The sequence below is a fragment of the Leiobunum rupestre genome, chromosome 5 (genome assembly GCF_980474605.1).
Source record: "Leiobunum rupestre chromosome 5, qqLeiRupe1.1.hap1, whole genome shotgun sequence".
Classification (NCBI taxonomy): domain Eukaryota; kingdom Metazoa; phylum Arthropoda; class Arachnida; order Opiliones; family Sclerosomatidae; genus Leiobunum; species Leiobunum rupestre.
The window spans coordinates 62,625,447-62,686,394 of record NC_143388.1 but is presented as its reverse complement, the minus strand read 5'-3'; the positions used below and the strand labels follow the sequence as shown (position 1 = coordinate 62,686,394).

The window sequence follows — 60,948 nt, the reverse complement described above, 5'->3', positions numbered from 1 at the left end:
TTAGTGTTGATATTCTTAAACTGCTGAATGTAAGCTTAATTAAGTCCCTATTTGACTACGGTAGCCTCTTTTATAATCAAGCGACCAAAACTAACTTGCAAAAACTAAACTGTGTCCTAAATGCCGCCATAAAATTAATTGCAAATAAAACAAAATATTCATCTTTAACTGGGGGTAGTGAAATAGCCCAGATAAATAGCCTGAAGTTTAATTATTTCTATAGTCTTTATCAATTTATGTGTAAAGTGAAACAAGGAAATGTTCCACCATGTGTTGCCAAATGGTACCAAACTGAAATTAAGGGACCAATTACAACGGGTTGTTTAACGAATTTTTATGTAGAAACATGCTTTACCCTTAGGAGCAAGAGTGTAATAGCCACGACTATAAAATATTGGAATCAACTCCCCACTGATTTAAAATCAGCTCAATCCTTTAGTATCTTTAAAAGTCAAATATATCTATATATGCAGTGCTTAGAATTGTAAACTTATAATTTATTATTTATGTAATGTAACTTTATTTAACTAACTGGACCTGGACCCTTTTGTAAACAAGTTAAACTTAAAGGGGTTTCCAATAAAAAAAGCATTTTATTATTATTATTATTTTTATAACCTAGATGACGTACATAACACCCTGAGCACTCCAAAAACCTGCCCAACGTTTACGTAAAGTACACTAGATGTTTAGCTTTAGAAAATTAATTAAAACATGAGTAGTCTTGAAAATAATAGTTTAGAAATAAATATGAAAATTAAGGAATTATAAATTTTTAATGAAGTTTATATTGTTAGTTCAATATTGTTTGAATTTGGCATTGGGATGTCAAAAACTAAAGCCAAAAGATTGCATGTTAAGAAGAGATGCCCTCTTCAGCTCATGCCCTTGGACATATACTAACCGCATATTACTAACCCCTCCTAAAATAGGGCTTGCCTATTCTTCATCAATTAAGCTCTGTGATAACCACTAGCATTGTCATTAACTTATTGTCACCATATGAAACATACCAATTGTATTTTTAATTGTAAGAAACATAAGATTCATAGACATACGAATAGTACATAATAATACTAATATACATTTCTATTGAAATTTATCTTTAATATTAACATGTGCGGCTATTGCAAGAACTTGTTATAGTGTGCTCTAACAAGCGCTCACAATATAACAATTGTTATATTGTGAGCTCTTGTTAGAGCACACTATAACAATTTCAGTTAATTGTGAATTTTTAACCCCTGTCCCTAAAATGTTTTTCTGAGGATGGCCTACAAAGATGAGTATCAAAAGCAAATATAGCAACCCACATTTGAAAGCATCGCAAAAGAGCTCCATAGTGTTAAACTCTATACCATTAAATTTAACTACTTTGATCTGGGTTAAAACATAGAATTTATAAGAAAAAGATTCTCATCCTTCTGATTTAAATGTCTGCTGGAAAACCCAGAAGGATGTATGTTAGATGTTGTGGAAACTGAACATGAACTGGTAATTTTTTTGTCTTTTTTAATATTAATAAAGTAAATTACTGTTTTAATGCCTCAAACTATTTGTGGTTAAATTAAAATCATAATCCGGTACTCTGCTAAAAAAATTTAATTTAAGAAAGTGTTAATTAACAAGTAGGTAAATTAGCAGTTAATGGAAACTAGACTTGTGAATCATCTCACCTCCTTTTGGCAAAGTGATGTTTTTCAAGGAACACTAGAATGTTTCACCAATTCTTTCATTTTTTTAATTTTGCTTAAATTGATTTAGTAGTAGTATTTATAATAATAATACTAATTTTACGCTAAGGCACCACCTTAGGCGTAAGTCATCGAGCGACTTTTAAAGCCGTTAATTCAGGTGGCCGGGTTCCAATGCGTAGGAGGGTGGTGGCAAGCCCTGAAAGCCACGCGAGCCAACAGCTCCCTACACTTAACTATTACCGATAACCTCAACAAGTTTTTATGGAAGGGGAAACCGAAGAGCTCGGGGAAAACCTCTTAAACCAGTGGGGAGAGAACTTGCAAACTCAACGCAGAAGGAGTTGTTCCGAGTTTTCACCCTGTTGCATTAAGTTGGCAAGAAAATACTTTTAAGTTTGTAATTAGTTGGTTTTTAGTAGTCTAGTTAGTGTAAAGTTGTTTTTAGGTATGGTTTTAGTTAATATTAGTTTGTTTGTCTCAAATACAACATTTTTTTGTACATGAATGATTTATTAAAAGAAGTTTTTTAGTACTTTTAATTCTGGGTGATAACATTAATCAAAATCACAAAGTGTTGCAAGATTTATGGGTGCTTAATATTATCAGAATATTTTTTATATCATATCAAACTGGAAGCCAATCCGCATATGTCCACCTGAGTAAAAGGTTCCGAGTCTGTCTCGATCTGCAATAGATACAATCTGAATTTGGTCATTATCTATGGAAATGTAAGCGTATTTTTTCACTGTGTTGCTTTTTTGTGTTCGGCATTTCTTGTGTTTTATGATGCATCCATCATAGATGCTCAGTCCCAATTTACCTTAAGCATTAATGTGCATAACTTATTTGTACCTAGAACGTATATATGTATAAGAACGTTGAACAAAAGGCATTGCTTGGGCCATGATTTAATCTCTCTCAGAATAACTCCGCCGTAAAATCCGTGTGCAGCCCGCGCTTGAACTAGAAACGGTTTTAACCTGTTGAGTGTGCTGCACCTGGTTTTTTGGGCGGAGTTATTAAATCATGGCACCAGGCGCCAATTTGATCGTTCAACGTTCTTATACATGTATACGTTCTTGGTTGTACTTAAAAATAGACAAAATTTCAATTATTCTTGACAATTGTACTCATTAATTCTGCTATAGCTATAATTTATTTTTCTCACAGCTTTTCTAACTTATGTAACTTTTCTCAGTGTAATTTTAATTTAATAACATCATTTGCAAATTATAATATCAAGAAATTATTATAATTTCCAAAAATGAATTAGCATTTTTATTTCTTTATCTCACAATAAAAATAAATAAAAAATTTTCTTCGAAAAATAATGATACATTTTTATCACTTTAGGCTTACTCATTATATCCTTGCAGAGAGCCATAGATTGTCAAAAGAATCCAACTCACAAGTTCTCAAGCTAATATCCCCAGAGAAGAACAATGTAGTTCCTTAACAGATGATTTATCTCCTGGATCACAAATTGTACAAGGTATTACTTCAATATTTCAAAACTGGGAACCTCGTATGGTGATATCTAGAATTATGGAATTAGTGTTACCAGTATTTGAGTGATAATTGCACACTTTTATTGGATAAATTAAAACATAAGTTACCTTAGTTTTCTTCGTATTACAAGGAAATTATTGTCATTAAGTAAACGTGTGACTAGGTATACTTTCCAGTTTAAATGAAAATAACAAATTAGAATTACCTACAGTTGTAAGCGGTGACGTTTTTAGTTTCAATTAACAAAAGAATCCTATTATCATAATTTGTGACTTAAAGTTGTATTCATTTTTAAAACGTCATCAACACAACTTAATTTTAAGTACTTAATTTCCTGTTAAGTAAAGTGGTATTTTACATGTTTAAACAAGCTAGATCATGTTTCACCTGCAGTGAATTTCCCCAATACTTCTGAACGTGTTTTAAATGGTGAAAGTTCTTACAAAGTTGCACACCACTCACTTGCAAATTCAACTTCTATAGATCAGATTAATTCTTTTCACAGATGAGTTTTGAATGGAAAATAGACCTTTTCATAAATTCGCTATGATTGCCCAACTTGTTCTTGAAATTGTGCAGTCAAACCTATTAACGAATTCACTCGCTCTCTTTAGTGGGAGAGTAGGGGAAGCATTGTAGAAGTGAGGAAAAAACAGTAAACAAGAAGGCCACGTTAATTTATGGAAAGGACTATTGTGTGAAATTTACCACAATGCATTTTACAGTTGGATATATTTTAATATATATATATGTGTGAGAGTTACAAAGCTACAAAACAGTTTTAGATTTTTCAACATTTGGATGAAGTTCTTTCCACCAGGGGCACTACAGTCTTTGAGCTTTTTATTGTTTTGAAAAAACATGTTTAGATTTATAAACATGGGTATTGAGTGGCTGAGTGGTTAGCACTTTCGCCTCTCAGCAAGGGGGGCCGGGTTCGATCCCAACTTGTGGCACTGGATGAAAACTCGAAACTACTCCTTCTGTGTTGAGTTTGCAAGTTCTCTCCTAACTGGTTTAAGGGGTTTTCCCCGAGTTCTTCGGTTTCCCATTCACATAAAAATTTGTCGAGGTTAACGGTAATAGTTAGTGTAAGGAGCTGTTGGCTCGCTTGGCATGAAGGGCTTGCCACCACCCTCCTACCCATTGTAACCTGGCCACCTGTTTAAAAGGCAATATAAGTCGCTAAATGACTTGGTGATTATTATTATATTATTCAGTAGCGGCCCTAACAAGTTTTGCGGGTGTTTGAGATCTTTTTGTATACAATCGCTTATTCGTGACAGCACGAGGTTAGGTGCGTTTTGGTCTTGTGTTCACAATTTACTGGTCCCTATCTATTGTTGAATTTCTGGTGCCCCCCTCCCCCCCTTGTTTGTAAAATCTACAAACAAGAATCATTCGCTCCATGATAAAGATCGCAATTATTTAAAACTTCAACCTACAGCTGCAGTAAGTTTTCTAATATTTTTATGGACTTAAATTGGCAAGTTTGAAATTTTTAGTGTGTAATTTCTCTTTAATGACCTACATAATATGGTATACTAAGTATACCTTGATGGGAATTAGTCTTGTGCAATTTATGTAACATTTTGGCCACAAAAATATTTAATTCTGAAGTGCTAGACACTTATTGTGTATTTAGAAAGAGAAATTGTCAAAGGTTTTCTCTTTCAGCTGGATTTTATAAGAATTTTACTCCACTCCATTTATTGCATAAATTAGGTTTATTAATGTAATTTTTTTTATCATGCTTACAGGTGTGCACAGATCCTAAAGAGTCTGACAAAGTATTTGTTTCAAATTTAATTTTTTGACTTCAATTGCAGGGGAAAATAAATTTTATTTTTAAAAAAGGTTTTTTTGTTAATATGCTATTGCTAAGCTTAAATTTTTGAAAGTCTTGGCTTCTGTTAAACCTTTAAGAAAATTATATATGTGTACACTTGGAATGTCTACACAAGGCCAGTGTAGGCCAGGTGCCTCTCATAGGAGGCATTATAATGAATTCCAGACTAATTTAAGATTAAGCATTGTCTTGAATAGAAGCAGTGCACTTACAAACTAATTTAGTCTTTTTTCATCCATAAAAAATCTTCAATTTTTGTAAATAGTCCAGCTATGTAAAGAGCATTACAAATGTTTCTAAAACTTTAGTGTGACTTCGAATTAGGGTATCTTAATTGCATTCCCTGGTAAGTTAATTTTGTTGAAAGTGTCTTACATTTTTTAACGCGACAGCAGCCAGTCAATGATTTCAGCCCCTGCCTGTTGGTCAAAATCCATTTCAACTGTATACATATATTTTTTAGTTTGACCATTTCATGTTTAATATGTAATAAAAAGGTGTATTTAACCACTGAACAGTTTAGCCTTGGTTAAGGCTTAGCGGATATGTAGTATAATCAGTGGGTACCATGATTAAGAACCTTAACATTTGTGAATAGGAATTAGTGTTATATTTATATTTATTATGTTACTCATATTGCACCCTGATACTTACCAACAACAAATGAAATGTTAGTTGAAAAATACTTAGGCATCTGAATAGGGATCGACGCTAGTACTTATCTGTGGCAGGGCTAGTCACAACCCTCTCACGTGGTTTAAAATTCCCGGTATCACTATTTAAAGGGCCTCAGGACTGTTGCAATGAAGGTTATAAAAATAGCTTAATTATTTTTATTCGTTTGCGTTATATTTTTGCTTTAAAGATTTGTCCATAGTTTCCCTTACCAAAAAATAAGTTGGCTAAAAACCACTTAGGACAACTTGTATTTCAACTTGGTTTTCAGTTTGTATTTGGGACAAATGCCTACTTAAAAATAACTTAAATCCTCTTTATTAATCAACTTATTTCCAACTAAACCAGAATCAACATTTACATTTAACTACTTAAAACCAACTTAAATCCTACTAGGGAAACATCTAAAAACCAACTTAAAAATATTATGTAATTTCCTGACTACTAAAACCCAACTAATTATAAACTTAGCAAAAGCAGCATTTTCCTACCAACTGAATAACAACTTATTACCCCTTTAATAGAAACTTGAAATATGCTGACAACTTGAGCCTCCTTAATACCAACTCAATATCAACTAATAATGTGTATACAAACTAAATACAAACTGAAATCCAACTTATTTTTTGGTAAGGGTTATCATGTTATGAAAAAAGCTTTTATTTATAAATTTAAATTGATGTTCTTTTAAGTGATTATATGTTGCATATGCCAATACTAGAATTTGGATTAATGTATATTTTTTAATAAACAGGTTAAATCTGGTATGAAAAAAACCTACGGTGCTTTTTCTGAAGAAATATAACTTGTAGTGCTCACCTTATATTTATGTTATATAATTACACTGAAAGAAGCTCTTTCCTTAAAGAATTCATTACTTACACACACTGTCTAACATTCTCGCTTAGTCAAAATTGTTAATGGTTTTTGAGTTATGGTAGTTAATGCTGTAGAGTATGAATCCAATTTTTGATTAATTTGTAAAAATACATTGTTTAAAGTGTCGGCACTATAACAACCTAGGAAACCTGCAGTTTCTAGTTGAAACTAAAATCACAACTATTTTCCCAAGTACTTATGTCATGTTTTGTAACTTGTTTCATCTATGCTATGAAGTATTTTTCCTTGAAGATTTGTGTCAAAAAGAAATGTTATGAAAATACTTGTAGCAGCTAGTAGTATAAGTTTTTGAACTTGGTTTTTGGTTCTTTATGTAATGAAAAATATATCTTTTGAATTTAGCGTCTCTGATAATTTTCTTGTATTTTTAAATTTGTAATAAAGCCTAAAGGCATGCACTGCTTGTGTTTTTCTTCAATAAATATGATAGTTCCAATAAATTTTAAACATAGTACAGTGGAAAATCCGGTAAAGATGTTACTTTGACATTGTATCGACACATTCCACCATCTGTAAAAACATTGAAGGTGAAACACTGAATATTAAGTGAAAGTAAGTAATAAGACTAATAACTTTTCTTTAGCTCTTTGCTGTATCGACTGGTATCACAAACATTTTATAATTTGTGTATAATAAAAGAGCTATTGACTGTGTAGCCACCAAACAATTTCAATGATTAATAATTTTTATGAATAAATGTCAAGTCTGACCTGTGGATCTATCCAAAGTTGCTACTCTCAAACTCCGTGAACGGAAAATGGCCGGTTGCTTACACAGAGGCGTGAACGTAGAACGATGCTATAGCGACATTCCACCCAATCGTTACCTGCTATAACTACCATCGTATTTCGTTGCTTTTAGTGTCAGGTGGTAACAAATTTAGTTCACATATGAACATCGAGTACTCGTTTTTTTTTACTCAAACTCCACCTCGAATAAGTAATTGGAGAATACTCGTTGATTACCGCGTACCTAAATATTGCATATTCGGGTACCCAATTACTCAAATAAACTGCTCTCTAAACACGTCGAGTATTTATTTTTCCCATCGTCGTTGCTTCAAAGTTCAAAGAGGGGTTTTTACAACTTTCTGGGGGGCAATAAACAAAGTTATGGAAACTTTGGTTCATTTAAATTAAAGGAATATTTTTCAACATTGAAAGTTACTTCATACTCCTTTTAAATTTAATTTCATAATTACTTGAATAAAACCAGCTTCTAATCAAGTACTCGATAACCTGACTCATTAAAATTATTACTCAAGGTTTTTTTAAGTTACTCAACTCGAATAAGATAAATTTTCCCCTTTATCAAGTACTCGATTACTGGACTCGAATACTCGAAAAAAAATTAACACTTGATAACCGACTCAATTGCCTGAAACCACTAATCCAACAACCCTACAAATTGCTATGTCCACACCCTGTGAAACTCCTAAATTCGGTTTTTAATGCGTTAATTTCGATATTTAATTGGCAATTAAAGGGGAATTTTTGGCATCACAAAATTCCAGCAGCTTATGAATTACTACATACGATTTTTGGATATCCATTGGATATCATAAATAAAAATGGATTTGGATGTGTTTTTTAGATATGCATGGGATATTCTATGAATGAATAATTAGTGCTTGCTGGGTAATTATAGTTTTTATTTTTACATTTATTTTATTATTTAATTTTATATATTTAATACATTTCATAACTGTTAGTATAAACTGACTCATTGGTTGCATGCAAAACTCTTACGAAATAAATATTATTTTCCGATGGTATGCTTTTCCTGATGAAATAATTTAAATTAAGCTTAATTATAGGATCACTAAAATTTGTAATTGATCCTAATTTATAATATTACTGTTTATTTTTGTTTATAATATGCTTCCGTATTTTTCAGAATATCTTAGCTATTTATCTAAATTTAACTCAAACTGAGATTAATATCGATAAAAACCCAAAATATTTAAGAAAAAAAGTAGTCTAGCCCGAACTTTTATTTTCAACTTTTAACAACAACCATACCTCTCATTGAGGTTTTACAAATAAAACTGTTCGATCCTCCAATATTTTCTTTCTTCGCGTTTTAGAGTTTTTACAAGATTTCGCTTATAGTTTCATCTCAAACCCGTAGACTAGACGTGATTTATTTAGTTTTACATTCAATATTATTAATTTTAAATCAGTTTAACCATTGGAATTCAAAATTCCCGCCAAGATTTTCATTTCGAGGGTAGCTTAAATCTGCATTTAATAGTCTTAGGATCTCTAATTACCTTTGTAAATTGGGTTAGTTGGAAATATTTTCTATCGTTTCCGTAAATCGCGAAATTTCGCCCTTTCCGATGGTAATAAATTTCTGTGGAAAATTTACAGCACTAAATAATATAAACTAAATAGTTTTTAGGCTAAAGAAGTAGAAATAAAAAATTAATCTGCTAGAAAATAGCATTTAAAAATTGGACCAACGCCTGTAATTTCGTTCTTCACGCATTGCATAGACGTGTCGAGTGAAGCTCGCTACCAGTGTTTAGCTTAGTATTGCCTTCGCTATAGGACCCCTGTAAAGGTGTTACTTTTGCCGCATTTCGCTGCTCGAGGAGAAGTTGACATACACGTACTTTCAGCGAAATTTCGCGTTTTAGGAAAACGATAGAAAGGCTTCAAACTAGCCCAATTAATTTACAATTGAACAAGTAACTGTTTATAGTTGGTATTATATTGGTAGATATAAATAATTGAAAACTAATTAACTTATAATTTAATATATAAATAACGCGTCAAGTATAATGACTACATGCGATTTATAGGTAATTGAATACCAATAAACGAAAAAGTAATTGTTACTGATTGCAAAATAGATGCTGATTGAATGTGCTTGTTATGGATTTGAAACTGCGTGTACGTAATTGATGAATTAAATATTTCGTTATTATTGTAATCATTATACTAATGATATGAAACGTAATAATTTTCCAAGATTAATTTTACACAATTCTTAATTAATAATTGTTACTGATTGCAAAATAGATGCTGATTGAATGTGCTTGTTATGCATTTGAAACTGCGTGTACGTAATTGATGAATTAAATATTTCGTTATTATTGTAATCATTATACTAATGATATGAAACGTAATCATTTTCCAAGATTAATTTTACACAATTCTTAATTAAATTAATAACCATTTTGGTTATAATTCCTTGATATTTTATAATTTTAATTAAAAAAATTGAACTATTTCTTTTGCAATACATATTAACAATTTATAGATGAGCTGAAATAGCCGCAGTCGTATCTATCGTTTTTCTAAAACGCGAAATTTCGCTGAAAGTACGTGTATGTCAACTTCTTCTCGAGCAGCGAAATGCGGCAAAAGTGACAACTTTACAGGGGTCCTATAGCGAAGGCAACACTAAGCTTAACACTGGTAGCGAGCTTCACTCGACACGTCTATGCAATGCGTGAAGAACGAAATTACAGGCGTTTATCCAATTTTTAATTGCAATTTTCTAGCAGTTTAATTTTTTATTTATATTTCTTTAACCTATAAACTATTTAGTTTATATTATTTAGTGCTGTAAACTAAAGGAATTGTAAATTTTCCACAGAAATTGTTACCATCGAAAAGGGCGAAATTTCGCGATTTACGGAAACGATAAAAAATGTTTCCAACTAACCCAATTTACTAAAGTAATTAGAGATCCTAAGACTTTATTAAATGCAGATTTAAGCTATCCGCGAATTTAAAATCTTGGCGGGAATTTTGAATTCCAATGGTTAAACTGCTTTAAAAAGAATAATATTGAATGTAAACTAAATAAATAACGTAATCTACTGGTTTGAGATGAAAGTATAACTGAAATTTTAAAAAAATCTAGTAAAAACTACTTTTTTTTATAAATATTTTGGGTTTTTATCGATATTAATCTCAGTGTGAGTTTGATTTAGATAAATAGCTAAAAATGAAGCCAATTTAACTCGTTAATACATTTTCCCGAATTCAAATTTCCCGCTGAAATTTCAAATTTTAGGATCGCGCTTAAACTTAATTTGACGATTAAATGCTTTTCTTTGTATATAAATTTAACTACTTCATTGACGTGCCCTACAATTTCGTTTATGAATGCTAAGTTAATTTAATTTTGGCTTTAATTCCCATTTAGGGAAATCTACAATTTTTGATGATTACAGGCGGGAATTTGAAATAACTTGTTTATAAACTAACAGTATTTTTTTATATTTAGTTTTGTTTATTCGCCTTTGGGTAGTTAAAGTTAAGATATTCTGAAGAATACGGAAGCATTATAAACAAAAATAAACTCATATTATAAATGATTAGTGATCCTTAATTAAGCTTAAATTTAAATTATTTCATCAGTGTTTTTTCAAACTTCATATATTTACCTGAGCAATATGCAGTCCTTTCGGTTTTTGGTTTTTGAGTACAGGTGTATATTGGGGGAGACAGTAAATTTTCTAAGACAAAAAGAAAGATTAGAAATATGACTGTCTCCCCCAATAATCACCCAGGGACCCTATGCAAAAACCGAAAGGACTACATATTGCCCAGGTAAATGTACGAAGTTTGAAGAAACACTTTGGTGATGTGATTAACATAGTCCGATCTAATAACTACGATACATTACTTATTTTGAAACCTGGCTAAGTAACGAAAATAGTGACTCTTTGGTGGAAATTGATGGGTATAAAATAATCCGTAAAGACAGAGAAAGAAACACCTTCCAATACAACTTCACAATTGGTGTCACGTTAACAACCCAAAGGCTCCATATTGGTGTATGCTAGTAACCTTAAGTGTAAATAATGTACATATAACTGAACCTTTTGATGTTGCTGAAGCTTTTAACCATTGCAGTTTATCAATCTCTGATAACAATGAAATTATCCCTTCAATATTTCCTCAATTTAGCTTTGAAAAAGTAAACGAGAAGACTTATCATGTGTTATATCAAGAAACTAAAAAATAGTACCGCAAGAGTTACTGACGGTATCTCTGCTAAAACAATAGCGACCCATTATCTCAAGTCCTGGCCACAATTATAAATCTATCTTTTGAAACAAATCGTTTCCCAAACCTATGGAAAGAAGCCAAAATAGTCCCTATCTTTAAGTCAATCTGGGAACGACGAAGATCCCAACTCTCTCTATCTCTATTACAATAGATATTATTTTTCCAGACTATATTTTAACTATCTTTAATGACTCTTGTTCGCATTACCACATGACAAGAACCGACAGGTACGGTTTCACTGTGAAAAGTAAAATGTAAAAAAATGTGCAATATTTAGAAAAACAAATATGGAATAAATTACCAACCAAACTAAAAATTATTACTAGTCTGAACTCTTTTAAAACTGAAATAGCTAATTATGTAAGAAGTATTTGATTGCCTATTTCAGGTAATTTATATTGTAATTTAATACACACGGAACCTCATTGTAAAACAGTTCTTCTTTCTGCCAAGGCAAATAAAGACATTATTATTATTATTTTGTAAGAGCTAGCCAATGATTCATAGTTTATACAAACAGTTATTAAATGTATTAAATATATAAAATTAAATTATAAAATAAATGTAAACACTAATCCCCTTCAGATGTTCTAATGATATACAAACACATCCAAATCGATTTTTAATTATGATATCCAATGGACATCCAAATATCGTGAGAAGTGATTCATAAGCTGATGGAATTTCATCTGCTAAGTAGGCGATAAATTAAATTAAATACAAAAATAATTTTGACTCCAAACCGGATGAAGGTTACCAGCAGTCTGCAGAGAATGGTGTAAAGAAAACCATATCAGAAAAAATGTATGATTTAAGGCCTTTAAAAAAGTTTTAAGAGGAAAAAATAAATACATTATTTTATAAATTTTAAATACAATTCATTTACAGGAAATAAGCCAAATGCACATTCAAACATGAATTTCTGGTATTAATGAATTGGTATTGAAATAGTTAGAGGAACATAATATACATTGTAAGGATAGGGGAAAGTAAGATAAAAACCTTTAAGAGTGGTTACCAGTGAATATACCATTAGGGGTTGGCAGATATAGTCATTGTCCAAAACAAAAAAACCACGTGGGAAAAAACTACTGTTATTTTTATAAGGGGGATCCCATATAATTTAGCGATAGGCTGGGAATAGTGTAAATACCTTAAAGAATAAGTGACTCAGGAATGTCATCAAGAGGTATAATGTCTTCAGATGAAATGGCATTCCACAACTGACGATTATATCTTGACGTGTAGTTTGAAGTAAAGCATATAGGGTTCATAATAAAAGATACGATTTAATTAAGAGAGATTAAGTTTTATTCATTGGTATAAAGTATTTACAACTGCGCGAAAACAATTTTGTCAAAGTTTTTTATTATACCATACGCTTATTTATTTTTTAAGTTTTCTATTTTATTAAATTTTTACAGTAATCATACTAAAGTAAAAATTAAAGCGTTTGTTGACAACCAAGTAAATAAAATGTTAAAACGGTGGACAATGTTATAGATATTTGGGACCTCTGGATGATGATTATTATTTCCTTGATAAATGAACTAATGTAATCTTCAAAGATCTTGATTTTAGGCATTCAGATTTGCACAGGCCATATTATTAGCTACAGCAATGGGCTTCAAATGCACCCATCTTGAAATTGAGTGTGACAAATTTTTAAACGTCCATGATACTCTATTTACCTGAAAAATAAAAAAAACTATTAGAAATCAGTAATTTCTACTTTTCTTATTTTTACCAACACACAATTTAAAAGTTTTGAATAGTTTAACAAATGAACAACTCCACCAAGATCATAATCCAGTTATATTTGCAACCCACAAAATTCTTTATCAAGTTAACATAGTTAATTCACTACCAGATGGATATGTTATGAATATCAATAGACATAATAAGGAGGTAAAAAATATTTCTTTGATTTGGTTTCTTCCTTCTGTTATGGGAATATAAGTACAGTTGGCCATGAATCATAAAATTTTTTTCATTCATGAATCTCAAAATATGCTTTATTTTTTCAGTGAAGAATTAATCTGTTTATTGATTTGTGTGTTTAATGTTCGATATTGAATATACTTGTCTAGACAAAAACCAATAGAGCGCCCTAAAACAATAAATTGTTGTAATATGAAATAATAAGATTTTTTTAAATTACAGAGAAATACCAGAATGATTCTTCCAATGTAACCTATCTATTAAAAACTTTGTATTTTTAAAAAAGGAAGGGTCTCTGTTTAGACAATATTCTTGTAGCCCACAAGCAAAATCATAAACAAGAACACGTGGACCTACAAATGAAGTCAAATATACAACATTAAAAAGCGAAAATTCAACTAGTAACAGGTAGTAGAATATTAATTATTTTGAATGCTAGAAAATGATTTCTTATAAGAAAGATTGTCTTAAACATAAGTTTGTATTTTCTGATAATTTATAGGATATAATTAGGGCATGTTGTAGTCCATGGAATTTTTTGGGGTGCACATGATATGTGAGGGTGCTGTATATGCTGAGATTTATCGTAATCCAAGCTCGTACACAGTGGGAAAAAACTTAGAAAAAGACTAAGAGTATGCTTATATTAATGGAGCACATGCTATGCATGTTAAAAGTCTAGGAAAAACAATTATTCATACAATGATAAAATCTTGTCCTCAGTATAGAAAACTGTATGTTCACCAATTCAGATTTATGCGAAGCTTGAAAACCATAACAAACGCCTGAAAGAAAAAATATGTATATAAACATTGAAGAATCTCACCTAACATTCAGCTTACACTAGTTATATCAACCTATTAAAATATATTTACTAAACATTTCATGCAATTTGGTTAGTTAAAAATGGTGCTGGCATGTATTTCAATAATAATAATTTTTTTTTCTGGGATCATAAATACAATGATGTCACCATAGGTTAAGAAATTATTGCCAAATTGTATACACATTTGTTTTTTTTTTTAAACTACCATATCTGAATTTCAAACAAAAATATGAATGCAGTTTTGGATATACGGCGCTATAAGCATTACCCTAAATTATTGTATTTCCCTAAGTTCACTGTTAAAAATGTTTCAAATTTTACTATAGTATTGCAATTTAAAATTCCCTGTTAATGAGGTCAATGATTAACCCAACTTCTATAACTTGGCTATTTAGCTATTTTCTTCATGCTGTCAACATGAAAAACTTAACTCAGTTATTTTGGGAGCATGCAGCTTATAAAACTAAAATTACGATACACTATTTACTTAACACAATTACTGAAATAGCTTCAAAAATTTAAATCTTCAAAATAATGAGTATAACAAAGGAAAACATCTTTAACATGCTTGGAATAGATCGTAAATATCCCTGGCGCAAGTGTGGAATGCTTTCCGTAAAAATAGATCGTAAATATCCCTGGCGCAAGTGTGGAATGCTTTGCGGAAAAATCTTTCGAATAAGATTTGTCATTTGCTGACTTATCCACTACAAAAACTCCCCCTTTGCATTTCTTTGAGATTCCTCGAATGCATGCTAATTTATCACTGCTTTCAGCTAAATTATCTTGAGGATTTGCCAAATCTACTTCCTTTGACACATCCTGCGGGAAACAAGCTTTGGATTTGTTAGAAATAAGCGTTTTAGATTCAAAGGCATATGACTCAAAATTTTCATTCCAAATCAAGTCATGCAACACTGGACATTCCATTGCTAAAGTTTCAATTGATCAGGATGTTGCCTTATTTGCAATCCATTGTTCAATTTCTCTAACAAGTCCTAGAGTTGACTACATGGAAAAATTGCTTATACTGCCAAATCTTTAGATAGAAATTCTAAAAAGGACTTTTAGTTCTTTGGACAACACAGGTTTTCAGAATTTTCTACCATTGAAACCAGTAGGCACGCCAAAGTATTTGCAGCACCATCGGTGCTCTCAGCTTTTAACAAATGAATCCACAAGTACTATAAAATCCATCTTTGCTCTTAGAATTTACAAAGTTGTTGAATAATTTTCTGGTTCGAGGAAACTTTCGGAAGCACTGTCAGAGAACCTCTAAATGTTAAATCCTTAATAAAGTTAAATTATACTTCCAATGATTCTGTGGCACTACTAATGTTATTTAATAGGCCACACGGGCATTTGAAATTAACCATTTTCTAGAGTATGATCAGTCATATCTTCCAATTTTTTTTCAAATACTGGTGTGATCCTTAAATATCATACGAAAATAATATAATCTTGTTAGACACAACAATAGAACCAATATAAACAACAATTTATAAATAATATAAATGCAGTCTAGAGATAAATTTGTCATGATCTTTGTAATTTAACTATTCAGTTTGTTAATACCTTTTTCAAAAGATGTCTAATTACATCCTAGATTTCGGAGATTCTATAGCATTGCTTGCATTCAAGTTGCTTTATTAACATTCTTTTCAACAGGAATTTGTGTTTTAACTTCTTCACATAAGAAAAGTTAATTTACGTATGTTTATCTTTTTCGTTACAACTTCATTGTATACTTTAAAACATTACTTATGCAGATATTTCTCAACCTTGAACGCGGTATATTGCAGTTAGAAAACCCCATTTACACTTTTTACCCCTTCTTCCCATGGTATATACCTACTGCTCTCACAGGGGGCGTATATGTGTTAAACTTGAGCTTCTGGTATTATATTAAAGGGAGTATGAAGTGTTTGGAAAATTTGGAGTCGCAATTGACAAATCTTCACTCCAGTGTGGTTTTTTTTAAATGCATGGCTTGAGTTGCTTAGCTGAATCATCATCAACGACGATCCTAGAGGCGAAAACAAAATTATAGTTATTTCATGGAAAATGCTGATACCATTTTTATGGGAGTTTTAAAACCTAATAATATCCAAATACGGGAACACATGGGTTGTAATATCTAACAACTTTTTACTTTAACATATTTAACATTGGCTGCTATGAGAGGTTTTTGGCTTCTTGATTATTGGTTATAACTCTGTACCAGTATTGAGTTACCATATCAATAAAATAGGTATCAGTTAAACATCAAAATCACTTTACATTATATTACATTACCAGCAAACACTTATTAATTATAATACCTAAAATTTACTTTGGGAGTTAATAATGCTTGATCTTAAAAACAGTTGCACAGTTGAATAAATAAGATTATCTTTGGGAATTATTTTTTGACAGACTGCACAGCATTATTCAGAATATTCAATAATAATCATTCGGACAGGCCACAGATAGTTGATCATTTGTTACGACAATACACAAATTACTACTAGTTTATACAATTGGTTCATTTACAGTTTATTTTTTTTAGTCTGCATAACCAATAATATAGCTGCTACAATTACAGATACGGGTTCCAATTGCTCTTCACTGAATTCTCTAAAATGCAATTTATGCCTTTAAATAAGTCAAATAAAAATTAACTAGCTATTGTAACGTTGTATGTTATGGCTCTCAAACCTTTATAAATGTTCCCCTATATTTTTTTCTGCTGTGTTTTGCTCTCTACGCTGGGTTTTACCCAATATCTCTCAAAATCCAAAAAACTATTATCCTAATTGCTAGCTGGTATGCCCAGTCTCGTAAATTTAAAAACAGTGGGAAGACTAACATGACCCTGTATAAATTTTCTCCTATCGAAAAAAATTCTTCTTCCCTATGCCCAGCCACTTGCCTTGCCCTTTAAACTACAGCTATCTAATTTTAGGTTTCATAATGACCAGGTAAAATTGGGATAAGCCAGCTAATGTTCTTAAAATAAGTTATTTACCACTCATAGCAGATTCTAAGATTTTAAGAACCCCATTTAGAGAAGTGGCACTAAGACTAGGTTAACATTTAGTCTGATGACCTCAATCTTACATTTTGTCCATCAATAAGGTGTCATAATAAAAAAAATTACTGCTGTCATTTTATTGAAAGAGTACCTACATTCTATAATATCTTGAGTGAAATATTAACTAGGAAAAACTTGGCACATCTCGTATGGATGCAAAAGTTTGCCTTTGCCATAAACTCTGCAAATGATCTTGTTATGCTTATGCTCTCAAAATGTACCAAAATTACAATAAAGGCAGAAATGTAGCAACAATTTGCAGTAAAACTAAAAAGTTAGTTTTTACAAACACAATTTTCATTCCATACGGATTCACCAAGCCATGCCACCATGGGTCGAAGATCCTAACAAAGTTTTTAAGACATATTTCTGTGCTTATGAAACTAATTTTGATAGGTTTTTAGGTTAAAATAATAATAATAAATTTTTAACTAATGGTTATATCAAACTGTAATCGGTGGAATAACTTAGCTTATTTAAAGGAAAAGTCCAGGTTCGGTAAAACTTGGGTCTTTTTGAAAGATCATGTTTAAATAATGACGAGAAATTAATTTATAAACGAGCGAAATTTAGCCACCAAGCGAGCTGCCATTTTCTTTCGCCATCCCTCCGCAAGCACGTGCAGGGAACAGAGCGCTGTGATAGCGCGAACAGCGCGTGATTTAAGTCCTAAAACGTCACCGCTAAACCAAATGGCAGATCGCTTGGCGGGTAAATTTGGCTCGTTTAATAATTAAATTCTCGTCATTAAAAAAGATACAATTTTACGACTGATATTTTTGAGTATATTTAAACATGATCTTTCAAATAGATCCAAGTTTTATCCAACCTGGACTTTTCCTTTAAGTATTTTAAATAATTTAATTGTTTGTGCTCTGAGTAGAGAAGTATTCATGATTTTTGTACGGTTTTAAATGTGTTAATGAACTATTTGGATTTGAACTTTTTTCTGTGTATGATATTTGTGTTAAAGACTTTGATTTATTAATTTAATCTGGGAGCAAGTGTGAAAAAGAATGTCGATATGAAGTGATAAAGTCAAGAAAGTTTATTGCCATTTTTTATTCCTGGTTATTATTGGGGAAATTTGAAATTTTGTAACTTAAATTGTCGAAGTTAAGCCCCAAGAGGCTAGTGTAGTTAGGGTATAAATGAGTTGAGTAAATTTAGGTAAAGTTCTCAACTACGAGTACTCAAAAAAGTTTTATTATAGTCTGGTAGTAATATAGTTTAGTAATTAGTTAACTCTGAACTTCTTAATGTTGAAATTGAATCAATAATAACTTGTAATTATTATATGGTAATATTTTAAGAAAATCCAATAAAATCTAATTTTTCATTCTGAATTTGTTTCTAATCTTTGGCACTTACTCAAACAATTTGGCAATCTCAAATCAAATAAATTTTTAACGTAATGACAACAAGTGAATTGTTGTCAATTTATCGAGCAGGTTAGGCAAAATACTTCTTATTTTTAGCTCTGATTCCATAAAAGTTCAAATCAAGTAGTGAATCATTATACAATTTAAAAGCTTATTTAACAACAGGCATAAATTTTAGATACAAACTTACTACCAGGTGCATGCAATATCTAAAAAGAGTAGAGGGAGGCTCTCTGTAGTAGATAGAAAGCTATTAAGTGAAAATCTAGCTTTCTTTGGTGACAGTAAGTTTACTATAGAAAAAAAATGACGGACATGCAAAATGGCCCTAATCATGTAAAAACTAAATAAGAAAGCATATCACATGAACATGTATAACCATCACAAAAAGTGACAAAAATTTACAATGAAATAAATTTTCATTCTACGGAAGGAAGGGTGGATTAAATATTTCCTCTTTGTTAAGCCATGCATATCATTCAATTTTACCCATGTAAGAAATTTAGAATATTCACACACTATACTATCTTAAACAAAATTAGCATCACCAACTTTATACATGGGAAAAGTTAGCATGAATACGATGCAAAGCTTTTCCAAGTGTTTTTGGCCTTGTAAAGTCAACTTTGATATGCATCTTGCTTTTATGTTTTCAAAAATTAAAGGAATATATAAGAGTTTCTCTTTTAAACAAAATTAGCATCACCAACTTTATACATGGGAAAAGTTAGCATGAATACGATGCAAAGCTTTTCCAAGTGTTTTTGGCCTTGTAAAGTCAACTTTGATATGCATCTTGCTTTTATGTTTTCAAAAATTAAAGGAATATATAAGAGTTTCTCTTTAGGAAAGAAAAGTAAAAGAAAAGACAGTTAAAATGTGCACAAAAATATTTTAAATAATTTTTTTTGTGCACAATTTAACTTTCGTTGTCTTTTACTTTTCTTTACTAAATTAATTTGCACAAGTAGCTAGAATTATTAAATTAGAGTTTCTCTTTCCAGTCAACTTAAGATCTCATTAAAATGTCTTCTATTGAGATATTGTGCATAAAGGCATACCTATTATTGTGTTTGGTTTACTCTATAGGAGAAACTAATTTCGTACAATACACATTTGGTATGTGTATTATATGCAAGGTCAAAGCGGATCTAGGCCCAATGGCAAAGAAAATTAGTATATATATTTTACGCATACTTTCAGTAATATCTTTGAACAATTTATATGTCAATATAATCAATAGCTAAATTTGTATTCATTTTATTCTACAAAAAAAATCCTTTTAGCATATAAAATTATGACCAGGTTATAATTGTGGGGTGATAAATCTCTCTAGTGACAGTTATTTTTAATTTCAACACGAAACCTATTTATCTAATTTATGAGAGTAAATTTAATGCAAGTCATCCCTTACCAAAAAATAAGTGGTTTAAGAACTATTTAAGTTGGTTTTAAGTTTGTATTTGAGACAAATACCAACTAAAAACCTACTTAAAAACAACTTAACACCAACTTAAAACCAACTAAAAACTTACTTAAAATGTTACTTAATAAAGACCACTTAAAGCCAACTTAAAACTTACTTAATAAAGACCACTTAAAGCCAACTTAAAAAATAATATGTAATTTTCTGACCACTAAAAACCAACTTAAAGAAAAAGGCATTTTCCCACCAACTTAAAACCAACTTATTACCAACTTAACTAGTTTACTGAAATATGCTCACCACTTAAAACCAACTTAATATCGACTTAAATGTGAATACCAACTAAATACCAACTAAAAACCAACTAAATACCAACTTAAAGAAAAAGGCATTTTCCCACCAACTTATTACCAACTTAACTAGTTTACTGAAATATGCTCACCACTTAAAACCAACTTAATATCAACTTAAATGTGAATACCAACTAAATACCAACTAAAAACCAACTTATTTTTTGGTAAGGGATATGCAGGTTTTAATTGAGGAAATGAAAAAAAACTTTGTTAAGTTTAAATGTGGGAAAATTAATTAGAAAACTAGGGGTCCGACACATTTCAACTTGCTTTGGGGATCATCAATTATCAGCCACCTCCTTTAACACTGGATGCAAGTTCTGGTTCTCTTATTCAGGGTCACCACTGGCAAAACCCTAAAATTTTTCAATTAAAAATTGTAAATGTTAAAATTACATCGCTAAATAGGTTTCCAATATTTATTTTGAACTGCATTTTTAAAAATAAAACTCTGTTCAAAAATATAATTTGATTTAATGCAACCAACTTCTGTTTGTTTTTGGTTTTGTTTTTCATTTATGGTTCTAAAGCACCATATATTTTAAAAGCAATGGGACAATAAGAGATTATGTGTCACTAGTCTTAACATTAGTCACTAGATAATTTCACTATATCGCGAATCAAATCAATTAATAGAAATGAACTAATTTCTATTAAAAAACTCAATTCTTCAACCTATGTACCATCTTGTTATTGCGTCGTGCAAAAAGAGGTAACATATAAATTGGTAATGATACCAGTTAATGCTGTTCTTAGAATTAAAAGCACTCAAAAATTTTAATAATAAGTAAATGAATTATTAATTATGAATTCAAATAAATTTATTAATAATTAATAAGATTAAAAATATTAAAATCCAAAGTTTATAAAGGACTTCCTTAAGGATGAAGCCTCTAAATTTTTATCTCAGTGTAGCATTAACTACTATTCAGACAGTGTTTAAAAGAAGCCAAATTTTGGTAATATTTAAAAAAAATTGTAAGAATTTAATATTTAGTTGAAGGAAAGGATAGGACCCTTACCAAAAAATAAGTTGGTTTTTAGTTGGCTTTTAGTTGGTTTACACATTTTAGTTGATATTAAGTTGGTTTTAAGTAGGCTCAAGTTGCCAGCATATTTCAAGAAACTAGTTAAAGGGGTAATAAGTTGGTTTTAAGTAGGTTTTAAGTAGGCTGGAAAATTCTTATTTTTTCTAAGTTGGTAATTAGTTGGTTTTAAGTGGTCGGAAAATTTCATATTATTTTTAAGTTGGTTTTAAGTTGGCTTTAAGTTTGTGCTTGTATCGCGAGAAGGTTTAAAATGTTTTGACGAATATTTTTCTACTAAATAACTATGCTCGTCCAAATATGCAAAGAACGTATTTATATTTCTAAGAACCTACGAGGGTACTTTGTAACGATCCGTCCAAGGGTCGCTCTTTAACAGAATATTTCGGGCACATTTCATGCTTGTGACTAGTGTTGTTCCAGCAGAGGCGTAGCGAGAGAAAATGGCGCCCGGGGTATTTCGCCGCTTTTGCGCCCCCCTTAATATGTAGTTTTAAAGGGAGTATGTATATGTATATTTTAGTAGTTGTTAAGTGGTTTAAAGGCCTAGGTTTGCTTCTGTCAGTCCGCCTTTATATTGACTTGCCTGCAGTGCAAATACCCTGGTGGTAGGCCACCCACTAAACATGTTGTTGTCTTTACTAAGTAAGTTTCAAGTTGGCTTTAAGTTGCCTTTATTAAGTAAGTTTTAAGTTGGTTTTAAGTAGTCTTTATTAAGCAAGTTTCAAGTTGGTTTTAAGTTGCCTCCATTAAGCAAAATCAGAGTTGGTTTTAAGTCTACTTCTAGTTGGTTTTAAGTAGGTTTTAAGTTGGTATTTGTCTCAAATACCAACTTAAAACCTACTTAAAACCAAGTTTAAATATTTTTTAGCCAACTTATTTTTTGGTAAGGGGAGTGACGCAGAACATAATTAAATTAGCTTTCCTGCATACAGTTTTCATTGGTGCCATTCGATAGCCCTATAGCGATGTTAGTAAGTTGGAAAAAAAATTAATAGTTAAAAGTAATTTCCAATATGACGCCTACAGATGGTTTAAGAGTTGGAAAAGTTTACTCTCAACCATGTTTACATGAGGTTTAAATTATTATATTTATTTATAATATTATTATTATGGTAATCAAAATATTATTTTATAAGTGCTGGACAACAATGTGCTAACAACAGCTAACTTATGTATTTATTATATGTATTTGTGTGAAATATATTTATGGAAATGTGGACGGCCAAAAGTTGTACAAAAGGCCGCAGTAATTGTCCATTAAATTATTTTTATTTTAAGTGACATTTTCATCTTTCAAACTTATTAATTAATTTATTTAACTGCTCTGCAGCGAACTGTAAAATTTATTAGAACTTAGGAGCTAAACATTTTTATATATGTATAAATAACGACCAAAGATATTTCATACTTGTTATATGTTATTTAAAAGGGTTAGGTTGATGACATAACTCGAGCTGATGGTCGACCATAATGAACCAATCCACTGATTTAGGGCTGCCAGATACTCAACATATTTTTCCCAATTATTACCGATTTGTATTGCGGGACAATATTATTACTGGATGAAGTAATTTAAGCTTCTTTAGTTTCACGTATCTATACATCTCACTGCTCTAATGCCTAACGCCGGCAAATTTTGGGTACAGTGATTTTAGAAATCCTTCAATTAATTCGAGATTTTAGCAGTGATTTCCACCCAGATTTTGAGATTTCCAAGTTAATTTTAAGATTAAGTAAAAAATCTCAATCACTAGACCAATAAGGGCTTCCACAGAGATAAAAGACAATTAACTATGTAGGATTTATCCCTTACAAGTAGGCTTCTGGTAAGATGTTAATTACTAAAAACTATGACCATTTATCAAGCTATAATCTAATTGAAGGGCAACGCTAGTGGGCTGGCCCTTACCAAAAAATAAGTTGGATTTTAGTTGGTAGTTAGTTGGTATACACATTTTAGTTGACATTAAGTTGGTTTTAAGTAGGCTCAAGTGGTTCAAATATTTCAATAAACTAGTTGAAGGGGTAATAAGTTGTTATTAAGTTGATGGGAAAATACTTTTTTCTTTAAGTTGGTAATTTTAGTGGGTTTTTAGTGGTCAGAAAATTACATATTATTTGTAAGTTGGTATTTAGTTGGTTTTAAGTTGGTATTTGGAACAAATACCAACTTAAAGTATTTCCTAGACCACTTATTTTTTGGTAAGGGTGTATAAACACTTATTCATACATACATGTGTTTATACATACATATATATGCGTGTTTATATATATATTTACTTATACATGTACCTATCAACACATATATATACCCTTACCAAAAATTAAGTGGTCTAGGAACTTGGTTTTAAGTTTGTATTTGGGACAAATACCAACTAATACCATACATAAAAACAACTTATTACCAACTAAAACCATACTGCCAACTTAATATCCACTTATTACCCCTTTAACTAGTTTATTGAAAAATGCTGACAACTTAAAACCAACTTAATACCAACTAAAATGTGTATACCAACTAAATACAAACTAAAAGCCAATTTATTTTTTGGTATGGGTATATGTACCTATCAACACATATATGTACCTATCAATACTTATATATATATATATGTACCTATCAACACATATATATATGTACCTATCAACACACACATATATCATATGTACCTATCAACACACACATATATCATATGTACCTATCAACACACATATATCATATGTACCTATCAACACACATATATCATATGTACCTATCAACACACACATATATATATACCTATCAACACATATATATGTACGTATCAACACATATTTATGTACGTATCAACACATATTTATGTACGTATCAACACATATATATGTACGTATCAACACATATATATGTATGTATCAACACATATATATGTATGTATCAACACATATATATGTATGTATCAACACACATATGTATGTATCAACACACATATATGTATGTATCAACACACATATGTATGTATCAACACACATATATGTATGTATCAACACATATTTATGTATGTATCAACACACATTTATGTATGTATCAACACATATATATGTGAGTATCAACACATATATATGTATGTATCAACACATATATATATGTATGTATCAACACATATATGTATGTATCAACACATATATGTATGTATCAACACATTTATGTATGTATCAACACATTTATGTATGTATCAACACATGTATGTATGTATCAACACATTTATGTATGTATCAACACATTTATGTATGTATCAACACACATTTATGTATGTATCAACACACATTTATGTATGTATCAACACATATTTATGTATGTATATATATGTACGCATCAACACACACATATATATATATATATATATGTACGCATCAACACACATATATATATATATGTACGCATCAACACACATATATATATATATGTACGCATCAACACACACATATATATATGTACGCATCAACACATATATATATATACGCATCAACACATATATGTACGCATCAACACATATATATGTACGCATCAACACATATATATGTACGCATCAACACATATATATGTACGCATGAACACATATATATGTACGCATCAACACACATATATGTACGCATCAACACATATATGTACGCATCAACACACATATATGTACGCATCAACACACATATATGTACGCATCAACACATATATAAGTGTGTATCAACACATATATAAGTGTGTATCAACACATATATATGTGAGTATCAACACATATATATGTATGTATCAACACATATATGTATGTATCAACACATATATATATGTATGTATCAACACATATATATATGTATGTATCAACACATATATGTATGTATCAACACATATATGTATGTATCAACACATTTATGTATGTATCAACACATGTATGTATGTATCAACACATGTATGTATGTATCAACACATTTATGTATGTATCAACACACATTTATGTATGTATCAACACACATTTATGTATGTATCAACACATTTATGTATGTATCAACACATATTTATGTATGTATATATATGTACGCATCAACACACACATATATATATATATATGTACGCATCAACACACATATATATATATATGTACGCATCAACACACATATATATATATATGTACGCATCAACACACACATATATATATGTACGCATCAACACATATATATATATACGCATCAACACATATATATGTACGCATCAACACATATATATGTACGCATCAACACATATATATGTACGCATGAACACATATATATGTACGCATCAACACACATATATGTACGCATCAACACACATATATGTACGCATCAACACACATATATGTACGCATCAACACACATATATGTACGCATCAACACACATAAGTGTGTATCAACACATATATAAGTGTGTATCAACACATATATAAGTGTGTATCAACACATATATAAGTGTGTATCAACACATATAAGTGTGTATCAACACATATATAAGTGTGTATCAACACATATATAAGTGTGTATCAACACATATATAAGTGTGTATCAACACATATATAAGTGTGTATCAACACATATATAAGTGTGTATCAACACACATATATGTATGTATCAACACACATATATGTATGTATCAACACACATATGTATGTATCAACACATATATGTATGTATCAACACACATATATGTACGTATCAACGCGTATATATATGTACGTATCAACGCGTATATATATGTACGTATCAACGCGTATATATATGTACGCATCAACGCGTATATATATGTACGTATCAACACGTATATATATATATGTACGTATCAACGCGTATATATATATGTACGTATCAACGCATATATATATATGTACGTATCAACGCGTATATATATATGTAAGTATCAACGCGTATATATATGTACGTATCAACGCGTATATATATATATGTATGTATCAACGCGTATATATATATATATGTACGTATCAACGCATATATATATGTACGTATCAACGCGTATATATGTACGTATCAACGCGTATATATATATGTACGTATCAACGCTTATATATATGTACGTATCAACGCTTATATATATGTACGTATCAACGCGTATATATATGTACGTATCAACACATATATATATATATATGTACGTATCAACATATATATATATATATATATATGTACGCATCAACATATATATATATATGTACGCATCAACACACACATATATATATATATATATATGTACACATCAACACACATATATATATATATATATGTACGCATCAACACACATATATATATATATGTACGCATCAACACACATATATATGTACGCATCAACACACATATATATATATGTACGCATCAACACACATATATATATGTACGCATCAACACACATATATATATATGTACGCATCAACACACACATATATATGTACGCATCAACACATATATATATATACGCATCAACACATATATATGTACGCATCAACACACATATATGTACGCATCAACACACATATATGTACGCATCAACACACATATATGTACGCATCAACACACATATATGTACGCATCAACACACATATAAGTGTGTATCAACACATATATAAGTGTGTATCAACACATATATAAGTGTGTATCAACACATATATAAGTGTGTATCAACACATATATAAGTGTGTATCAACACATATATAAGTGTGTATCAACACACATATGTATGTATCAACACACATATGTATGTATCAACACACATATATGTATGTATCAACACACATATATGTATGTATCAACACACATATAAGTGTGTATCAACACATATATAAGTGTGTATCAACACATATATAAGTGTGTATCAACACATATATAAGTGTGTATCAACATATATATAAGTGTGTATCAACACATATATAAGTGTGTATCAACACATATATAAGTGTGTATCAACACATATATAAGTGTGTATCAACACATATATAAGTGTGTATCAACACATATATAAGTGTGTATCAACACATATATAAGTGTGTATCAACACATATATAAGTGTGTATAAACACATATATAAGTGTGTATCAACACATATATAAGTGTGTATCAACACATATATAAGTGTGTATCAACACATATATAAGTGTGTATCAACACATATATAAGTGTGTATCAACACACATAAGTGTGTATCAACACACATATATGTATGTATCAACACACATGTATGTATCAACACACATGTATGTATCAACACACATGTATGTATCAACACACATGTATGTATCAACACACATGTATGTATCAACACACATGTATGTATCAACACACATGTATGTATCAACACACATGTATGTATCAACACATATGTATGTATCAACACACATTTATGTATGTATCAACACACATACGTGTGTGTCAACACATACGTGTGTGTCAACACACATGTATGTATCAACACACATATGTATGTATCAACACACATATGTATGTATCAACACACATATGTATGTATCAACACGCATATGTATGTATCAACACACATATGTATGTATCAACACACATATGTATGTATCAACACATATGTATGTATCAACACATATGTATGTATCAACACACATATATGTATGTATCAACACACATTTATGTATGTATCAACACACATTTATGTATGTATGTATCAACACACATTTATGTATGTATCAACACACATTTATGTATGTATCAACACACATTTATGTATGTATCAACACATATTTATGTATGTATCAACACATATTTATGTATGTATCAACACATATTTATGTATGTATCAACACATATGTATGTATCAACACATATTTATGTATGTATCAACACATTTATGTATGTATCAACACATATTTATGTATGTATCAACACATATTTATGTATGTATCAACACATATTTATGTATGTATCAACACATATTTATGTATGTATCAAAACAACTTCCGCGACAACTTTTTAAACTTCCGCGACAACTTTTTAAACTTCCGTGACAACTTTTTAAACTTCCGTGACAACTTTTTGAACTTTCAAGACAAATTTTTGAACTTTCAAGACAAATTTTTACAAGTTTATATATTTAAATATTTATTTTAAAACTTAGTATTTGCTTAGACCGGCCCCACAAATTGAAACCATTAACGTAAAATACAGTTGTAACTATACAAAAAGAGCTAGCCTTATGGCAAAGAGAACAAATAATATTATTTCTCAGATAGTTTTACATTACTATTATTATTATAACTAATGGGTGCTCTTTCATTTTCAGCAATAAATTTTTTTTATTAAATAACCAAAAGTATTAAAAATATTCAATATTTTTTAGTTCGTCGCCGGTTCCACTCTACATAAAATTATCTGTTTTAACTTCATTGGTTAAAAAAACTGATTATTAAGCCTTGGTTTTCAAAAATTATATTGCGATATCATATTTCGTTTTCTAATTAAAGCCCTTCGATGGAAATAAAACGGCAAAAATGCAAGCATTCAAAAAAAATAATTTAACTTGCCTCATAGTGGTCAAAATAATCTGTATACGCGTAAATTCAAGCCATTACTGACACAATTAAAACAAACCAAAGAATATTAAATATTCCAGTTGCATTGAAGAAGGCTACGAGACTTCTGTTTTAATACACTCTGTTGTCTTTGCAATATCATTTCTGCCTGGCAACGCTGCTCCCAGCAATAAGCCCCATTGAATTAATCGCGGATAAGGGGTCAATTTTTGGCACTTGGAATAGCTCACTGGCGCGCGCAACGACGCGTTTCTCAGCTTTGAAACGTTTAAACGTTTTTACGCGCGTAAAGAAAATAACATTATGACGCGCGCTAGTGGAAAACAAGCTTTAAGCTTGGTTTCCACCAGCGCGCGTCAAAAAGCGACAATCAGCTTTGAAACGTGCATATGTTCTTACGCGCGACAAAAAATTAACATTATGACGCGCTCTTACGCGCGTTGGTGGAAACCAAGCTTAACTCAGAAACTCCGCGGTGGGAAGACAGCCGAGGCCCGAGCGGGAGAGCTGACTGTAAACATTCCCCTTCGGCCGGCAGCCCGCGTCCGCCTTTTTATAAAATTCCTTTGTGGATTAAAATTCAGGTAAGCATTAATCGTTTACCCATAAATTAGATCCATTACAGTATTACATTTTTACTAGTGTTAAATGGTATAGTTATATAATAATAGTATTTTTGACTATTTTAAACCATGAATTTTATAGCCGAGGCTTAACAATTAATATTTTAAAGGCGGTTATTTTGAATTTTGTTAATAAAGGCTTGTCAAATTGTCATGAACTCAACATAATACAGTAATGCACGGATTAAAATGCTCGGTTCTCGGGTGCAATAATTCCTTAATTGTCACCCGAAAGAAGAATTTGTCATACCATCTATTCCCATCTCAAATAACTATAAGGCAAAAATGGATAACTGCTTGCGGACGTTCCCAAGACAAAATAAATGTGAAATATGCAAGGATTTGCTCAGAACATTTCTATGAAGAAGATTATCCAAGAGATCTGAGAGTAGAATTGATGAACCCAATACAAAGAGCCTAAAGAGGCTCTGAATACCCACTGCCATTCCTTCAAAAAAGAACAAGAAATGAAATATAGTATAAAGAAAGTGATAAAGTATTAGTAGCGTGTTATTTAAAGTTCAAATATATTTAACTTAAAAACACCTTTATATTTACAAAAATATATACATATTTTTGGTTGAACTTTGTCCTGAACTGTGTGACGTAGTTGATTCGTCCATGGACATAAGTTCCTTTATAGTCCTAAATTCTTATAAAAACGATTGAAGTTTTTAAAATGACAGACTTAGTTTATACATGGTTTTGAGATTGTAAGACGCCTCATTATTGTGTCTAGATCGTAGGCGCTTCGAAGAAGGGATCCAACTACGTCACACGCGACTGCGACTAGAGGAGCTCTCGATTTTCTGACGGAGAGACAAACCGAAACGAGGAATAATCCCCCCTTGGGCTTGAACACTCTGTGCTGGTTGCCAGATCAGTGTTTTATTCTACGACCAAGTCTGAGACTGCCGTAGGTTGAAAGAGAAGCTCGAAGAGAAGACTCAAGAGCGGACTAAGTTGCAAACATAGAAATCTCATCAGGCTTGGAAATAAGGTTTATTTCTAAACTGGTCTATTTGGCCAGTGACTCCCAACTCTTGAATTATTTAAGTGGTCACGTAGACCAGTTGGTTAATAATACGGTAGATAATTTTGAATTAATAAACTGGACCAGTGAACCCCTAGCTTTTGAATAAAAAAACTGGTCCGAGCAATTAATAAACTGGTCTTTGGCCCAGTGACCACCGCTTATTTCCAAGCCTGAATCTCATAGGTAACTAGAATGCTGCCGCCTACGGCCGAGCTTGTCGCCAGTTCGTTTTGAACCTTCAGCCAATGAGAGACCGTAGAGTGGTTCCGCCAAGGAGGATAATAATCCTCCTTGGTTTCGCGTAACTATAGCGGGAGCTAGGGGTTGTCATTCTCTCTGGTGACATAAAATTCTTGGCAGAACCACTCTTTGAGCTCTGATTGGCTGAGATCTGGCTATCGTCTGCCACGGCGTTTGGTCCATTTGCCAGTTACACGGCAGCATTCTAGTTACCTATGAGATTTCTATGGTTGCAAACCTGCCTGGCGCAGTGCTACCGCAGCCGTTACGAGAAAGCGGGGCTGAACCCGTTGTTCAGAACACCGTAAAGTGAAAGCGTGCAATGACTTTGTTATTGATATCGAAATTTATTGAGAATATGATACTATTTAAAAAAATATTGAAATTATAGTACAGCCTATCAAAATTATTGTAAATAAGCGTACCATATGGTACATTGCTAAAATTATGATACAACCCAAATTTCTACCTAAAATTATTGATTTCTACCATAATTATGGTACGTCTAACAGCGCTGCTGAAAAGACTGACAGGGTGAAAGTCAAATTTCATTGAATAATGATGCAAGCCGGTAACTTTTTTTCTGAAGAATAAGTAATGGGGTCAACCACAATCTAAATTATTTATATTAGGATAAAACACAAGCAAAAGACTAATAATCAGAAAGTACCATAAAGAAACCGCAAATTCAATGAGAAAAATTAAAAATATTGACTTGGGTAGCGAACTCAGACATTTTCTTGCAAATTATCAGGAGCTTTTTCTTCTTGTCACCATGTCCATTCGGTAGCCTTTTCTATTAGGCGATGCATTGGAGTTAAGTTGGGTATAAACTTCGAGTAGTAGTTTAGGAGACCAAGAAATGATCTTAGTCCTTCCACGTTCTTCGGCTCGGGTGCTTCGGATATGGCAATCATTTTTGGCTTTTGTGTATGAAACCCTTCGTGATCTATATGGTTCCCACGCTGTGGCGGCTTAAGATGGCTGGATCCCCGGGGCTGCAATATTTCGTCGGCGGGGCGGCCTGCTCACCCACACCTGCCTAGCAATGGCCCGCCACCCTACCGAACGTTTTGACAGGTAAATGGCACCCCTAGCTACCCTGGCACCCGGGGCAGACCGCCCCCCTCCCCCCTTACGCCGCCACTGTACCCAAAGAAGTCTACAGCTCTCTTCGCAAATTGGCACTTTACCAATCTCAGCTTCAGACCGGCGTTTTTATTGACTTGAAGTAGCGAGTCCAGTTTCTTTATATGGTCTTCGTTGTCAGTAATTCTAGAGGTGCTATTCCCAATTCAATGGCATAGACTCAATTTTGTTTTGAAACAGCGAATGCGGATGATATTCCGTACGGTAAATAGTTGTACTGGAAGAACCCCCTTGTGCTGTTGACGACTACGAGATCTTTCGAAGAATCGTCGAGCTCCAGATGACTTTAAGCATCACCCATGTCGAGTCGGGTAAACACTTTACATCCTGTGAGCTTGGCGAATATGTCTTCTGCTCTCGGGAGTGCGTATTTATCGGTTTCGATCTGACAGGAGAGTTTCGTTTGGCCGACTTCTTATTTGGCCGACCACAAAATATACGTTACGCCGACTGTCCATTTGGCCGACTGCACATTTGTCAGACTGAGAAGTCAGCCAAATGAACTGAACATTTGGTCGACTACTCAGTCGGTCAAATGGACAGTGCATTTTGCCGACTGTTCATTCGGCCGATATCTTGTTTGGCCGACTGCTCGTTTGGCTGACTGCTCATTTGACCGACTGCTCATTTGGCGGTTGGACGATACTAGGGGCGTTTGGCTAGGTACTGTCCTTTAGATCGCGTTTTAGAAGGCCCAGCTTAGGTATAAAGAACGGGGCTGGGGGGTGCCGTCAGGCGCCAATACTTAGAATACATTGCACGGTCAATAAGTCAACCTAACACTAAAGATATAGTTTAGGACAGGCTATAGTATAACAGTCGGTCAAATGAGCCGTTCATTTGGTCGACTGAGTAGTCAGTCAAATGAGCAGTCGGTCAATTGAGCAGTAGGCCAAACGAGCAGTCGGTCGAATGAGCAGTCGGCCAAATGGGCAGTCGGCCAAATGAGTAGTCGGTCAAATGGGCTGCTCATTTGGCCGACCAGAATTTTGGCTAAAAGAGTAGTCGGTCAAATGAGCTGTCAGCCAAATGGGCATTCGGACATATGAGCAGTCGGCAAAATGAAAAGTCGGCCAAATCAGGAGTCGGCACACCATCCGATCTGACTTCATCACAGGAACGATGGGAGCCGCCGAAGGTGCAAAGGGTAAGGGCGATATAATTTTGTCTTTCTCCAACCGTTGAAGCTCTGCTCTGGCTCGACTTTTTCTTTAAGCCAGAATTAGATTAGGAGAAGTTACTACAGACCCTGCAATTCTGGAAGCGCAAATGCCTTACAAAAGCGGGGGGGGGGGGGTAAGTATCTTAATTCTTTTTAAAAATTCCACCCCCCTCAAAAGGAGATAATATTATCGAGGAACGCTGGTTAACGATACTCCATACAACACTATCAAGCGGAGGAAATACGCCTAATTCATACTCACGAGTCACGCACAAACTCTTGAAAAATTCCGCTTATCGCACGTTGTGGCGTTGGAGTAGTGATGACTCGAGACTTACGAGACAATCTGCCTTTAAATCGCGCATAAAAGTGGAATATTTTCAATCTTTCGAACAGTCTTTAATTTTTACCGCTTTTCAAGAAATCACAGCATTTTGAGTATTTTAGTATTTTAAAGTACTAAAATAAAGTATTTTATTTATTTTAAATACTTTATGCTGTGGGTATTTAGTATTATATTTTAAATCATTTACCGTAGGAGTATTTAGTATTTTTATTTTAAATACTTTATGCTGTGGGTATTTGGTATTATATTTTAAATCATTTACCGTAGGAGTATTAAGTATTTTTTATTTTAAATACTTTATCGGTTGAGTATTCAGTATTTTTTAAATACCGAAATTAAAGTATTTTACACAACACTTTATAGCCAGAAATTCGACAAAGGGGGGTCTAAGTATGTGAATGTTAAGAGGGGTCGAGAAGGGGGTGAAAATGTAGTACAGTCAAAGCTAGGCCCAAGGACCGGGAGTCTGGACCTCGAAAACCCCCTTGTCTACGCCACTGAATAATAATAATATTAATTAAAATAATATGATTCCGCCTTGTATAGATTAAGTAAACAGGATATAAATTAATATGTATTATCAAATTAAAATCTTAAATATAAAAATATTAATTCTCTTTTGATGAGATTCGAACTCGGCTATCCCTCATCCGCATGTAGCACAGTTACCTCACATTTAACCCTTCGACCACGCACGGATAACAAACATGAAAGTACAAAAATTTTAATAATCTAAGTGTAAGCTAAGGCTTAGGTAAAACCATAGAAATAGAAATTAGACTAGAAGCACTGCCCTTTCCGCCAATCCCAAGGGGAAACAGGCGAGCTAGAAGGCTGACATTAGGGTGGAATCGCGATGTACGCGCCATCTGACAAACGCATTAAACATTGTCGCCATGGCTACGACACGAATTTCGAAGAGGGAAAAAAAGGCGATCCACTGCGCATCACGTCGTGCGCAGCGGCGGTCTTTTCGTGTTTAAATTTTTGCGTCTAAAAGCATATCCGCAAAAATGGTTAAAAACTGCGCTTTTTCACATTGTAAAGAGAGATCTGGGAAAGAAAAAAATTATCATTTCATAAGTATGTAATATTATAGTAAATATTTTATAATAATCTCGGAATAAGATATTTTTTACACTAAGATTTCCTCTGAGAAATGCTGAATTACTAGGAAAATGGGTTTTAGCGGTAAATCGCGAAAATTGGACTCCATCTTCAATTACTTGATATGACTTTGTGTGTAGTAAACATTTTCTGCCGGATGAAATTTACTTTGAAAATTCAAGGCACCATTTGAAAGCAAATGCAGTACCTACACAAGTAAAAATTACCCTATACATTCTGAAGTAAAAAACTAACTGAAATATTAATAATTTCTTTATTAAAACAAGAATTTGAAAGAGCTCCAAAAAATATCTATTCCAGAACAAATCATATTTACATCTTCTAGAGTATGCCAATTTATTGATTTTAGTAATTGTTATTTAGTTTCCCTATTTATCAGAGGTCATTTCAGAAAACTTACGGAAAAAGTGAACTACCGGAAACCACTCAATTTGACTTGACTAATACTGATGATAGTTTAAAAGACACTGAAACCAAGATTTTGGAATCTCATGTAGGCATATTTTAAACCACACTGAAATAATTAAAATTTAGTTAAACTGTGATGATTTGTGGTATTTCAGACTTACAATGATTGCGCAAAGTTAACGTGTGACTTAAATAGCGTTTTCCATTGGGAACCTCCGAGCACTCCCGGAGTGCTCCAAAATCAATTGGGGAAAAAAGGGGCAACTCCGAGAGGGAGGATCGTCTTCCATTGACCAAGGTACTCCCTCCCGGAGTGCTCCCAGCTGCCCCATCTCAAGAGTCGGAAGGAAACAAAAGAGTGCTCCGAAAACGTTTCGTATTTCATTGGGAGTTACCAGGGCCCATCCTCCGAGCGCCTCCTACAGAGAGCAGTGACGTCATTCAACAAATCCGGATCACACTCGGAGGTTCCCAATGGAAAATGCTATAAGGGTAACACGGTAGATATAGTAGGACCGACTGAATAACGTGGAAACTGAATAACGTGCATCCGGATTTACGTGGAAAAGTTAGTAAAACCTGAATAACGTGGAAACTGAATAGCGTGGAAACTGAATAACGTGGAAACTGAATAGCGTGGAAACTGAATAACGTGGAAACTGAATAGCGTGGAAACTGAATAGCGTGGAAACTGAATAGCGTGGAAACTGAATAACGTGGAAACTGAATAGCGTGGAAACTGAATAGCGTGGAAACTGAATAACGTGGAAACTGAATAACGTGGAAACTGAATACCGTGGAAAAGATTCCTTTTGGCGTTGCTAGAAGTCGCCACTAACTGAATTTTGAAGGCGTCTTTCTCCATATAAACAAGTTGTTCGAATCGTACCCATAATTTCACTCGCTGATTTCTTCAGTGTAACATTAAATATTTATTCCTCTCTTTTCTCGGCTTTTTTAGAGGCTGTTATTTTCTAAGATGATGTTCGCGGTGGTGGTGATCACTTCACGCCGCTATTGACGGTTTTAAAACGTGCCGCGAAAGGGAAATATCTCATCAACTGTGTATAAAGAAATTTCAATTGATACTTCGTTAGATAGGTATTGATCAACTCTATATTATGGGTAATTCCACGAGAGATTGACTCGTGCACCCTACCATCGTGAAATTTAGTGAAAACTTGTATTTCACTTGTCCTAACGTAGCCAAATTTCGAATTTTTGGAGCGTATCTCATGTCTGCAACTCTGTTCTCAGAAACTACCCCCCCCCCCGCCCTACGCGGTTGACTTTCAAATAGTCGTAAGCCACTTCCGGTCACTAGCAGACAAAAACTTTAGTCATGGCTGGACGGGAACGGCTGCCGACAGAGAATTGCTGCCCTACGTATAACTTGTGTTTATTGGACTGTCTCGAGCGATGCGCTAAGGGTCCTTGCTGGTATACAAACGTTAGACCTGCTGGTGAGTCAGGAAGCTGCTGTATTCAGGTCCTTCTGTTTCAGAGAAGACAGCAAGATGGAGTTACAAGGTGGTAACTACCTTTACCCAGGTTACCCACGGGAGGACCACCCAGCGGTCAAGGGAATTATAAACATCAAAGAGCAACTACCAATAGGGTAGAGGTGTTTAATGACGGTTCGTTGTCCAGAAGGGGTGCCAGCGTGGCTTTTGTTGTGTAAAAGAATGGTGTAGAGGTCTATAACGTGGTCAGTTGCATTAATGAAAAGGTAGATGTGTTTTATCTGGAGTTCTTGGCAATACATGAAAGTATTTGCTGGTTAAGGACGCAAGGTCAACGTCCAGGTGATGTTGCAACGGTTTTTGCGGATTGTATTTTTGCTATTAACGCAATAAGCAATTATAAAAACAATCATGGCTTATGCCATAAAATGCGTAAGATGTTGCAACGGATGGTGACGCCGGTCACGTTTACTTGGATAAAGTCACACACTGGGTATGTAGGGAATGAGAGGGCTAAAGGAGAGGGTCCGTGCAAACTGGCCGCCTCGGCGGATTGGGTAGCCTGCTGTGGGGCGGCGGGCCTCCATATGCGGGCACGGCGGTCCTGTTTCCCGGCCTTTTGGAACAACACCGGGATCTCCGGTGCCGGCTGTGCCGGGTTACTTGGACTGCTGTGTGCTCGTCGTTCCCCTTTAGGAGCTCTCTCCAAAGGGTTTGACTCCTTACCTGTGTAGGTAGGGTGTCGGCTGGAGTTGCTACAGCATCCATTCTTAATCCCACTGCTGTGTGCGAAGTGGGGATTGGTCCACCCATTGCTGCACCTTCTGCTGGGTTGAGTGGCTTGCGTCAAAGGTGCGACCATCAGTAGTAGGGTTCTGCTACCCATACGGGATTTATCACCTGTCCGGGCTAGGTGGACGCTGGCATAGGGCACTATGATGATAGGCCTCCGGTGGTATAATCTCTGTTACTAGGTACACCGGGCTATAAATTATGACACACTGTATTGAATGTTCTGTCACCTGTCCAGGCTGTGGACGCTGGCGTAAGGTATTAGGATGATAGACTTCCAGCGGCTGCGGTTTGACGGAACGGTTTTCGGTGGCTGCGGCTGCGGCTGCGGCTGGACGTTAACGGCTGATTGCGGCAGCGGCTGGATGGAACGGTTAGCTGCAGCTGCGGTGGTTTAGAGCACCGGTATATAAATTCTGACCACCTAGCTGTGGCTGGACGGGAACGGCTGATTGCGGCTGCGGGTGGACGGAACGGCTGGCGGCGGCTTGGAGCACGGGTCTATAAATTCTGACCACTTGCCTGCAGCTGGACGGCAACGGATGGCTGTGACTGCGGCTGGACGGAACGGCTGGCGGTAGTTGCGGTTGGACGGGAACGGCTGACGGCGTCAGAACTCGTTGTAGAAGCGGCTTCCCATGTAGCACGGCGACGGCTTACCGACGATGTCGGCCCATGGCTGACCCGTGGTCCCAACCATTGTAATTGGCGTTGCGGACATTTGAGGGTAGAAATGTCCCCGTAAAATATCGTCGGCCCAACGTATATTTCTTAACGGCTCTCCGACTTTAAAACTTGGTACCTGCCAACTCTTAAAGAGCATGATGGCGGTTTATTTACGGTATCGGCCCATGGTTTGGCCGTGGTCCCGACCATTGTAGTTGGTGTTGCGGACCTTTGAGGGTCGATATGTCCGCCTAAAATATCGGCGGCCCAACAGATATTCCTTGACGGTTCTTCGACTTTAAAACTTAGTACTTGCCAACTCTAAAACTATTGAAGAATCGAAGCAAAATAAGGTCAGGCCGACGTCGACGCATGATTAAAGTCTGTATTTTCGACTCTACTAGATTTAATTTTGTTTTGTCATTTAAACCAATAGACATGTGTGTTATACTAATGGGGCATTCAAATTACCGATAGACCAACACTTAAATCTATCGTGGAAAAAATCCCATAATTCAAACTTCTATATCAGAAGTTAATGAAATTTGGGATCTTTGTGAACCATACTGGTTTCAAATAAATTCATCTACACCCATGTGACCTATGCCAGAGGGGACATATTATCAAATAATAGATTTTTCGACTGACTATTGGAACGTAGTAGTAGACGTCATACCAGAAGTTAATTAAAAAATATTTACGTTTTGGTTTTATTATAGCGGAATATTTCCTAGTTTTGTGCGACGTAAGGGCAAATATAACGTCGTACATCAGTTGGCAATTGGTCGGCTAGTATACAAAAGATAGTTCATATTTCGACCTCTAAAAGTACATTCAACCAACTGTTATTTAAAGATGCTTAGTAAATTTCCATTAAAATTCTAGGCAGATTAGATACAGTACGGAGTCGCGATTTAAAGGCCAGTCGACGTCCTGCCAAAACAAATGCACTAGGACATTTCAACGGTAAAAAAATATTGTGGGCCGATCATGGGCCGACCGTTCTTTATAATTAACTTGAAATATTAACATTAAATATTTTTTTATGCCGACGCAAATTGAAATCTGTATTCTTTGCGACGTGTTACCGACTTCATGCCATCCATTTTGACGGCATATTCATATTAAAAATAGGGTAGGCAATGTGAAAAAGTACAGACGGATTTGCCAACCTATAAACTTCCTAATTTTCGTAATATTTGATTTCAAAATCCTAAGTGTCGGCAAAGCCAACCTAAAAAAAGCATAGGACGGAAATGGCTGACGGTGGCTGTGACTGGGCAGAACGGCGGGCGGCGGCTACGGCTGGACGGGAGCGGCTGGATGGAACGGTTAGCTGCAGCTGCGGCGGTTTAGAGCACCGGTATATAAATTCTGACTACCTGGCTGTGGCCCTAAATGGGTTGGAGTGTGCAATAACTGGTGGCTTTACCGGGGAGTCGGGGTCCAGCTCTTGTAACCCATAAGGGCGGTGGCGCACTGGAGAAGGGTTTGGCTCCTTACCTTCATAGGTAGGGTGTCGACTAGAGTTGCTATAGCACCCATTCTCAATCCCACTGCTGTGTGCGAAGTGGGAATTGGTCCACCCATTGCTGCACCTTCTCCTGGGTTGAATGGCTTGCGTCAAAGGTGAGACCATCAGTAGTGGGGTTCTGCTACCCATGCTGGATTTGTCACCTGTCCGGGCTAGGGGGACGCTGGCGTAGGGCACTATGATGATAGGCCTCCGGTGGTATGGTCTCTGTTACTAGGTACACCGGGCTATATTCTGACACACTGACAACCTGGCTGTGGCTGGACGGGAACGGTTGATTGCGGCTGCGGCTGGACGGAACGGCTGGCGGCGGCTTGGAGAACCGGTCTATAAATTCTGACCATATGCCTGCAGCTGGACGGCAACGGCCGGCTGTGACTGCGGCTGGACGGTACGGCTGGCGGTGGCTGCGACTGGATAGAACGGCGGGCTGCGGTTGCGGCTGATGGCATCATAACTCGTTGTAGAAGCGGCTTATTAGACTCGGAGTCGGACTCGTTCTCCCTCCCAAATAATATTTTATAATATAAATCTGATCAGGAATTTGAGAAAAGTTCGGGGTCGGAAGTTATAGCGTCGTAGCTGGACGGGAACGGTTGGCGGAGGAGGCTGCAGGACGGAAATAGCTGGCGGTGGCTGGATGGAACGGCAGCTGCGGCTGCGGCTGGACGGGAACGGCTGACGGCGGTGGCGGCTGGACGGGAACGGCTGTTTACGGCTGCGGCAGGACAGGAACGGTTGGCGGCGGTTGCGACTGGACGGAACGGCTGGCTATGGCTGCGGCTGGACGGAACGGCTGGCGCTGTCAAGACAGGAACGTACTAATTTTTTTTCTTGTATACTTTTGCCATTAGTGTTAATATTATATACTCTTGACCTACACCAACGATTATAATATATAAATTCCCCTGACATATAGAAAAAACTGCTCTTGACCATCTTGTTGTCGCGTATAAGGAGTAATGTTTAGCACATTAGTAATAATTAATTACGTGTAATTCGAATGTTCAATACGTCAGACTTGAAATTTCAACAACTAATAGATAAAAACCAGCCCTTGTGGTTTAAGAGTAATAAAAATTTAAATTAATCTTTAACCCCATATAAATTTCGAGCGATACATAATAAATTTAATTTATACAGATCATAGAATCAATTAAAAACAGAATCTAAATATTTAGATATGAAAAATTTTAATAAGTGTTTATAGTGTTATTTTATAAAATAGAAATATTTATTCTTCTGGTAAACAGTATTTGCAGAAATACTTCGGCACTTCATTAGGTAATTATTCACAGTTTCCTTCACTTGGTTTCATACAAATGAAACAAATCCAGTCTTAACAATTCTTGCACTTTAATCTTTCATCGTTCTTTTTCCTCATACTCTGAAGTTAATCACATGTAGCTCCTCTTTTTCCACGCTTAGACGAGGGGCAGGTCACTTCCATTTTGGGTGCGTCTTAATCATAGTAAAATGATTAAATCAGGGTAATCAAAATTAGAAAATCTAATCATAATTTAAACAAGATTTCATCATTCTAATCAGGATATAATTTTTAATCCGGATTAAATCATTTAACCAAATCCAATCGAGATTTTATAATTAAAATCAACACTAAAGTACGATAATTTAATATTAATGATTGATGGTTCTTTCGTAAATGTATTTGATTGAAATGATAAAAAAATAACTTATCGCATTTTATTTAAAACACCCGATAACATCACAGCATAGTAACAAGTTGTCACATCTTAGTTACACGAGTTATCACCGCTTAGTAATTAAGGTAACATTGTAATAGGAACGACTTTTTTTCATGTAACATTATTCTGATCCGCTCGTTCTAATCACGCACAATATAATCATTCTGATTCTCCTTCAAATTTCTAATCGCGATTTAATCATACTAATCATTATTAAATCGTTTCAATCGGGATTTCATTATTTTAATCAGATTTTTTCATTTAATCATGATTAAATCGTTTCAATAGGGATTTAATTATTTTAATCAGATTTTTCCATTTAATCATGATTAAATCAGATTTTTCCATTTAATCATGATTAAATAAGATTTAAACATTCTAATCATGATTAAACGTGATTTAATCAACAGAATCGTGATTAAATTGAATTTAATCAAAATAATCACGAATGAATCGGATTTAATCTTTCGAGGGGTGCGACGTTAATCGTGACCTGCCCCTCAGATTTAACAGTTTTCTTCAAAATTTTCTCTCGGTTCCTCCGGCCTTAATTTGTTAACACTTCCTTTTCTCGGGCAAACGTTTCTATTTGAACTTTTGCTTCTTCAAAATACTTCATACATTCAGCACTTTTTAGATGTTGTAGAGTTTCTTGACTTTACGTGCCGTAGTTTTATTAATTTCAATTCGTTTTGGATATGTTATAAAAGGGAATATAAATTACCAATACATATTCTTAAAGAATTAATGAATACTAAGATAATTATATAACTGACTTCATCTAAATCAGTGGGAATCTTAATTTTTCAACAGCCCCTTTCCGGGCCGCTACCCAGGCTGAAACGAAGAAGAGATCCAAATACTTGGTGCTTGAGTAACACTATATGTTTAAAGCAGTGGCCATCGAAACTCTTGGCTCCTTCGGTTTGGAACTGACCAACGCTATAGGTCGTAGGATTCGATCCGTCACTAATAGCGTTTTCCATTGGGAACCTCCGAGCACTCCCGGAGTGCTCCAAAATCAAAATCGTATTCCATTGGGAAAAAAAGGGGCAACTCCGAGAGGGAGGATCGTCTTCCATTGACCAAGGTACTCCCTCCCGGAGGGAAACAAATGAGTGTTCCGAAAACGTTTCGTATTTCATTGGGAGCTACTAGGGCGCCTCCTACAGAGAGCAGTGACGTCATTCAACAAATCCGGATCACACTCTGAGGTTCCCAATGGAAAACGCTATCAGTTTCCTACTTAATCCAGCGCTTCGCCGTCGTAGTTCAACGAGGTAATGCCACCTTCCCACCGGGAACTTCCCTGGATGACTATTAGTTCATTATAAATAAATTACACCAAGTGACAATTAAAACTCTCAAAATAATTATTACTTGGACTTAAAAAGCTAGGGAAGCACTGATTCTATGATCTGTATAAATTATATTTAATTCTTATGTATCGCTCGAAATTTATTTAGAATAAAAGTTAGTTTTAATTTTAAATACTTTAGCTAGTATTTATCTATGATATAAACACTGTTACCAGAAGTATACAAGAAATCAAAAAATAATTACAACGAGTTCTGTCACCGTCGTACGTCCCTGTCTTTACGCCGCCAGCCGGTCCCGTCCAGCCGCAACCGCGGCCAGCGGTTCCGTCCAGTCACAGTTGCCGCCAGCCGTTGCCGTACAGCCGCCACCACCGCCAACTGTTCCCGTCCAGCCTGCACCGCCGCCAACCATTTCCGTCCAGCCTGCACCGCCGCCAACCATTTCCGTCCATCGAAAGCGCCGCCAACCGTTCCCGTCCAGCCGCCGCCAGCTATTTCCGTCCTGCAGCCTCCTGCTATAATTTCGGACCCCGAACTTTTCTCAAATTCCTGATCAGATTTATATTATAAAATATTATTTGGGAGGGAGAACTAGTCCGACTCCGAGTCTAATAAGCCGCTTCTACAACGAGTTCCGACCTCGAACTTTTCTCAAATTCCTGATCAGATTTATATAATAAAATATTATTTGGGAGGGAGAACTAGTCTGACTCCGAGTCTAATAAGCCGCTTCTACAACGAGTTCCGACCTCGAACTTTTCTCAAATTCCTGATCAGATTTATATAATAAAATATTATTTGGGAGGGAGAACGAGTCCGACTCCGAATCTAATAAGCCGCTTCTACAACGAGTTCCGACCTCGAACTTTTCTCAAATTCCTGATCAGATTTATATAATAAAATATTATTTGGGAGGGAGAACGAGTCCGACTCCGAGTCTAATAAGCCGCTTCTACAATGAGTTCTGATGCCGCCAGCCGCTCCCGTCTAGCCGCAACCGCCGCCAGCGGTTCCCGTCCAGCCACCGCCAGCTATTTCCGTCCAGCCGCCACCACCGCCAACCGTTCCCGTCCAGCCACCGCCAGCTATTTCCGTCCAACCGCCACCGCCGCCAACCGTTCCCGTCCAGCCGCCACCGCCGCCAACCGTTCCCGTCCAGCCGCCACCGCCGCCAACCGTTCCCGTCCAGCCGCCACCGCCGCCAACCGTTCCCGTCCAGCCGCCACCGCCGCCGCCAACCGTTCCCGTCCAGCCACCGCCAGCTATTTCCGTCCAGCCACCGCCAGCTATTTCCGTCCAGCCGCCACCACCGCCAACCGTTCCCGTCCAGCCACAGCCAGCTATTTCCGTCCAGCCGCCACCACCGCCAACCGTTCCCGTCCAGTCGCAACAGCCGCCAACCGTTCCTGTCCTGCCGCAGCCGTAAACAGCCGTTCCCGTCCAGCCGCCACCACCGTCAGCCGTTCCCGTCCAGCCGCCACCACCGCCAACCGTTCCCGTCCAGCCACCGCCAGCTATTTCCGTCCAGTCGCCACCACCGCCAACCGTTCCCGTCCAGCCACCGCCAGCTATTTCCGTCCAGCCGCCACCACCGCCAACCGTTCCCGTCCAGTCGCAACCGACGCCAACCGTTCCTGTCCTGCCGCAGCCGTAAACAGCCGTTCCCGTCCAGCCGCCACCACCATCAGCCGTTCCCGTCCAGCCGCAGCCGCAGCTGCCGTTCCATCCAGCCACCGCCAGCAATTTCCGTCCTGCAGCCTCCTCCGCCAACCGTTCCCTTTCAGCCACGACGCTCTAACTTCCGACCTCGAACTTTTTTCAAATTCCTGATCAGATTTATAAAATAAAATATTATTTGGAAGGAGAACGAGTCCAACTCCGTGTCTAATAAACCGCTTCTACAAAGAGTTCCGACCTCGAACTTTTCTCAAATTCCTGATCAGATTTATAAAATAAAATATCATTTTAATGACTGTGAGACTGTTTTTTTATTTCAGTAATTTAGTATCTGTTTTTTAAAAATTATATATTGTCGAGAGAAAGACCATAGTTATTTGGTAAAACAGTGAGGTTATCTTGCGATTGAGTTTTGGTAAGATGCAAAATGATTTTCCAAACACATGCAGAACTCTTCCCTCATTCGCTGACCACTCCCGCTCACTTGCAGACCATAGCTCAAGTCATGGATTTTCCAAGTCCAACTTTACTATAATTCTTTAAATTTCATTAAAAAAATCTGCGACTACATAAATTTTTACCTCGTATAGTGAATTTTTAAACCTAATTGGCTATAACGCAATTTCCTTCGATAAATATTGTTCCACCAGGTTACTCATAAACTTCATTTCTAGTCTAAAATTTAGTGTCACTCGTTCTTAGATAATTAATATAATAATAATATTAAATTTATATTTATTTGTTAATTAACCTTTTTTTAGAAATTTTCGTTTTATAAAATCTTACTATTTTATAAAATTTATTTATTTTTGTTTTAAAACTATAGTCAGGGCCGTCTTTATACTTTTGCCGCCAAAAAATTTGCCACCCTTTTATTTATACAAAATCGTCTTTTCGGTGCTATGCATAAATAGGCCAAATAATTATTGAATAAAAATAATTTCGAGAAAAGAGAATAAGCAATAATACATTTTTCACTAAATAATTCAGCAAGTGAAACAATTTGTATGATTTTGCCCAACTTGTTTAAATGGAAAACGACGCCTTTAAAATTCAGTCAGTGGCGACTTCTAGCAACGACAAGGGGAAACATTTCCACGTTATTCAGTTTCCACGCTATTCAGTTTCCACGCTATTCAGTTTCCACGTTATTCAGTTTCCACGCTATTCAGTTTCCACGCTATTCAGTTTCCACGTTATTCAGTTTCCACGTTATTCAGTTTCCACGTTATTCAGTTTCCACGTTATTCAAGTCGCTGTCATTTCCATGTAAATCAGGGTGCACGTTATTCAGTTTCCACGTTATTCAGCGTCTCCATATAGTAGATTCTTGAGATTTTTATGATTTTCCTAAAGCTGTTTAAATAACTTAATATAATGTCAAATAAATAAAAAAAAAAGTTTTTAATACGATCTGTTTTATGTTATTCGACGTGACCATATTGACTTATTTAGTTTAAATTGTTTCTGTTAGATGGCGCGACTATCGCGATTCCACTCTTCTAGCTGGTACGTCCCCGCCCAATCCAATCGTGCTTCTAGTCTAATTTCTATTTCCATGGGTAAAACACGAGCTAGTGTATCGTGGCGATACGCCATTTTATTTTTTATGATAGAGTAGAGACATAATCAATAGAGACTAGACAACCAAGGTTAAAATATTTTTAGCTGTAGTTTATCGACATCTGGTGGTATCAATTTTTACAAGAACGTTTGTAAATTAATTTTTTAAGACTTATTTGACAATTAATTTAATAAAATATACAAAAGCACACAACCTACTCTCAAACGAAGATTCCTTTAAAAAAATAAAACAATCGGATAAACCATTCTTAAGTTAAAGTAGTTGATTTTGCCATAGCGTGAAGCCCATTAGAAAGTCCCATAGCATTTGGTGGAAAAACGGGTTAATTTTTCCATAGCGTTACGGTGGGGGAAGGATGAGGTTTTAATGTTACACTCGAGACTAATTATCGTCTGTGTGTCTAATTAATGCTTTTAAACACGCAGTGACGCATCCTCCAATATAATGGACAGCTTACCATAATTATCTTCCAATTTTAGAAGCCGCAAAATATTTTTTATTTGAACAATAAGTATTATTTGCTTAACCCCGAATACCTCATTAAAAATAGCAATTGAAAACGGCATGAATGCTGCTTATTTAAATCAGTTCACACGATTTTTAGAAAAGGCAGGATACGCGACCATGAAGTACACCTATCTTCATCCGTCAGAGACAAAGAACCTTTCACAGGGGCGAACTTTCATAAACTATAAAAACTTTTAGCAAGAGATGGGTAACAGATGGCATTGATATCAATTTTCGTTTAAACCAATCGCGAGTCCTTAAAGATTTCATTGAAAACTATGGCCGCTGGAGTTCCGGATGTTCTAATTTTTCCGATCGTAGGTTGTGTACATTCGTTATCTAACATACCAAACTTTAGTGAAAATGACATTCAAGAGTATTATAAATCCCAGAACAATACGCAAGATCATTTGAAAAGAAGTTATAACTTCTTTATTGCAGAATACGTAGAAAGGAAATCCATAATGACGTTCACCGATAAGTAAGCCTCGGACTTTCTATTTAGGTTTACCTAAATAAGGTAAGGTTCAAACATTGGTTTATTTCCCTCTTTTAACAGAGATAAATGCATTATCTACGTAAAAGGAAAATGCTTTCGAAGCCAAAAATCAAGGCTAGATCCTTATACGGTATAGTAGCTGCATTGCATGTAGAAGGAATTATACTGGATGATTATTGTGAATGCCCGTATGGAACTACGGGAACGTGTAACCATTTAATAGCTGTGTTAAGACTATTGCTACATCTTCAAACATCTGTAAGATCAAGAGATGATGTTGAAAATACCCCAATTTCTTGTACGGAAATGCCGCAACACTGGAATAGGAAAAGAGGGGATAAGCAGTGGCGTACCTAGGGGGGGCGGGAGGGGCGGTCCGCCCCGGGCGGCACTTTCTAGGGACGGCATTTTTCACTCAAGAAAAAAATTCGTCTTTTAGTAATGGTTAACGTTTAGTCTTTTCTCGTAGTGAGCAGGCCCAGATTTAAGGGTAGGCATCTAGGCACATGCTTAGGGGCCCCCACAAAAATTAAAAAAACAATTCCAAAGGATTGAAAAAATCAAAAAATTTGTTGAGACTTAGCTACGGCCCTGGGGAGTTCCAGAGGGCTCCTCTTTAGTTCATTTTATGACCTTGATTTTATTTTATTCTATCACGGCACAAGGTTTTCAGTCCTTAGGAAAAGATTTTTCGATAAATCGGGGATAATTATAAATGAAGAAAGTATTAGAATTATACAAGTTTGTAAATACGAATTTTACTTTCCTCAGTCCGGCGGCTACTCTCGCAGTAATAACCGTAGATCAGACTTGGAATTAGCGGGAGTCCTGGGGCCAATGGCTCTTAATAAAAATAAGTGGGCTCTTAAAATAAATCATTCGAACGGGGGTTGCGGGCCACCGGGGCACTCAATTTAATTAAAAAATATTTATTAAACATTTTACAGAAATTTCTGGAACATGATTTGTACCCTATACGAGAGCGGGATCTAGCGTTACAAATGACTATGTGTGATATTATAATATACTTGCTTGTTTTAAAGTTAATAAATGTTATGTAAGTAACGTAACCAATTTTTATTTTCCAATTTTCCCTACCTAATTTTAAATTTTTTCCCCTAATCCCCCCCCCCCGCTTGGACCAGTGGCTCTCAATAAAAATAAACTTAAGGGGGGTCGGGGGCCCGCAGGGTCCCCGTAAAAAATATCACTATTTCCAAGTCTGCCGTAGATAAATGTCCGTCGAAGTTTTAGCCGATCGTTTTCAGTTTTTAGATTAACGGAAACGGATTATACGGATAGTTGAAATATACCTGTGCTGTGTAGTGTAGATTACTCATTTGACATTGACACCGACTTTTACGTTTGTAAGTTTTTTTTTTTCTGTATTTGTTTTTACTTCATTAATTTTACATGACATTGATAATACATATAGTAAATTGTTAACCAAGTTTATTAATCTTGAATTAACCTTTGGTTTAAAATCGAAAATCTAACAATATTATCAATATATAATCTACAGCAGTGTTGCCAATGTTTGAAAGTTGAAATTCCCATTGCTGTGTAGTAAATTTCCCACAAATTCCCACACCCATATTTAGCCCCGCCCCCAAGGAAATCATAACGGAAAACATGCCATAATGTTCAAAATTTTTTAAAAATAACTTTAAAATTAAATTCTATTGAAATTACAATGTTTAAACATTTTTGTTGTTAGGCTTGTGCATTGATTGATTGCAGTATTAGGAGGCACCTCCTATATATTATTTATAAAATCACAAGATTCACGAAAATACAATGCTCTAGATAATTTTGGGCTTCCTGTTGATAGTCAAATTAAAAAAAACGTAGGATAAATACCCGCGGACATGAAAATTCCCACAAAATCTACGTTTTTGAAAAAAAATTACCTTTTTCCCACAGCCAAAATTAACCCAAAAAGTTCCCACAATATGGGAAATTTCCCACCAAAACTTTATCGTTTCCTTCAAACGTTCCATATTGTTATGATATAGTAGTGTGCACGACCACACAAGACGACATAATTTTTTTTAGGTAATACTAATATACCGTTATATATAATCCGTTTTAATTCTTACTAAATACTAATTATACCGTATAGTTATACGTAGACACGTATAATACGTGTCTACGTACGCTATGATGGGGAAATATAATTTTAAACCTTTATAGCACGAAAATCGAAACGAGTGCAAACAATTTTGTTCGGTTTAAATACGTTTATCACATCTTAACGAATTACGAGTTCTACTCTACTTCACTTTAACTTACATTATTAGACTGTCTTGAAATCAGCGTTGCCAGACGTACAATAATTATTGTACCAAACAATAATCTTAGGTTAAAATTTTGGTTGTACCATAATGTTAGGCTTGCACAATATTGTACGCTTATTTACTGTAATATAATATTATATTATATATACTTTACATTGCGTTTTCGCTCTTTTGAAAATTGGGAGGGGCGGCAAATTCTTGACCCGCCCGGGCGTCAATGGGTTCAGGTACGCCACTGGGGATAAGATTAGACCGTTGTGTCTTTTAGATTTAAATTTCCAGTCACCAAAGGAGAATGGCTCGGCTAAAGAAATGTGTTCAAAGACGTACGAAGCTCGCCGGAATGTAAGAACTAAGATAGAAATGGAGGAAGAAGTCTCCAAGATGGCAAAGAAGTTCGACTTCATGAAATTGATTCCACAGCCAAATACGAAAGGGTGGAAAGAAACAAAGCTCGGCTGTGCATCAAATGGTTCACCTCTAACCTATCAGCTAACCAATGTAGATAGTTCAGCAGAACTTATCCACAATCTAACCAAGTATGCGCCACAATTTCGGGATTCGCGGAATAAATATATCTCATCATTTCAGATTCCAACATTTGTCAATCATATTGATCTTTACAAATCAATGAGTTCTGTGCTCCCTATGAATGAAGTTCAATCGGAATTATTTTAAGTAGGTGAAGCTTAAACTCTTAATTAATATCTAATATAATATAAAAATACTGACTATTATCAAATTACAGAATATAAAGCTAACCCAGAAGGAATGTGCAGAAGTGTAGAGAAAAACTGTAGATCAATCCGATGAATGGAAGAATATGAGGAAAACCATCTCTGCTCGTCTGCATTCGCCTCTGTCTGTCGGCCTAAGCGGAAGGAGTGCTCAAAGCTAGGTATAGATAATGTTATTTTTCCTTCGGACATTGGCCACATAAGAGCTGTAAACTATGGTAAAAAAATGGAATCTGTGGCAAGGATAGAGTACATAAAACATATGCATGAGCTGGGACATAAAGTTGAAGTGAAGTTGAATGGATTAATTATATCTTCAGAAATGTTTTGGTTAGGGACCAGTTGCGTCGCTAGGGAGTTTTAGGTGGCGCTTGAGCCACCTGAAAAATTTTCGAAGTGAGTAGAGGAACAATGAGAGAGCTGGAACACGGGGTGGAGTTGGAGGGAGGTGGACAGGGGTGGAGAGAGGTGGGATTGGGGTGTATGTTAAAACCCGTAGAAAAGCAACATATGTTTTTTTTGTGGTAGTTTTTTTGAAATATAAGATAAGATATTGATAAGGTTAGGCTTGTTTCTCTTTATCTCGCGATTTAAATATAGTATGGAATAAGTTGAGAATGTATTGAAATGATGTAAGTTGTAAAGAGTGATATGTTCTTGTTAACCTAGATGGGAGATGAGGACCGGGTAAATCCACATACACGTAATGCAATGCAGTTTAAAATGCATGTACTTATAATGGAAAGTTTTTTAAGTACTTTGAGGGTATAAAAGGAGGGAACTCGTTCAATGTTTAAACCACATTCGAAGAGTTTTTCACTGAAATAGAAGCAATCCCTAGAAAACCTTAAAAAATGTAAGTATAAAATCTGTTCATAATAAAATTATTTATATATTTATTTGGTTAATTTTTTTTTATTTGATTTTAACTATAAACCTGTTACATTATTTAGGAATGGACTGAAAGTGTTTCCCATAACCCAAGTTAAAGGTATCACTGTTACACCGGATTGTGAAATCTTTTTCGGAACAATAGATGGGAAAAGGGGATTAAGCTAATGGAAGAAGAATTACATCAACTATGGATGAAACGGGAAGAGATTTCGTCGTTCTTTCAGGCCGAGTCCTCCCAATGTTCTACGTCGTTTTTCGAGGGATCAACGACCAGACAAATAGATCTGTGTATTTTTCAAAACGTGAAAATTCTCAACATACGAAAAATGTGTGGCGGGACTGAACCGCTTTACGAAACGCTATTCCCCACTAGAGAGGGTTTTGCGATCACTTATTCATCGTGTGGGAAATTTACCGAAATTTATGATGAACTTTTAGTATATTTTAATGAGGTTAAACGAGTTCACAATCTTATTAGTGATAATATCGAAAATCAACTACGTAAATTTATTCGAAACAAGTGTTACGGGTCTGAAATTGAAATATCGCGCGAATCCCAATTACAACATGACTGTTTAATGATGGAGTGGTATCAAAGAGTTGATTTGCACTTTTTAGATGCTGTTAGTAACTAAAATTATTCAGAAATCAATATGATGTATTCTGGTAAAACGTTTCTGGAAAATAATTTCTGCGAACTTATTGTAAGTAAAATTGTTTGTAAGACGAAGCAAATGTTATTATGGACAAATAAAATTATTTTAATGTAATTTGTTAAAAATAAATAGTTGAATATTATCTCACGACATTAACGATTTTAAATGTAATTTATGAACACTAAATAGTTGATTACTGGGTGGGAGGTAGTGTGTGCGCGATGAAAGTAGATATATTAATTTTCAAAATTAGTTAATATCTTTTAATTCATAAAGTGTGGTGAACGTTTGATGGAGAGCTGGAACACGGGGTGGAGGTGGAATGAGGTGGGATTGAGGTGTATGTTAAAACCCGTAGAAAAGCAACATGTTATTTCGTGGTAGTTTTTTTGAAAGATAAGATAAGATATTGATAACATACACATTTAAGAGATCAATTGAAAATTGTTATAATGTTTGCATATTTACTGATGTACGCGGCGGTATATAAAGCTGGTGTACTTCTTTGTTAGGGACAATACCCAAAAAATCACAGAAATCTGAACAATGTAAGTAAAAACGATGCTCTATAGTTCATAATAGTATTGATTTTTAAGACTGAAAATCCTTCCTTTTAGAGACGGTATCAAAGTATTTCCGATATCCCGAGTTAAAGTTGTTAACATCACACCGGAGTGTGAAGTACGCCTTGGAGTGATAGATGGTAGAAGTGGGATAACCCTAACTGGGAGCAAATTTCACCAATTATGGAAGAGGAATCGAACTGGGTAATTACCGAGGCCAGAAAATGCTCTACATCCCAGAAATGTACCATGGAACTGGTTCGTTATACGGGTTGCTAATCCCCAGTAAAGAAGGCTTAACTAAAGCCAAATCTTCATGGAATAAACTAGTTGCAGTGTACGTTGAACTTTCCATCTATCTCAATCAAGTTAAACGTATATATAATCTTATTAGCGAAAATGTGGAGAATCAAATTCATGATTATATAAAGAAAAAATGTTACGGTTGTGAAATGGACCACCCTTCCCAAATACAGCATGATTGTTTAATGATGGAGTGGGATCTGAGGGTGGAATTACACCTCTCAGAAGCTATAAATAATTTAAACTATTCTGTAATTAATTCCATATATTCAGGTCAATCATTTCTTGAGAAAAGGTTTTGTGAAATTGTTATTAGAAAAATAGAACGAAACTTCTTAATAAAATAACTTAATCCTCTCAAAATTTGTCATTTCTTAAAATGGATTTCAACTTACAAAATCCTTTTAATGGTCTGGTAGCGGGTGCCACACAATCTGGAAAAAGCGTGTTTATAGCATCCATCATCAAATATAAGAAAATTTGTATTTTCCCTCCACCTGAGAGAATAATATGGTGTTATACGGAGTATCAACCTAAACTATTCAATTCAGTATTAGATCACACACCCACAGTTGAATTCCACGAAGGGCTATTTGATGTGAAAATATTATACCCAAATATCAAAAACTTTATAATTCTAGACGATTTACTTTGTGAGATAAGTTATAATCAAGATGTCACCAATCTGTTTATTCGCGAATCACACCATCGAATTACATCAGTCTTTATATTAATGCAAAATTTGTATTACCCTGGAAAGGAAATTAGAACATTAAATTTAAACGCGCATTATCTGATCATTTTCATATCCCCACGCGACAAATCAGCCATATTTCATTTGGCTAGACAAATATCCCCCACCAACACTAAATACGTCATCGACGCCTTCCACCAAGCTATTGCTAGAGATTTTGGCAATTAATGGGTGGACCTGAAACCTACCACGTCAGATGATCATAGGCTACAGACCGGACTGATACCCAGCCAAGAGGCCGCAGTTTTTGTACCAAAATGAAGAGAGCTCACAAGAATAGAGATTTTTTTAAGTATCTGACTACATGTAATTCGTGTCAGAGAACCGCGGCTATCAAATTCGCTAATAATGACGCCATAAAAGCCATTGTTGAAAGTTGTATAAATGTTCTACGTGGGAACGTTAAACTGTCAGATGAAGGGAAGAAGCGGTTGAAGAAACACTGTCACACTATAAGAAAGATATCCAAATACAGTACTATTCAGAAGAGTGGATTTCTTCCTTTATTGTTAGCACCTCTTTTATCTATTGTGAGCAGTGCAGCGGGTGCGGCGATAAGTAGAGCTATCAAGAATGGCTAGAAAGATGATTTTAGTATCTGAAGAAGTTTATCGCCGGATGAATACACAACCCAAAATTGATGAAAACTTGGATACGAAGACCGTTCTAAATAATCAGATAGGGCTCGGATTTTTCTGATCGTTTCAACCGGTAAATTCAGTTAACCATGATTAATCGGAAAACTTCCAGATAATTTAACGGTAAAATCTCGAGTTTGTTTATCAACTAATTATATAGTTTGAAAAAAAAACATTATCTTGATCGCAATAAATTCACCGCCGCCTTACTTTCCCCGAATGTATTTTTTTATAATGAAGCCGATATGAACTTTTATTTAAATAAATTTGTACACACTTGTTTTTTTTAAGAGAAATAAGATCAAATTATAACTCTTCGAAATATTTACGAATTAAATATTTACCGAAAAAAAGCAAATTGTTTTTTTCTGGAAATATAGACCATATTTCTTCGTTAATCAATTATATTTGTTGTTCCAGTTGTGATGTACCCCGACTAAAATGTAATAAAACACTAATGGAAAACTCGTATTAGTCTACCCATGGATAATAGTGAACTACTTTAACTATTTTTTATAATAAAAACCATGGTTTAGCAAATAATATAACTATGTTTTCATCTGGTGCTGCTAGTATCTTACACTTAATTCCGAAAAGGATGGATAGATAAATCACGAAATAAACTGAGGTGTCAATGCTGACTAATGAAACGGTGAAATACATTTTATTTTAACAAAATGGATAAAGTTGGTCATAAAATTCCCTTTCTAATCTGGGCCGCGGAAGTCTACAGACATCTGGCCAGAGCGCAATATAACCTGTGTCGTTTGCGCAGTTTACTAAAATACGGGGCGACGTTTCAGTGAGATGGGCATTTTTGGTCCTCAATGCCCCCACAACGCGATTGAGTGACCAGTCCTTACAAGCACCCGGGTACAAGTATCGCACTTTGAATAATCAGCCTTTTCAGTTTACATAGAGCCACGTAGTGGCAAATGCAAGAAGCTCATAAACTGCTGGATTTTCGTCTGCTAAGCAGACGCTTTATGGAAAAATCGTCTGCTTAGCAGACGAAAATCCAGCATTTCATGAGCTTTTCGCATTTGCCACTATGTGGCTCTATGTAAACTGAAAAGGCTAATTACGTTTCTTTCTCCACTTCTGAAATAATATCCTTTTAGTAAGCTATAGAAATTTTACTTCCTTAATAGACAACATAAGTAAGGACTAGTAAACGTGTAGGGTGAATAAATATAGGAGTTATAGTCTTACAAGTTTACTCATTTTCTCCCAAGTTAATTTTTTCTACGCTTAACTTCCATAGTGTGCGTATAGATAATGTCAACAGTAGCAGACGTTGTCGTAGACAAATAAGTTACACGTAGAAAGGAGTTCTTCATAGTCCTTCAAAGAAAACAGGTGTCGGTTGCACACAGCAAAGCTATACGATATACACTCAGTGGCGTAAATAGCGCCCCCGCAGACCTCGCGGCTCGGGGGGGGCCCCGAGAACTAGGGGGCCCCCAAACGTTTATGATTGAAATTGATGCTTTTTAAAAGGGCCCCGAGTCGTTTTTCAAGGGGGGCCCCGGAGTTCCTAGTTACGCTACTGTATACCGTCCTAAAAGTTGCCGCTGGTAATTATTGTTATATTATTAATTGGCTTATATATGGGGCGCCAAACCGGAAAAACTAAATAACATTTCTAGGAATATTTTAACAATTCTACGAATATTTTCAAACTTCTAGGAATATTTTCAAACTCTAGAAATATTTTCAAACTCTAGGAATATTTTAAAATTACCTATCAATTTTAAAAATCCTATATATTTTAAAGCGTTTCCTAGTTATTTTAAGAGAGACGTTTCCTACATATTTTACGGACATAATATATTTTTCGGCAAAACGCGGGAGAGAAAGCAGCGCTTGTAGTTTCCAATCGGAGAGTTGAGTGTGAACACTGTAAAGGCTAGCTATGATGGGATGGTACTTGTACCGTTGATGGAGTGGTTCTTGTACCGTTGACCATAAATTTTCTTGAGGCGAGAACACGTAGAGCTCAAGCATCTGAGTTCAATTAGGAATTAGGAGACCAGGTTTTCCAGAGGATACCCGTAAATCAGATCGCTTATTGAAGGATGCAGATTCGGACACTAGATCTTTCAGTGGAGGTTTATCATCAACGGTACAAGAACCATCCCTGCAATGTAACAAGTACCATCCCATCAATGGTACAAGAACCATCCCATTAACGGTACAAGAACCATCCCATCAATGGTACAAGAACCATCCCATCAATGGTACAAGTACCATCCCATCAACGGTACAAGAACCATCCCATTAACGGTACAAGAACCATCCCATCAATGGTACAAGTACCATCCCATCAATGGTACAAGAACCACCCCATTAACGGTACAAGAACCATCCCATCAATGGTACAAGTACCATCCCATCAATGGTACAAGAACCATCCCATTAACGGTACAAGAACCATCCCATCAATGGTACAAGTACCATCCCATAAATGGTACAAGAACCACCCCATTAACGGTACAAGAACCATCCCATTAACGGTACAAGAACCATCCCATCAATGGTACAAGAACCATCCCATCAATGGTACAAGTACCATCCCATCAATGGTACAAGAACCACCCCATTAACGGTACAAGAACCATCCCATCAATGGTACAAGAACCACCCCATTAACGGTACAAGAACCATCCCATCAATGGTACAAGTACCATCCCATCAACGGTACAAGAACCATCCCATCAATGGTACAAGAACCACCCCATTAACGGTACAAGAACTATCCCATTAACGGTACAAGAACCATCCCATCAATGGTACAAGAACCACCCCATTAACGGTACAAGAACCATCCCATCAACGGTACAAGTACCATCATAGTTCGCCTTTACAGTGTTCACACTCAACTCTCCGATTGGAAACTACAAGCGCTGCTTTCTGTCCCCCGTTTTGCCGAAAAATATTCTATGTCCGTAAAATATGTAGGAAACGTCTCTCTTAAAATAACTAGGAAACGCTTTAAAATATCTATAGAAAGTCTATTAAAATATATAGGATTCTTAAAATTGATACAGTTTGAAAATATTCCTAGAGTTTGAAAATATTCCTAGAGTTTGAAAATATTCCTAGAGTTTGAAAATATTCCTAGAGTTTGAAAATATTCCTATACTAGAAGTGTTAAAATATTCCTAGAAGTGTTAAAATATTCCTAGAAGTGTTAAAATATTCCTAGAAGTGTTAAAATATTCCTAGAAGTGTTAAAATATTTCTAGAAATGTTATTTAGTTTTTTCCGGTTTGGCGCCCCATACGTTTCAGCCATGGTTAATCGCAACAATTAAACATGAAATATTTATTTCAACTACCTTGCGCATAAGTTTTAAAAATCGTTTTTTTTAGTACGATAAGAAACCAAAAGTCTAAAGATTTTTTTTCCGGTAATTGATAAATATGAATTTTTTAAATATTACCAACTATAAATAAAGAAAAACTCACGGAAGATAATCAAATAAAGTTTTGGCCAAAAAGTGATAGAATAATTTAATTTTTTGGTTGAAAAAAAAAACTTAGGTGAATTTTAGATTATTGGATAATAGTTGAACTAAGAAAAAAACTATTGAACATATTTGCTAATAATTACATCAAAAGATAACTTTATTTAAAAAAATATACGTATTAATCAAATTATACGAATAAAATTGATCGAAAAATATTAACAACATTTTTATTCAAAGAAATATTTTTCGAAAAAATTCGTTTGTGTCTTAGTTACGGTTAAAAGTTTACCGACACCAAGCCCTAGCTTAATCCATCTCAAAAGGTGGACCTGTATAACCACTTATTACAACGGACTATTAGCAAAAGAACTAAAAAGAATGAAATGGCAATTCAACCGAAAAGGAAGGACCGGTATTCTGAGATAGCCATCACCATTCCGAATTCTTATCTTAAACCTGCCATCGCATTATACAAATGGATTGAAAATAATAGCAAGATTGAATGGTCATCGAAGGGTGAACTTATGTACGGAGGACGCCCCGTAGTTGGATCTAATATTATGGACATTTTACAGGACTCTGTTAAAAAATATAAGACCAAACCTAAACAGAAAGTTTTTGGATTAGATAAGTTTTACGAATTGTTAGTTAAGGAAAATGTACCGAAATCTCTCTTAAAAAATCAATATCCCTTTAATTCGCCTATTGATAACGGTCTCATTACCGATAATTTAAATGAATCAGTACACGTGGTGTCACATAATTCCGACTATTTACAGCCAAGCCCCGTATCTACCGACAGTGGGAGGGGTATAATGGATTGGATTGGAATAAAATAAATATTATTAACTTATATCAATTATCATTTAATTTCACTTACGATTCACGCACCACCATGGAAGGTTGTATTAATCCTATCCATACTAACACCTTAACCCTATCTTATATAAAATCACCTAAAGTTATCACAGGGTTTTTAATACTGTCCATTATTATCGATATTGAAGTGTTTAAATTCGTATACTGGTATCATGAAAGAAATGTGAACAGCACGAGAAATGGTTAATCTCAAAAAAAATATACCTTAATCTAAAGGAGCCTGGGAGTTTTGGAGGCGTGCTACAGCTTTATCGTGCCGCCAGAGCAAAGGGAATTAAGGTTTCCGTAAAAGACGTAAAATAATTTTTAAAACAAGAAGACACGTATACGTTACACAAACCGTTGAAACACAAATTTCGACGAAACAAAACGATCGTGTATGGTATAGACGAACAATGCCAACTTCATCTGGCTGACATGAAAGATATCAAACATCTCAATAGTGGATTTCAATATATATTATGTTGTATTGATATATTCAGTAAATACGCTTTCTCTGTTGCTACTAAAGATAAGAAAGGGACAACTATGGTTGCAGCGTTTAATTATATTTTAGAATCCGGTCGAAAGCCTAAGATTGTTCAATGAGTTTCTATGTAAAGAAGTTCAACAAGAATTGAAGCGTAGAGGAATACAGTTTTTCGCTACACACTCCCAACTGAAGGCCAGAAAAAAACACGAGTAAATATATCGACGTACTACCAGATTTATTGGATTCGTATAATAACAACTATCACAGCTCGATTAAATACAAACCTGTAGAAGTGACGAAAGAAAACTCGAAACAAGTGTGGATCAATTTATACAGAAAAGTAAATCCCCCCCCTACCTCACATCCGTTTGAAATAGGTGACGTCGTTCGAATGAGTAAAAATAAAATGATCTTTGAAAAAGGGTACAAAGCCAATTACACCGAAGAATTGTTCAAAGTTGTTCAACGAATCGCTAGGGACCCGGTTGTATATAAACTCGCGGATTTGAATTCAGAGACTATTTTGGCTGTTTTATAAGGAGGAAATACAGAAAGTCGGGAAGGATCTCGACAATTGTGTATTTAAAATAGATAAAGTTTTAAGGAAGAGAACAAAACCCAACGGAACGAAAGAACTGTTAGTACGTTGGAAAGGCTACGGTCCAGATTTCGATTCCTGGGTCCAAGAAATTGTAGTATTATTACGTTACCGTCGGACTCCTTCATGAATTATTCCATAAACAATACCATAAGCAAATTCAGAACGTATTTACCCGAACCACTAAAGTTTCAAGGAGCTTACGAAGTTGGACTTGCTGTAATCAGCTATCCGTGGACTTGGAATAACGTTAAAGAAGAGTGTGTTGTTCGAATTTGGAAAGCTATATCACAACCCAATCCGAGGAGCAATTCTACTTCGCAGGAAACGTACCCCGTTATGGATCACATAAATATAATTATTCCGCCTGAATATTACGGTGTTGAAGATTTACTGGAAGTTAAGACTACCGACGATGAAGGTCAAAATATAAGCTCCAGAGTTAAACTAGTTTACAACAAACCAAACCGACGCATCGTTGTTGAATTATTTGAAATGAATCAACTTTATATCCCACACGAAATTGCCATGGTTTTAGGATTCACCAGAATACTGGGGGATGATGTGACTGTGGTTTATTCAATGACAACCCCCTTCAGTTGTGATATGGACGCCGGCTTACACTCTCTATTCATTTACTCAGACATAATACAAAGCCGATCAGTTGGGGACTCTGACGTGCCGCTATTACGAATTATAAGTATTCAAGGTAAAGACGGAGATACTGTTGAAAAGGAGTTTTCAAGGTATATGGAGGTCGCTAATAACAATTTTCAGACAGTGGAAATTAATATTATGAGTGAAATAGGAGAGCCCGTTCATTTTGAACGTGGTAAAGTTCGTGTCACGCTTCATTTCAGACCGCGAAGAACGTGGACTTCGCTATAAAACTCGAAGGTAAATCGATCCCAACTTCATTTATGACGAAAGAATTCGAGGTGAATTTAGACCGCATTTCTGTTAGTGAATATCAAAACTATTACTTTAATCAAATTGGGTACGGATCGATTCCTGTATATAGGGGGATAGCTTTACAAAGAGGGTATGGACTTGGAAATATACTGGCTTCGGCATTTCGATCAGCCATGCCTATGCTTAAAAGAGGCGCTTCATTCTTAGGACGGAAATTTTTAAATACGGGGGCAAAAATTGCGCAAGATGTTTCAAGTGGTGTCTCCATTAAAGAAGCGTTGAAAACCAGTGGGAAAAAAGCGAGAAAAGAAGCGTTAAGAAGGGCGGCCGAAGAAGTGACAAATCTAACCGGGAACGGTTGTAAAAGGAAACGTAAAGCTTCAAAAATAATCAGTTCGGTTCGAACCGGGAAGAAAAAAAGACGTTCTTTACATCACTCCGATATATTCTCCTAGTCACCAATTACAGTATAATGTCGTTGCAACACCCCAGCTTTCAAAATAGTATTAGTTCGGAACTCGATTTATTTCACGTACCATATACCCAAACCGGTATAATCGGCGGTAAATGGGTTGAATACAACCCAACATCGAACGTAAATGATAATCAGACTATTATATTTAATATCGTTGGTAACTCGGAAACGTATATTGATTTG

At 35.0% G+C, this 60,948-nt stretch overlaps 1 protein-coding gene and 3 long non-coding RNA genes across 7 annotated transcripts in view; 3 read left to right on the top strand and 1 right to left on the bottom strand.

The window, feature by feature from the left end:
• The first annotated feature begins 1,202 nt into the window (after nt 1-1,202).
• On the top strand, nt 1,203-6,974 carry LOC149945559 (uncharacterized). The gene is made up of 3 exons (XR_016480810.1): nt 1,203-2,425; nt 3,074-3,189; nt 4,967-6,974. It is a non-coding gene; the product is annotated as an uncharacterized LOC149945559 (long non-coding RNA).
• Nucleotides 6,975-12,986: 6,012 nt separating this feature from the next.
• LOC149945558 (uncharacterized) lies at nt 12,987-29,484 on the bottom strand. Of its 3 annotated transcripts, none has more exons than XR_016480830.1 (5): nt 29,267-29,484; nt 20,920-21,017; nt 16,279-16,453; nt 14,303-14,386; nt 12,987-13,351 (listed from the first exon to the last, which is right to left on the bottom strand). It is a non-coding gene; the product is annotated as an uncharacterized LOC149945558 (long non-coding RNA). The 3 variants fall into 3 exon arrangements; XR_016480831.1 differs by having other exon boundaries at nt 16,283-16,453; nt 20,932-21,017; XR_016480829.1 differs by having other exon boundaries at nt 20,932-21,017; nt 29,267-29,483.
• A 20,175-nt stretch (nt 29,485-49,659) lies between these two features.
• On the top strand, nt 49,660-50,974 carry LOC149945557 (uncharacterized). Of its 2 annotated transcripts, XR_016481016.1 has the most exons (4): nt 49,660-49,951; nt 50,004-50,090; nt 50,161-50,310; nt 50,819-50,974. It is a non-coding gene; the product is annotated as an uncharacterized LOC149945557 (long non-coding RNA). The 2 variants fall into 2 exon arrangements; XR_016481015.1 differs by having other exon boundaries at nt 49,660-50,090.
• A 9,788-nt stretch (nt 50,975-60,762) lies between these two features.
• LOC149945556 (uncharacterized) overlaps nt 60,763-60,948 on the top strand; it is a 594-nt gene continuing 408 nt past the window's right edge. The window contains exon 1 of the mRNA XM_090176603.1: nt 60,763-60,948. This exon is cut by the window's right edge and continues 408 nt beyond it. Within this exon, the coding sequence (XP_090032729.1) occupies nt 60,763-60,948 (186 nt within the window).